Source organism: Leptidea sinapis, chromosome 27 (assembly GCF_905404315.1).
Source record: "Leptidea sinapis chromosome 27, ilLepSina1.1, whole genome shotgun sequence".
Lineage (NCBI taxonomy): Eukaryota > Metazoa > Arthropoda > Insecta > Lepidoptera > Pieridae > Leptidea > Leptidea sinapis.
Window position 1 is genome coordinate 12533768 of NC_066291.1, and position 72089 is coordinate 12605856.

Below are 72089 nucleotides of genomic sequence, written 5' to 3' on the forward strand. Positions count from 1 at the left end.
AGATGGCCGCCGTAAAAAATTATGATTTCAGCAATATGGATATCGTGTCCGAGATTCTCGAGGATGCAGAGAATGATTTTGGGATCATTTTTGAAATTCAAGATGGCCGCCGCGCAAAATTTTGATGACAACGGTATGGATATTGTGTCCGAGGTTTTCGAGGGTGCAGAGAACAATTCTGTGATCATTTTTGAAATCCAAGATGGCTGCCATACACAATTATGTTTTCAGCAATATGATAATCGTGTCCGAGGTTCTCGAGGGTGCAGACAACGATTTTGGTATCATTTTTGAAATCCAAGATGGCCGCCGCACAAAATTAAGATTACAACATTATGGGTATCGTATCCGAGGTTCTCGAGGGTGCAGGGAACGATTTGGTGATCATTTTCCAAATTCAAGATGCCGCCGCACAAAATTATGATTTAAGCAATATGGATATAGTGTCCGAGGTTCTAGAGAGTGCAGAGAACGATATTGGGATCATTTTTGAAAACAAAGATTGCCACCGCTCAAAATTATGATTACAATATTATGGGTATCGTATCCGAGGTTCTCGAGGGTACAGAGAACGATTTTGTGATAATTTTTCAAATCCAAGATGGCCGCCGCACAAAATTATGATTTCAGCAATATGGATATCGTGTCCGAGATTCTCGAGGGTGCAGAGAACGTATTTGTTGATCATAATTCAAGATGGCCGCCGCACAAAATTATGATTTTAGCATTATGTATATCGTGTCCGAGATTCTCGAAGGTGCAGAGAACGTATTTGTTGATCATTTTTCAAATCCAAGATGGTCGCCGTACGAAATTATGATTTAAGCAATATGGATATCGTGTCCGAGATTCTCGAGGGTGCAGAGAACAATTCTGTGATCATTTTTGAAATCCAAGAGGGCTGCCGCAAACAATTATGTTTTCAGCAATATGGATATCGTGTCCGAAGTTCTCGAGGGTGCAGAGAACAATTCTGTTATCATTTTTGAAATCCAAGAGGGCTGCCGCAAACAATTATGTTTTTAGCAATATGGATATCGTGTCCGAGGTTCTAGAGGGTGAAGAGAACGATTTTGTGATCATTTTTGAAATCAAAGTTGGCCGCCGCTCAAAGTTGTGATAACAACATTATGGGTATCGTATCCGAGGTTCTCGAGGGTGCAGAGAACGATTTTGTGATCATTTTGCAAATCCAAGATGGCCGCCGTAAAAAATTATGATTTCAGCATTATGGATATCGTGTCCGAGATTCTCGAGGATGCAGAGAATGATTTTGGGATCATTTTTGAAATTCAAGATGGCCGCCGCGCAAAATTTTGATGACAACGGTATGGATATTGTGTCCGAGGTTTTCGAGGGTGCAGAGAACAATTCTGTGATCATTTTTGAAATCCAAGATGGCTGCCATACACAATTATGTTTTCAGCAATATGATAATCGTGTCCGAGGTTCTCGAGGGTGCAGACAACGATTTTGGTATCATTTTTGAAATCCAAGATGGCCGCCGCACAAAATTATGATTACAACATTATGGGTATCGTATCCGAGGTTCTCGAGGGTGCAGGGAACGATTTGGTGATCATTTTCCAAATTCAAGATGCCGCCGCACAAAATTATGATTTTAGCAATATGAATATCGTGTCCGAGGTTCTCGAGGGTGCAGAGAACAATTCTGTGATGATTTTTGAAATCCAAGAGGGCTGCCGCAAACAATTATATTTGAGCAATATGGATATCGTCTCCGAAGTTCTCAAGGGTACAGAGAACGATTTTGTGATCATATTTGAAATCCAAGATGGCCGCCGCACAAAATTATGATTTTAGCATTATGGATATAGTGTCCGAGGTTCTCGAGAGTGCAGAGAACGATATTGGGATCATTTTTGAAAACAAAGATTGCCACCGCTCAAAATTATGATTACAATATTATGGGTATCGTATCCGAGGTTCTCGAGGGTACAGAGAACGATATTGGGATCATTTTTGAAATCCAAGATGGCCGCCGCACAAAATTATGATTTCAGCAATATGGATATCGTGTCCGAGATTCTCGAGGGTGCAGAGAACGTATTTGTTGATCATAATTCAAGATGGCCGCCGCACAAAATTATGATTTTAGCATTATGGATATCGTGTCCGACATTCTCGAAGGTGCAGAGAACGTATTTGTTGATCATTTTTCAAATCCAAGATGGTCGCCGTACAAAATTATGATTTAAGCAATATGGATATCGTGTCCGAGGTTCTCGACGGTGCAGAGAACAATTCTGTGATCATTTTTGAAATCCAAGAGGGCTGCCGCAAACAATTATGTTTTCAGCAATATGGATATCGTGTCCGAGGTTCTCGAGGGTGCAGAAAACAATTTTGCGATCATTTTGAAATCCGAGATGAACGCCGTGCAAGATTATGATCACAAAAATATGGGTATCGTATCCGAGGTTCTCGAGAGTCCACAGATCAATTTTGTGATCATTTCTGAAATCCAAGATGGCCGCCGCTCAAAATTTTGAGAACTACATTATGGGTATAATTATCCGAGATTCTCTAGGGTGTAGAGAACGATTTTGTGATCATTTTTCAAATCCAAGATAACCGCCGCACAAAATTATGATTTCAGCAATATGGATATCGTGTCCGAGATTCTCGAGGGTGCAGAGAACGTATTTGTTGATCATTTTTCAAATCCAAGATGGCCGCCGCACAAAATTATGATTTAAGCAATATGGATATCGTGTCCGAAGTTCTCGAGGGTGCAGAGAACAATTCGGTTATCATTTTATGAAATCCAAGAGGGCTGCCGCAAACAATTATGTTTTTAGCATTATGGATATCGTGTCCGAGGTTCTCGAGGGTGCAGAGAACGAAATTGGGATCATTTTTGATAACAAAGATGGCCACCGAACAAAATTATGATTACAACATTATGGGTATCGTATCCGAGGTTCTCGAGGGTGCAGAGAACGATTTTGTGATAATTTTTCAAATCCAAGATAGCCGCCGCACAAAATTTTGATTTCAGCAATATGGATATCGTGTCCGAGATTCTCGAGGGTGCAGAGAAAAATTCTGTTATCATTTTTGAAATCCAAGAGGGCTGCCGCAAACAATTATGATTTTAGCATTATGGATATTGTGTCCGAGGTTCTCGAGGGTGCAGAGAACGAAATTGGGATCATTTTTGATAACAAAGATGGACACCGAACAAAATTATGATTACAACATTATGGGTATCGTATCCGAGGTTCTCGAGGGTGCAGAGAACGATTTTGTGATAATTTTTCAAATCCAAGATGGCCGCCGCACAAAATTATGATTTCAGCAATATGGATATCGTGTCCGAGATTCTCGAGGGTGCAGAGAACGTATTTGTTGATCATAATTCAAGATGGCCGCCGCACAAAATTATGATTTTAGCATTATGTATATCGTGTCCGAGATTCTCGAAGGTGCAGAGAACGTATTTGTTGATCATTTTTCAAATCCAAGATGGTCGCCGTACGAAATTATGATTTAAGCAATATGGATATCGTGTCCGAGATTCTCGAGGGTGCAGAGAACAATTCTGTGATCATTTTTGAAATCCAAGAGGGCTGCCGCAAACAATTATGTTTTCAGCAATATGGATATCGTGTCCGAAGTTCTCGAGGGTGCAGAGAACAATTCTGTTATCATTTTTGAAATCCAAGAGGGCTGCCGCAAACAATTATGTTTTTAGCAATATGGATATCGTGTCCGAGGTTCTAGAGGGTGAAGAGAACGATTTTGTGATCATTTTTGAAATCAAAGTTGGCCGCCGCTCAAAGTTGTGATAACAACATTATGGGTATCGTATCCGAGGTTCTCGAGGGTGCAGAGAACGATTTTGTGATCATTTTGCAAATCCAAGATGGCCGCCGTAAAAAATTATGATTTCAGCATTATGGATATCGTGTCCGAGATTCTCGAGGATGCAGAGAATGATTTTGGGATCATTTTTGAAATTCAAGATGGCCGCCGCGCAAAATTTTGATGACAACGGTATGGATATTGTGTCCGAGGTTTTCGAGGGTGCAGAGAACAATTCTGTGATCATTTTTGAAATCCAAGATGGCTGCCATACACAATTATGTTTTCAGCAATATGATAATCGTGTCCGAGGTTCTCGAGGGTGCAGACAACGATTTTGGTATCATTTTTGAAATCCAAGATGGCCGCCGCACAAAATTATGATTACAACATTATGGGTATCGTATCCGAGATTCTCGAGGGTGCAGGGAACGATTTGGTGATCATTTTCCAAATTCAAGATGCCGCCGCACAAAATTATGATTTTAGCAATATGAATATCGTGTCCGAGGTTCTCGAGGGTGCAGAGAACAATTCTGTGATGATTTTTGAAATCCAAGAGGGCTGCCGCAAACAATTATATTTGAGCAATATGGATATCGTCTCCAAAGTTCTCAAGGGTACAGAGAACGATTTTGTGATCATATTTGAAATCCAAGATGGCCGCCGCACAAAATTATGATTTTAGCATTATGGATATAGTGTCCGAGGTTCTCGAGAGTGCAGAGAACGATATTGGGATCATTTTTGAAAACAAAGATTGCCACCGCTCAAAATTATGATTACAATATTATGGGTATCGTATCCGAGGTTCTCGAGGGTACAGAGAACGATTTTGTGATAATTTTTCAAATCCAAGATGGCCGCCGCACAAAATTATGATTTCAGCAATATGGATATCGTGTCCGAGATTCTCGAGGGTGCAGAGAACGTATTTGTTGATCATAATTCAAGATGGCCGCCGCACAAAATTATGATTTTAGCATTATGGATATCGTGTCCGACATTCTCGAAGGTGCAGAGAACGTATTTGTTGATCATTTTTCAAATCCAAGATGGTCGCCGTACAAAATTATGATTTAAGCAATATGGATATCGTGTCCGAGGTTCTCGACGGTGCAGAGAACAATTCTGTGATCATTTTTGAAATCCAAGAGGGCTGCCGCAAACAATTATGTTTTCAGCAATATGGATATCGTGTCCGAGGTTCTCGAGGGTGCAGAAAACAATTTTGCGATCATTTTGAAATCCGAGATGAACGCCGTGCAAGATTATGATCACAAAAATATGGGTATCGTATCCGAGGTTCTCGAGAGTCCACAGATCAATTTTGTGATCATTTCTGAAATCCAAGATGGCCGCCGCTCAAAATTTTGAGAACTACATTATGGGCATAATTATCCGAGATTCTCTAGGGTGTAGAGAACGATTTTGTGATCATTTTTCAAATCCAAGATAGCCGCCGCACAAAATTATGATTTCAGCAATTTGGATATCGTGTCCGAGATTCTCGAGGGTGCAGAGAACGTATTTGTTGATCATTTTTCAAAGCCAAGATGGCCGCCGTACAAAATTATGGTTTAAGCAATATGGATATCGTGTCCGAAGTTATCGAGGGTGCAGAGAACAATTCTGTTATCAGTTTTGAAATCCAAGAGGGCTGCCGCAAATAATTATGTTTTAAGCATTATGGATATCGTGTCCGAGGTTCTCGAGGATGCAGAGAACGAAATTGGGATTATTTTTGATAACAAAGATGGCCACCGAACAAAATTATGATTACAACATTATAGGTATCGTATCCGAGGTTCTCGAGGGTGCAGAGAACGATTTTGTGATAATTTTTCAAATCCAAGATAGCCGCCGCACAATATTATGATTTCAGCAATATGGATATCGTGTCCGAGATTCTCGAGGGTGCAGAGAACGTATTTGTTGATCATTTTTCAAATCCAAGATGGCCGCCGTACAAAATTATTATTTAAGCAATATGGATATCGTGTTCGAAGTTCTCGAGGGTGCAGAGAAAAATTCTGTTATCATTTTTGAAATCCAAGAGGGCTGCCGCAAACAATTATGTTTTTAGCATTATGGATATCGTGTCCGAGGTTCTCGAGGGTGCAGAGAACGAAATTGGGATCATTTTTGATAACAAAGATGGCCACCGAACAAAATTATGATTACAACATTATGGGTATCGTATCCGAGGTTCTAGAGGGTGCAGAGAACGATTTTGTGATCATTTTTCAAATCCAAGATAGCCGCCGCACAACATTATGATTTCAGCAATATGGATATCGTGTCCGAGATTCTCGAGGGTGCAGAGAACGTATTTGTTGATCATTTTTCAAATCCAAGATGGCCGCCGTACAAAATTATGATTTAAGCAATATGGATATCGTGTCCGAAGTTATCGAGGGTGCAGAGAACAATTCTGTTATCATTTTGGAAATCCAAGAGGGCTGCCGCAAACAATTATGTTTTCAGCAATATGGATATCGTGTCCGAGGTTGTCGAGGGTGCAGAGAACGATTTCGTGATCAGTTTTGAAATCCAAGTTGGCCGCCGCTCAAAGTTATGATAACTACATTATGGGTATCGTATCCGAGGTTCTCGAGGGTGCAGAGAACGATTTTGTGATGATTTTTCAAATCCAAGATAGCCGCCGCACAAAATTTTGATTTCAGCAATATGGATATCGTGTCCGAGATTCTCGAGGGTGCAGAGAACGTATTTGTTGATCATTTTTCAAATCCAAGATGGCCGCCGTACAAAATTATGATTTAAGCAATATGGATATCGTGTTCGAAGTTCTCGAGGGTGCAGAGAAAAATTCTGTTATCATTTTTGAAATCCAAGAGGGCTGCCGCAAACAATTATGATTTTAGCATTATGGATATTGTGTCCGAGGTTCTCGAGGGTGCACAGAACGAAATTGGGATCATTTTTGAAAACAAAGATGGACACCGAACAAAATTATGATTACAACATTATGGGTATCGTATCCGAGGTTCTCGAGGGTGCAGAGAACGATTTTGTGATAATTTTTCAAATCCAAGATAGCCGCCGCACAAAATTATGATTTCAGCAATATGGATATCGTGTCCGAGGTTCTCGAGGGTGCAGAGAACGATTTTGTGATCATTTTTGAAATCCAAGTTGGCCGCCGCTCAAAGTTATGATAACTTCATAATGGGTATCGTATCCGAGGTTCTCGAGGGTGCAGAGAACGATTTTGCGATGATTTTTCAAATCCAAGATGGCCGCCGCGCAAAATGTTGATGACAACAGTATGGATATTGTGTCCGAGGTTTTCGAGGGTGCAGAGAACAATTCTGTGATCATTTTTGAAATCCAAGATGGCTGCCATACACAATTATATTTTCAGCAATATAAAAATCGTATCCGAGGTTCTCGAGGGTGCAGACAACGATTTTGGTATCATTTTTGAAATCCAAGATGGCCGCCGCACAAAATTATGATAACAACATTATGGGTATCGTATCCGAGTTTCTCGAGGGTGCAGGGAACGATTTGGTGATCATTTTCCAAATTCAAGATGGCCGCCGCACAAAATTATGATTTAAGCAATATGGATATCGTGTCCGAAGTTCTCGAGGGTGCAGAGAACAATTCTGTTATCATTTTTGAAATCCAAGATGGCTGCCATACACAATTATGTTTTCAGCAATATGAAAATCGTGTCCGAGGTTCTCGAGTGTGCAGACAACGATTTTGGTATCATTTTTGAAATCCAAGATGGCCGCCGCACAAAATTATGATTACAACATTATGGGTATCGTATCCGAGTTTCTCGAGGGTGCAGGGAACGATTTGGTGATCATTTTCCAAATTCAAGATGGCCGCTGCACAAAATTATGATTTCAGCAATATGGATATCGTGTCCGAGATTCTGGAGGGTGCAGAGAATGATTTTGGGATCATTTTTGAAATCCAAGATGGCCGCCGCGCAAAATTTTGATGACAACAGTATGGATATTGTGTCCGAGGTTTTCGAGGGTGCAGAGAACAATTCTGTGATCATTTTTGAAATCCAAGATGGCTGCCATACACAATTATGTTTTCAGCAATATGAAAATCGTGTCCAAGGTTCTCGAGGGTGCAGACAACGATTTTGGTATCATTTTTGAAATCCAAGATGGCCGCCGCACACAATTATGATTACAACATTATGGGTATAGTATCCGAGTTTCTCGAGGGTGCAGGCAACGATTTGGTGATCATTTTCCAAATTCAAGATGGCCGCCGCACAAAATTATGATTTAAGCAATATGGATATCGTGTCCGATGTTCTCGAGGGTGCAGAGAACAATTCAGTTATCATTTTTGAAATCCAAGAGGGCTGCCGCAAACAATTATGTTTTTAGCATTATGGATATCGTGTCCGAGGTTCTCGAGGGTGCAGAGAACGAAATTGGGATCATTTTTGATAACAAAGATGGCCACCGAACAAAATTATGATTACAACATTATGGGTATCGTATCCGAGGTTCTCGAGGGTGCAGAGAACGATTTTGTGATAATTTTTCAAATCCAAGATAGCCGCTGCACAAAATTATGATTTCAGCAATATGGAAATCGTGTCCGAAGTTCTAAAGGGTGCAGAGAACAATTCTGTTATCATTTTTGAAATCCAAGAGGGCTGCCGCAAATAACTATGTTTTTAGCATTATGGATATCGTGTCCGAGGTTCTCGAGGGTGCAGAGAACGAAATTGGGATCATTTTTGATAACAAAGATGGCCACCGAACAAAATTATGATTACAACATTATGGATATCGTGTCCGAGATTCTCGAGGGTGCAGAGAACGTATTTGTTGATCATTTTTAAAATCCAAGATGGCCGCCGTAGAAAATTATGATTTAAGCAATATGGATATCGTGTTCGAAGTTCTCGAGGGTGCAGAGAACAATTCTGTTATCATTTTTGAAATCCAAGAGGGCTGCCGCAAGCAATTATGATTTGAGCATTATGGATATTGTGTCCGAGGTTCTCGAGGGTGCAGAGAACGAAATTGGGATCATTTTTGATAACAAAGATGGCCACCGGACAAAATTAAGATTACAACATTATGGGTATCGTATCCGAGGTTCTCGAGGGTGCAGAGAACGATTTTGTGATAATTTTTCAAATCCAAGATAGCCGCCGCACAAAATTATGATTTCAGCAATATGGATATCGTGTCCGAGATTCTCGAGTGTGCAGAGAACGTATTTGTTGATCATTGTTCAAATCCAAGATGGCCGCCGTACAAAATTATGATTTAAGCAATATGGATATCGTGTCCGAAGTTCTCGAGGGTGCAGAGAACAATTCTGTTATCATTTTTGAAATCCAAGAGGGCTTTTCAGCAATATGGATATCGTGTCCGAGGTTCTCGAGGGTGCAGAGAACGATTTTGTGTTCATTTTTGAAATCCAAGTTGGCCGCCTTTCAAAGTTATGATAACTACATTATGGGTATCGTATCCGAGGTTCTCGAGGGTGCAGAGAACGATTTTGTGATGATTTTTCAAATCCAAGATGGCCGGCGCAAAAAATTATGATTTCAGCAATATGGATATCGTGTCCGAGATTCTCGAGGGTGCAGAGAATGATTTTGGGATCATTTTTGAAATCCAAGATGGCTGCCGCGCAAAATTTTGATGACAACAGTATGGATATTGTGTCCGAGGTTTTCGAGGGTGCAGAGAACAATTCTGTGATCATTTTTGAAATCCAAGATGGCTGCCATACACAATTATGTTTTCAGCAATATGAAAATCGTGTCCGAGGTTCTCGAGGGTGCAGACAACGATTTTGGTATCATTTTTGAAATCCAAGATGGCCGCCGCACAAAATTATGATTACAACATTATGGGTATCGTATCCGAGGTTCTCGAGGGTGCAGGGAACGATTTGGTGATCATTTTCATAATTCAAGATGGCCGCCGCACAAAATTATGATTTCAGCAATATGGATATCGTGTCCGAGATTCTCGAGGGTGCAGAGAACGTATTTGTTGATCATTTTTCAAATCCAAGATGGCCGCCGTACAAAATTATGATTTAAGCAATATGGATATCGTGTCCGAAGTTCTCGAGGGTGCAGAGAACAATTCTGTTATCAGTTTTGAAATCCAAGAGGGCTGCCGCAAATAATTATGTTTTTAGCATTATGGATATCGTGTCCGAGGTTCTCGAGGGTGCAGAGAACGAAATTGGGATCATTTTTGATAACAAAGATGGCCACCGAACAAAATTATGATTACAACATTATGGGTATCGTTACCGAGGTTCTCGAGGGTGCAGAGAACGATTTTGTGATAATTTTTCAAATCCAAGATAGCCGCCGCACAAAATTATGATTTCAGCAATATGGATATCGTGTCCGAGATTCTCGAGGGTGCAGAGAACGTATTTGTTGATCATTTTTCAAATCCAAGATGGCCGCCGTACAAAATTATGATTTAAGCAATATGGATATCGTGTGCGAAGTTCTCGAGGGTGCAGAGAACAATTCTGTTATCATTTTTGAAATCCAAGAGGGCTGCCGCAAACAATTATGTTTTCAGCAATATGGATATCGTGTCCGAGGTTCTCGAGGGTGCAGAGAACGATTTTGTGATCATTTTTGAAATCCAAGTTGGCCGCCGCTCAAAGTTATGATAACTACATTATGGGTATCGTATCCGAGGTTCTCGAGGGTGCAGAGAACGATTTTGTGATGATTTTTCAAATCCAAGATGGCCGCCGCAAAAAATTATGATTTCAGCAATATGGATATCGTGTCCGAGATTCTCGAGGATGCAGAGAATGATTTTGGGATCATTTTTTAAATTCAAGATGGCCGCCGCGCAAAATTTTGATGACAACGGTATGGATATTGTGTCAGAGGTTTTCGAGGGTGCAGAGAACAATTCTGTGATCATTTTTGAAATCCAAGATGGCTGCCATACACATTTATGTTTTCAGCAATATGAAAATCGTGTCCAAGGTTCTCGAGGGTGCAGACAACGATTTCGGTATCATTTTTGAAATCCAAGATGGCCGCCGCATAAAATTATGATTACAACATTATGGGTATCGTATCCGAGGTTCTCGAGGGTGCAGATAACGATTTGGTGATCATTTTCATAATTCAAGATGGCCGCCGCACAAAATTATGATTTTAGCAATATGAATATCGTGTCCGAGGTTATCGAGGGTGCAGAGAACAATTCTGTGATAATTTTTGAAATCCAAGAGGGCTGCCGCAAACAATTATATTTGAGCAATATGGATATCGTGTCCGAAGTTCTCAAGGGTACAGAGAACGATTTTGTGAACATATTTGAAATCCAAGATGGCCGCCGCACAAAATTATGATTTTAGCATTATGGATATAGTGTCCGACGTTCTCGAGAGTGCAGAGAACGATATTGGGATCATTTTTGAAAACAAAGATGGCCACCGCTCAAAATTATGATTACAATATTATGGGTATCGTATCCGAGGTTCTCGAGGGTGCAGAGAACGATTTTGTGATAATTTTTCAAATCCAAGATGGCCGCCGCACAAAATTATGATTTCAGCAATATGGATATCGTGCCCGAGATTCTCTAGGGTGCAGAGAACGTATTTGTTGATCATTATTCAAGATGGCCGCCGCACAAAATTATGATTTTAGCATTATGGATATCGTGTCCGAGATTCTCGAAGGTGCAGAGAACGTATTTGTTGATCATTGTTCAAATCCAAGATGGTCGCCGCACAAAATTATGATTTCAGCAATATGGATATCGTGTCCGAGATTCTGGAGGGTGCAGAGAACGTATTTATTGATCATTTTTCAAATCCAAGATGGCCGCCGTACAAAATTATGATTTAAGCAATATGGATATCGTGTCTGAAGTTCTCGAGGGTGCAGAGAACAATTCTGTTATCATTTTTGAAATCCAAGAGGGCTGCCGCAAACAATTATGTTTTTAGCATTATGGATATCGTGTCCGAGGTTCTCCAGGGTGCAGAGAACGAAATTGGGATCATTTTTGATAACAAAGATGGCCACCGAACAAAATTATGATTACTACATTATGGGTATCGTATCCGAGGTTCTCGAGGGTGCAGAGAACGATTTTGTGATAATTTTTCAAATCCAAGATAGCCGCCGCAAAACATTATGATTTCAGCAATATGGATATCGTGTCCGAGATTCTCGAGGGTGCAGAGAACGTATTTGTTGATCATTCTTCAAATCCAAGATGGCCGCCGTACAAAGTTATGATTTAAGCAATATGGATATCGTGTCCGAAGTTCTCGAGGGTGCAGAGAACAATTCTGTTATCATTTTTGAAATGCAAGAGGGCTGCCGCAAACAATTAAGTTTTTAGCATTATGGATATCGTGTCCGAGGTTCTCGAGGGTGCAGAGAACGAAATTGGGATCATTTTTGATAACAAAGATGGCCACCGAACAAAATTATGATGACAACATTATGGGTATCGTATCCGAGGTTCTCGAGGGTGCAGAGAACGATTTTGTGATAATTTTTCAAATTCAAGATAGCCGCCGCACAAAATTATGATTTCAACAATATGGATATCGTGTCCGAGATTCTCGAGGGTGCAGAGAACGTATTTGTTGATCATTTTTCAAATCCAAGATGGCCGCCGTACAAAATTATGGTTTAAGCAATATGGATATCGTGTCCGAAGTTCTCGAGGGTGCAGAGAACTATTCTGTTATCAGTTTTGAAATCCAAGAGGGCTGCCGCAAATAATTATGTTTTAAGCATTATGGATATCGTGTCCGAGGTTCTCGAGGATGCAGAGAACGAAATTGGGATTATTTTTGATAACAAAGATGGCCACCGAACAAAATTATGATTACAACATTATGGGTATCGTATCCGAGGTTCTCGAGGGTGCAGAGAACGATTTTGTGATAATTTTTCAAATCCAAGATAGCCGCCGCACAAAATTATGATTTCAGCAATATGGATATCGTGTCCGAGATTCTCGAGGGTGCAGAGAACGTATTTGTTGATCATTTTTCAAATCCAACATGGCCGCCGTACAAAATTATGATTTAAGCAATATGGATACCGTGTCCGAAGTTCTCGAGGGTGCAGAGAACAATTCTGTAATCATTTTTGAAATCCAAGAGGGCTGCCGCAAACAATTATGTTTTCAGCAATATGGATATCGTGTCCGAGGTTCTCGAGGGTGCAGAGAACTATTTTGTGATCAGTTTTGAAATCCAAGTGTGCTGCCGCTCAAAGTTATGATAACTACATTATGGGTATCGTATCCGAGGTTCTCGAGGGTGCAGAGAACGATTTTGTGATCATTTTTCAAATCCAACATGGCCGCCACAAAAAATTATGATTTCAGCAATATGGATATCGTTTCCGAGATTCTCAAGGATGCAAAGAATGATTTTGGGATCATTTTTGAAATTCAAGATGGCCGCCGCGCAAAATTTTGATGACAACGGTACGGATATTGTGTCAGAGGTTTTCGAGGGTGCAGAGAAAAATACTGTGATCATTTTTGAAATCCAAGATGGCTGCCATACACAATTATGTTTTCAGCAATATGAAAATCGTGTCCGAGGTTCTCGAGGGTGCAGACAACGATTTTGGTATCATTTTTGAAATCCAAGATGGCCGCCGCACAAAATTATGATAACAACATTATGGGTATCGTATCCGAGGTACTCGAGGGTGCAGGGAACGATTTGGTGATCATTTTCCAAATTCAAGATGGCCGCCGCACAAAATTATGATTTCAGCAATATGAATATCGTGTCCTAGGTTCTCGAGGGTGCAGAGAACAATTCTGTGATGATTTTTGAAATCCAAGAGGGCTGCCGCAAACAATTATATTTCAGCAATATGGATATCGTGTCCGAAGTTCTCAAGGGTACAGAGAACGATTTTGTGATCATATTTGAAATCCAAGATGGCCGCCACACAAAATTATGATTTTAGCATTATGGATATAGTGTCCGAGGTTCTCGAGAGTGCAGAGAACGATATTGGGATCATTTTTGAAAACAAAGATGGCCACCGCTCAAAATTATGATTACAACATTATGGGTATCGTACCCGAGGTTCTCGAGGGTGCAGAAAACGATTTAGTGATAATTTTTCAAATCCAAGATAGCCGCCGCACAATATTATTATTTCAGCAATATGGATATCGTGTCGGAGATTCTCGACGGTGCAGAGAACGTATTTGTTGATCATTTTTCAAATCCAAGATGGCCGCCGTACAAAATTATGATTTAAGCAATATGGATATCGTGTTCGAAGTTCTCGAGGGTGCAGAGAAAAATTCTGTTATCATTTTTGAAATCCAAGAGGGCTGCCGCAAACAATTATGTTTTTAGCATTATGGATATCGTGTCCGAGGTTCTCGAGGGTGCAGAGAACGAAATTGGGATCATTTTTGATAACAAAGATGGCCATCGAACAAAATTATGATTACAACATTATGGGTATCGTATCCGAGGTTCTAGAGGGTGCAGAGAACGATTTTGTGATAATTTTTCAAATCCAAGATAGCCGCCGCACAACATTATGATTTCAGCAATATGGATATCGTGTCCGAGATTCTCGAGGGTGCAGAGAACGTATTTGTTGATCATTTTTCAAATCCAAGATGGCCGCCGTACAAAATTATGATTTAAGCAATATGGATATCGTGTCCGAAGTTATCGAGGGTGCAGAGAACAATTCTGTTATCATTTTTGAAATCCAAGAGGGCTGCCGCAAACAATTATGTTTTCAGCAATATGGATATCGTGTCCGAGGTTCTCGAGGGTGCAGAGAACGATTTTGTGATCATTTTTGAAATCCAAGTTGGCCGCCGCTCAAAGTTGTGATAACTACATTATGGGTATCGTATCCGAGGTTCTCGAGGGTGCAGAGAACGATTTTGTGATGATTTTTCAAATCCAAGATGGCCGCCGCAAAAAATTATGATTTCAGCAATATGGATATCGTGTCCGAGATTCTCGAGGATGCAGAGAATGATTTTGGGATCATTTTTGAAATTCAAGATGGCCGCCTCGCAAAATTTTGATGACAACGGTATGGATATTGTGTCAGAGGTTTTCGAGGGTGCAGAAAACAATTCTGTGATCATTTTTGAAATCCAAGATGGCTGCCATACACATTTATGTTTTCAGCAATATGAAAATCGTGTCCGAGGTTCTCGAGGGTGCAGACAACGATTTCGGTATCATTTTTGAAATCCAAGATGGCCGCCGCATAAATTTATGATTACAACATTATGGGTATCGTATCCGAGGTTCTCGAGGGTGCAGGGAACGATTTGGTGATCATTTTCCAAATTCAAGATGGCCGCCGCACAAAATTATGATTTTAGCAATATGAATATCGTGTCCGAGTTTCTCGAGGGTGCAGAGAACAATTCTGTGATGATTTTTGAAATCCAAGAGGGCTGCCGCAAACAATTAAGTTTTTAGCATTATGGATATCGTGTCCGAGGTTCTCGAGGGTGCAGAGAACGAATTTGTTGATCATTTTTCAAATCCAAGATGGCCGCCGTACAAAATTATGATTTAAGCAATATGGATATCGTGTCCGAAGTTATCGAGGGTGCAGAGAACAATTCTGTTATCATTTTTGAAATCCAAGAGGGCTGCCGCAAACAATTATGTTTTCAGCAATATGGATATCGTGTCCGAGGTTCTCGAGGGTGCAGAGAACGATTTTGTGATCATTTTTGAAATCCAAGTTGGCCGCCGCTCAAAGTTGTGATAACTACATTATGGGTATCGTATCCGAGGTTCTCGAGGGTGCAGAGAACGATTTTGTGATGATTTTTCAAATCCAAGATGGCCGCCGCAAAAAATTATGATTTCAGCAATATGGATATCGTGTCCGAGATTCTCGAGGATGCAGAGAATGATTTTGGGATCATTTTTGAAATTCAAGATGGCCGCCTCGCAAAATTTTGATGACAACGGTATGGATATTGTGTCAGAGGTTTTCGAGGGTGCAGAAAACAATTCTGTGATCATTTTTGAAATCCAAGATGGCTGCCATACACATTTATGTTTTCAGCAATATGAAAATCGTGTCCGAGGTTCTCGAGGGTGCAGACAACGATTTCGGTATCATTTTTGAAATCCAAGATGGCCGCCGCATAAATTTATGATTACAACATTATGGGTATCGTATCCGAGGTTCTCGAGGGTGCAGGGAACGATTTGGTGATCATTTTCCAAATTCAAGATGGCCGCCGCACAAAATTATGATTTTAGCAATATGAATATCGTGTCCGAAGTTCTCGAGGGTGCAGAGAACAATTCTGTTATCATTTTTGAAATCCAAGAGGGCTGCCGCAAACAATTAAGTTTTTAGCATTATGGATATCGTGTCCGAGGTTCTCGAGGGTGCAGAGAACGAAATTGGGATCATTTTTGATAACAAAGATGGCCACCGAACAAAATTATGATTACAACATTATGGGTATCGTATCCGAGGTTCTCGAGGGTGCAGAGAACGATTTTGTGATAATTTTTCAAATTCAAGATAGCCGCCGCACAAAATTATGATTTCAGCAATATGGATATCGTGTCCGAGATTCTCGAGGGTGCAGAGAACGTATTTGTTGATCATTTTTCAAATCCAAGATGGCCGCCGTACAAAATTATGATTTAAGCAATATGGATACCGTGTCCGAAGTTCTCGAGGGTGCAGAGAACAATTCTGTAATCATTTTTGAAATCCAAGAGGGCTGCCGCAAACAATTATGTTTTCAGCAATATGGATATCGTGTCCGAGGTTCTCGAGGGTGCAGATAACTATTTTGTGATCAGTTTTGAAATCCAAGTGTGCTGCCGCTCAAAGTTATGATAACTACATTATGGGTATCGTATCCGAGGTTCTCGAGGGTGCAGAGAACGATTTTGTGATCATTTTTCAAATCCAACATGGCCGCCACAAAAAATTATGATTTCAGCAATATGGATATCGTTTCCGAGATTCTCGAGGATGCAGAGAATGATTTTGGGATCATTTTTGAAATTCAAGATGGCCGCCGCGCAAAATTTTGATGACAACGGTACGGATATTGTGTCAGAGGTTTTCGAGGGTGCAGAGAAAAATACTGTGATCATTTTTGAAATCCAAGATGGCTGCCATACACAATTATGTTTTCAGCAATATGAAAATCGTGTCCGAGGTTCTCGAGGGTGCAGACAACGATTTTGGTATCATTTTTGAAAACCAAGATGGCCGCCGCACAAAATTATGATAACAACATTATGGGTATCGTATCCGAGGTTCTCGAGGGTGCAGGGAACGATTTGGTGATCATTTTCCAAATTCAAGATGGCCGCCGCACAAAATTATGATTTCAGCAATATGAATATCGTGTCCGAGGTTCTCGAGGGTGCAGAGAACAATTCTGTGATGATTTTTGAAATCCAAGAGGGCTGCCGCAAACAATTATATTTGAGCAATATGGATATCGTGTCCGAAGTTCTCAAGGGTACAGAGAACGATTTTGTGATCATATTTGAAATCCAAGATGGCCGCCACACAAAATTATGATTTTAGCATTATGGATATAGTGTCCGAGGTTCTCGAGAGTGCAGAGAACGATATTGGGATCATTTTTGAAAACAAAGATGGCCACCGCTCAAAATTATGATTACAACATTATGGGTATCGTACCCGAGGTTCTCGAGGGTGCAGAAAACGATTTAGTGATAATTTTTCAAATCCAAGATAGCCGCCGCACAATATTATGATTTCAGCAATATGGATATCGTGTCGGAGATTCTCGACGGTGCAGAGAACGTATTTGTTGATCATTTTTCAAATCCAAGATGGCCGCCGTACAAAATTATGATTTAAGCAATATGGATATCGTGTCCGAAGTTATCGAGGGTGCAGAGAACAATTCTGTTATCATTTTTGAAATCCAAGAGGGCTGCCGCACACAATTATGTTTTCAGCAATATGGATATCGTGTCCGAGGTTCTCGAGGGTGCAGAGAACGATTTTGTGATCATTTTTGAAATCCAAGTTGGCCGCCGCTCAAAGTTGTGATAACTACATTATGGGTATCGTATCCGAGGTTCTCGAGGGTGCAGAGAACGATTTTGTGATGATTTTTCAAATCCAAGATGGCCGCCGCAAAAAATTATGATTTCAGCAATATGGATATCGTGTCCGAGATTCTCGAGGATGCAGAGAATGATTTTGGGATCATTTTTGAAATTCAAGATGGCCGCCGCGCAAAATTTTGATGACAACGGTATGGATATTGTGTCAGAGGTTTTCGAGGGTGCAGAGAACAATTCTGTGATCATTTTTGAAATCCAAGATGGATGCCATACACATTTATGTTTTCAGCAATATGAATATCGTGTCCGAGGTTCTCGAGGGTGCAGACAAAGATTTCGGTATCATTTTTGAAATCCAAGATGGCCGCCGCATAAATTTATGATTACAACATTATGGTTATCGTATCCGAGGTTCTCGAGGGTGCAGGGAACGATTTGGTGATCATTTTCCAAATTCAAGATGGCCGCCGCACAAAATTATGATTTTAGCAATATGAATATCGTGTCCGAGGTTCTCGAGGGTGCAGAGAACAATTCTGTGATGATTTTTGAAATCCAAGAGGGCTGCCGCAAACAATTATATTTGAGCAATATGGATATCGTGTCCGAAGTTCTCAAGGGTACAGAGAACGATTTTGTGAACATATTTGAAATCCAAGATGGCCGCCGCACAAATTTATGATTTTAGCATTATGGATATAGTGTCCGAGGTTCTCGAGAGTGCAGAGAACGATATTGGGATCATTTTTGAAAACAAAGATTGCCACCGCTCAAAATTATGATTACAATATTATGGGTGTTCGGGCTCAGGAATAATATGTAGGACTGTATTAAGGTTTCCTATAATCGGTTTTGGCTCTTTAAATAAATGAATTTATGTAGGCACTTGCAATCAACCAAGAATCATGAGGAAAGAAGTAAATGCAATCCACTAACCTTTGAACACTCCCATGTCACTCAGGTGGCGGCGGCGCAGCAGCTCCAACGGTCCTGACTCTGGTGTTCCAGGTGAACGTCACTGGCGATCGCAAGCTTTCAAAGTTTTGTATTTAGACACTAGTACTGAACGTCAACACTAGACTTGATGATCACTGGTTACTCAGGGTAAACACGGTTTACATATGTAGTGCTATCGACCACGCCCGAGCAAAGATCAATTGTCTCTGTCCGCTTGTCAACCCAAGCGCGACTTGTGTCATCGGATATTGGAGCACGTACAACTACCCTCATGATTCCTAATAAAAATCAGCAAGTACCGTACAATGGGTATCGTATCCGAGGTTCTCGAGGGTGCAGAGAACGATTTTGTGATAATTTTTCAAATCCAAGATGGCCGCCGCACAAAATTATGATTTCAGCAATATGGATATCGTGCCCGAGATTCTCTAGGGTGCAGAGAACGTATTTGTTGATCATTATTCAAGATGGCCGCCGCACAAAATTATGATTTTAGCATTATGGATATCGTGTCCGAGATTCTCGAAGGTGCAGAGAACGTATTTGTTGATCATTTTTCAAATCCAAGATGGTCGCCGCACAAAATTATGATTTCAGCAATATGGATATCGTGTCCGAGATTCTCGAGGGTGCAGAGAACGTATTTATTGATCATTTTTCAAATCCAAGATGGCCGCCGTACAAAATTATGATTTAAGCAATATGGATATCGTGTCTGAAGTTCTCGAGGGTGCAGAGAACAATTCTGTTATCATTTTTGAAATCCATGAGGGCTGCCGCAAACAATTATGTTTTTAGCATTATGGATATCGTGTCCGAGGTTCTCCAGGGTGCAGAGAACGAAATTGGGATCATTTTTGATAACAAAGATGGCCACAGAACAAAATTATGATTACTACATTATGGGTATCGTATCCGAGGTTCTCGAGGGTGCAGAGAACGATTTTGTGATAATTTTTCAAATCCAAGATAGCCGCCGCACAACATTATGATTTCAGCAATATGGATATCGTGTCCGAGATTCTCGAGGGTGCAGAGAACGTATTTGTTGATCATTCTTCAAATCCAAGATGGCCGCCGTACAAAGTTATGATTTAAGCAATATGGATATCGTGTCCGAAGTTCTCGAGGGTGCAGAGAACAATTCTGTTATCATTTTTGAAATCCAAGAGGGCTGCCGCAAACAATTAAGTTTTTAGCATTATGGATATCGTGTCCGAGGTTCTCGAGGGTGCAGAGAACGAAATTGGGATCATTTTTGATAACAAAGATGGCCACCGAACAAAATTATGATTACAACATGATGGGTATCGTATCCGAGGTTCTCGAGGGTGCAGAGAACGATTTTGTGATAATTTTTCAAATTCAAGATAGCCGCCGCACAAAATTATGATTTCAGCAATATGGATATCGTGTCCGAGATTCTCGAGGGTGCAGAGAACGTATTTGTTGATCATTTTTCAAATCCAAGATGGCCGCCGTACAAAATTATGGTTTAAGCAATATGGATATGGTGTCCGAAGTTCTCGAGGGTGCAGAGAACAATTCTGTTATCATTTTTGAAATCCAAGAGGGCTGCCGCAAACAATTATGTTTTCAGCAATATGGATATCGTGTCCGAGGTTCTCGAGGGTGCAGAGAACTATTTTGTGATCAGTTTTGAAATCCAAGTGTGCTGCCGCTCAAAGTTATGATAACTACATTATGGGTATCGTATCCGAGGTTCTCGAGGGTGCAGAGAACGATTTTGTTATAATTTTTCAAATCCAAGATAGCCGCCGCACAAAATTATGATTTCAGCAATATGGATATCGTGTCCGAGATTCTCGAGGGTGCAGAGAACGTATTTGTTGATCATTTTTCAAATCCAAGATGGCCGCCGTACAAAATTATGATTTAAGCAATATGGATACCGTGTCCGAAGTTCTCGAGGGTGCAGAGAACAATTCTGTTATCATTTTTGAAATCCAAGAGGGCTGCCGCAAACAATTATGTTTTCAGCAATATGGATATCTTGTCCGAGGTTCTCGAGGGTGCAGAGAACTATTTTGTGATCATTTTTGAAATCCAAGTGTGCTGCCGCTCAAAGTTATGATAACTACATTATGGGTATCGTATCCGAGGTTCTCGAGGGTGCAGAGAACGATTTTGTGATCATTTTTCAAATCCAACCTGGCCGCCGCAAAAAATTATGATTTCAGCAATATGGATATCGTTTCCGAGATTCTCGAGGATGCAGAGAATGATTTTGGGATCATTTTTGAAATTCAAGATGGCCGCCGCGCAAAATTTTGATGACAACGGTATGGATATTGTGTCAGAGGTTTTCGAGGGTGCAGAGAAAAATTCTGTGATCATTTTTGAAATCCAAGATGGCTGCCATACACATTTATACTTTCAGCAATATGAAAATCGTGTCCGAGGTTCTCGAGGGTGCAGAGAACGATTTTGTGATAATTTTTCAAATCCAAGATAGCCGCCGCATAAATTTATGATTACAACATTATGGGTATCTTATCCGAGGTTCTCGAGGGTGCAGGGAACGATTTTGTGATCATTTTCCAAATTCAAGATGGCCGCCGCACAAAATTATGATTTTAGCAATATGAATATCGTGTCCGAGGTTCTCGAGGGTGCAGAGAACAATTCTGTGATGATTTTTGAAATCCAAGAGGGCTGCCGCAAACAATTATATTTGAGCAATATGGATATCGTGTCCGAAGTTCTCAAGGGTACAGAGAACGATTTTGTGAACATATTTAAAATCCAAGATGGCCGCCGCACAAAATTATGATTTTAGCATTATGGATATAGTGTCCGAGGTTCTCGAGAGTGCAGAGAACGATATTGGGATCATTTTTGAAAACAAAGATTGCCACCGCTCAAAATTATGATTACAATATTATGGGTATCGTATCCGAGGTTCTCGAGGGTGCAGAGAACGATTTTGTGATAATTTTTCAAATCCAAGATGGCCGCCGCACAAAATTATGATTTCAGCAATATGGATATCGTGCCCGAGATTCTCTAGGGTGCAGAGAACGTATTTGTTGATCATTATTCAAGATGGCCGCCGCACAAAATTATGATTTCAGCAATATGGATATCGTGTCCGAGATTCTCGAGGGTGCAGAGAACGTATTTGTTGATCATTTTTCAAATCCAAGATGGCCGCCGTACAAAATTATGATTTAAGCAATATGGATACCGTGTCCGAAGTTCTCGAGGGTGCAGAGAACAATTCTGTAATCATTTTTGAAATCCAAGAGGGCTGCCGCAAACAATTATGTTTTCAGCAATATGGATATCGTGTCCGAGGTTCTCGAGGGTGCAGAGAACTATTTTGTGATCAGTTTTGAAATCCAAGTGTGCTGCCGCTCAAAGTTATGATAACTACATTATGGGTATCGTATCCGAGGTTCTCGAGGGTGCAGAGAACGATTTTGTGATCATTTTTCAAATCCAACATGGCCGCCACAAAAAATTATGATTTCAGCAATATGGATATCGTTTCCGAGATTCTCGAGGATGCAGAGAATGATTTTGGGATCATTTTTGAAATTCAAGATGGCCGCCGCGCAAAATTTTGATGACAACGGTACGGATATTGTGTCAGAGGTTTTCGAGGGTGCAGAGAAAAATACTGTGATCATTTTTGAAATCCAAGATGGCTGCCATACACAATTATGTTTTCAGCAATATGAAAATCGTGTCCGAGGTTCTCGAGGGTGCAGACAACGATTTTGGTATCATTTTTGAAATCCAAGATGGCCGCCGCACAAAATTATGATAACAACATTATGGGTATCGTATCCGAAGTTCACGAGGGTGCAGAGAACGATTTTGTGATCATTTTTCAAATTCAAGATGGCCGCCGCACAAAATTATGATTTCAGCAATATGAATATCGTGTCCGAGGTTCTCGAGGGTGCAGAGAACAATTCTGTGATGATTTTTGAAATCCAAGAGGGCTGCCGCAAACAATTATATTTGAGCAATATGGATATCGTGTCCGAAGTTCTCAAGGGTACAGAGAACGATTTTGTGATCATATTTGAAATCCAAGATGGCCGCCACACAAAATTATGATTTTAGCATTATGGATATAGTGTCCGAGGTTCTCGAGAGTGCAGAGAACGATATTGGGATCATTTTTGAAAACAAAGATGGCCACCGCTCAAAATTATGATTACAACATTATGGGTATCGTACCCGAGGTTCTCGAGGGTGCAGAGAACGATTTTGTGATAATTTTTCAAATCCAAGATAGCCGCCGCATAAATTTATGATTACAACATTATGGGTATCTTATCCGAGGTTCTCGAGGGTGCAGGGAACGATTTGGTGATCATTTTCCAAATTCAAGATGGCCGCCGCACAAAATTATGATTTTAGCAATATGAATATCGTGTCCGAGGTTCTCGAGGGTGCAGAGAAAAATTCTGTGATGATTTTTGAAATCCAAGAGGGCTGCCGCAAACAATTATATTTGAGCAATATGGATATCGTGTCCGAAGTTCTCAAGGGTACAGAGAACGATTTTGTGAACATATTTGAAATCCAAGATGGCCGCCGCACAAAATTATGATTTTAGCATTATGGATATAGTGTGCGAGGTTCTCGAGAGTGCAGAGAACGATATTGGGATCATTTTTGAAAACAAAGATTGCCACCGCTCAAAATTATGATTACAATATTATGGGTATCGTATCCGAGGTTCTCGAGGGTGCAGAGAACGATTTTGTGATAATTTTTCAAATCCAAGATGGCCGCCGCACAAAATTATGATTTCAGCAATATGGATATCGTGCCCGAGATTCTCTAGGGTGCAGAGAACGTATTTGTTGATCATTATTCAAGATGGCCGCCGCACAAAATTATGATTTTAGCATTATGGATATCGTGTCCGAGATTCTCGAAGGTGCAGAGAACGTATTTGTTGATCATTTTTCAAATCCAAGATGGTCGCCGCACAAAATTATGATTTCAGCAATATGGATATCGTGTCCGAGATTCTCGAGGGTGCAGAGAACGTATTTGTTGATCATTCTTCAAATCCAAGATGGCCGCCGTACAAAGTTATGATTTAAGCAATATGGATATCGTGTCCGAAGTTCTCGAGGGTGCAGAGAACAATTCTGTTATCATTTTTGAAATCCAAGAGGGCTGCTGCAAACAATTAAGTTTTTAGCATTATGGATATCGTGTCCGAGGTTCTCGAGGGTGCAGAGAACGAAATTGGGATCATTTTTGATAACAAAGATGGCCACCGAACAAAATTATGATTACAACATTATGGGTATCGTATCCGAGGTTCTCGAGGGTGCAGAGAACGATTTTGTGATAATTTTTCAAATTCAAGATAGCCGCCGCACAAAATTATGATTTCAGCAATATGGATATCGTGTCCGAGATTCTCGAGGGTGCAGAGAACGTATTTGTTGATCATTTTTCAAATCCAAGATGGCCGCCGTACAAAATTATGATTTAAGCAATATGGATACCGTGTCCGAAGTTCTCGAGGGTGCAGAGAACAATTCTGTAATCATTTTTGAAATCCAAGAGGGCTGCCGCAAACAATTATGTTTTCAGCAATATGGATATCGTGTCCGAGGTTCTCGAGGGTGCAGAGAACTATTTTGTGATCAGTTTTGAAATCCAAGTGTGCTGCCGCTCAAAGTTATGATAACTACATTATGGGTATCGTATCCGAGGTTCTCGATGGTGCAGAGAACGATTTTGTGATCATTTTTCAAATCCAACATGGCCGCCACAAAAAATTATGATTTCAGCAATATGGATATCGTTTCCGAGATTCTCGAGGATGCAGAGAATGATTTTGGGATCATTTTTGAAATTCAAGATGGCCGCCGCGCAAAATTTTGATGACAACGGTACGGATATTGTGTCAGAGGTTTTCGAGGGTGCAGAGAAAAATACTGTGATCATTTTTGAAATCCAAGATGGCTGCCATACACAATTATGTTTTCAGCAATATGAAAATCGTGTCCGAGGTTCTCGAGGGTGCAGACAACGATTTTGGTATCATTTTTGAAATCCAAGATGGCCGCCGCACAAAATTATGATAACAACATTATGGGTATCGTATCCGAGGTTCTCGAGGGTGCAGGGAACGATTTGGTGATCATTTTCCAAATTCAAGATGGCCGCCGCACAAAATTATGATTTCAGCAATATGAATATCGTGTCCGAGGTTCTCGAGGGTGCAGAGAACAATTCTGTGATGATTTTTGAAATCCAAGAGGGCTGCCGCAAACAATTATATTTGAGCAATATGGATATCGTGTCCGAAGTTCTCAAGGGTACAGAGAACGATTTTGTGATCATATTTGAAATCCAAGATGGCCGCCACACAAAATTATGATTTTAGCATTATGGATATAGTGTCCGAGGTTCTCGAGAGTGCAGAGAACGATATTGGGATCATTTTTGAAAACAAAGATGGCCACCGCTCAAAATTATGATTACAACATTATGGGTATCGTACCCGAGGTTCTCGAGGGTGCAGAGAACGATTTTGTGATAATTTTTCAAATCCAAGATAGCCGCCGCATAAATTTATGATTACAACATTATGGGTATCTTATCCGAGGTTCTCGAGGGTGCAGGGAACGATTTGGTGATCATTTTCCAAATTCAAGATGGCCGCCGCACAAAATTATGATTTTAGCAATATGAATATCGTGTCCGAGGTTCTCGAGGGAGCAGAGAACAATTCTGTGATGATTTTTGAAATCCAAGAGGGCTGCCGCAAACAATTATATTTGAGCAATATGGATATCGTGTCCGAAGTTCTCAAGGGTACAGAGAACGATTTTGTGAACATATTTGAAATCCAAGATGGCCGCCGCACAAAATTATGATTTTAGCATTATGGATATAGTGTCCGAGGTTCTCGAGAGTGCAGAGAACGATATTGGGATCATTTTTGAAAACAAAGATTGCCACCGCTCAAAATTATGATTACAATATTATGGGTATCGTATCCGAGGTTCTCGAGGGTGCAGAGAACGATTTTGTGATAATTTTTCAAATCCAAGATGGCCGCCGCACAAAATTATGATTTCAGCAATATGGATATCGTGCCCGAGATTCTCTAGGGTGCAGAGAACGTATTTGTTGATCATTATTCAAGATGGCCGCCGCACAACATTATGATTTTAGCATTATGGATATCGTGTCCGAGATTCTCGAAGGTGCAGAGAACGTATTTGTTGATCATTTTTCAAATCCAAGATGGTCGCCGCACAAAATTATGATTTCAGCAATATGGATATCGTGTCCGAGATTCTCGAGGGTGCAGAGAACGTATTTATTGATCATTCTTCAAATCCAAGATGGCCGCCGTACAAAATTATGATTTAAGCAATATGGATATCGTGTCTGAAGTTCTCGAGGGTGCAGAGAACAATTCTGTTATCATTTTTGAAATCCAAGAGGGCTGCCGCAAACAATTAAGTTTTTAGCATTATGGATATCGTGTCCGAGGTTCTCCAGGGTGCAGAGAACGAAATTGGGATCATTTTTGATAACAAAGATGGCCACCGAACAAAATTATGATTACTACATTATGGGTATCGTATCCGAGGTTCTCGAGGGTGCAGAGAACGATTTTGTGATAATTTTTCAAATCCAAGATAGCCGCCGCACAACATTATGATTTCAGCAATATGGATATCGTGTCCGAGATTCTCGAGGGTGCGGAGAACGTATTTGTTGATCATTCTTCAAATCCAAGATGGCCGCCGTACAAAGTTATGATTTAAGCAATATGGATATCGTGTCCGAAGTTCTCGAGGGTGCAGAGAACAATTCTGTTATCATTTTTGAAATCCAAGAGGGCTGCCGCAAACAATTAAGTTTTTAGCATTATGGATATCGTGTCCGAGGTTCTCGAGGGTGCAGAGAACGAAATTGGGATCATTTTTGATAACAAAGATGGCCACCGAACAAAATTATGATTACAACATTATGGGTATCGTATCCGAGGTTCTCGAGGGTGCAGAGAACGATTTTGTGATAATTTTTCAAATTCAAGATAGCCGCCGCACAAAATTATGATTTCAGCAATATGGATATCGTGTCCGAGATTCTCGAGGGTGCAGAGAACGTATTTGTTGATCATTTTTCAAATCCAAGATGGCCGCCGTACAAAATTATGATTTAAGCAATATGGATACCGTGTCCGAAGTTCTCGCGGGTGCAGAGAACAATTCTGTAATCATTTTTGAAATCCAAGAGGGCTGCCGCAAACAATTATGTTTTCAGCAATATGGATATCGTGTCCGAGGTTCTCGAGGGTGCAGAGAACTATTTTGTGATCAGTTTTGAAATCCAAGTGTGCTGCCGCTCAAAGTTATGATAACTACATTATGGGTATCGTATCCGAGGTTCTCGAGGGTGCAGAGAACGATTTTGTGATCATTTTTCAAATCCAACATGGCCGCCACAAAAAATTATGATATCAGCAATATGGATATCGTTTCCGAGATTCTCGAGGATGCAGAGAATGATTTTGGGATCATTTTTGAAATTCAAGATGGCCGCCGCGCAAAATTTTGATGACAACGGTACGGATATTGTGTCAGAGGTTTTCGAGGGTGCAGAGAAAAATACTGTGATCATTTTTGAAATCCAAGATGGCTGCCATACACAATTATGTTTTCAGCAATATGGATATCGTGTCCGAGGTTCTCGAGGGTGCAGACAACGATTTTGGTATCATTTTTGAAATCCAAGATGGCCGCCGCACAAAATTATGATAACAACATTATGGGTATCGTATCCGAGGTACTCGAGGGTGCAGGGAACGATTTGGTGATCATTTTCCAAATTCAAGATGGCCGCCGCACAAAATTATGATTTCAGCAATATGGATATCGTGTCCGAGGTTCTCGAGGGTGCAGAGAACAATTCTGTGATGATTTTTGAAATCCAAGAGGGCTGCCGCAAACAATTATATTTGAGCAATATGGATATCGTGTCCGAAGTTCTCAAGGGTACAGAGAACGATTTTGTGATCATATTTGAAATCCAAGATGGCCGCCACACAAAATTATGATTTTAGCATTATGGATATAGTGTCCGAGGTTCTCGAGAGTGCAGAGAACGATATTGGGATCATTTTTGAAAACAAAGATGGCCACCGCTCAAAATTATGATTACAACATTATGGGTATCGTACCCGAGGTTCTCGAGGGTGCAGAAAACGATTTAGTGATAATTTTTCAAATCCAAGATAGCCGCCGCACAATATTATGATTTCAGCAATATGGATATCGTGTCGGAGATTCTCGACGGTGCAGAGAACGTATTTGTTGATCATTTTTCAAATCCAAGATGGCCGCCGTACAAAATTATGATTTAAGCAATATGGATATCGTGTCCGAAGTTATCGAGGGTGCAGAGAACAATTCTGTTATCATTTTTGAAATCCAAGAGGGCTGCCGCAAACAATTATGTTTTCAGCAATATGGATATCGTGTCCGAGGTTCTCGAGGGTGCAGAGAACGAAATTGGGATCATTTTTGATAACAAAGATGGCCATCGAACAAAATTATGATTACAACATTATGGGTATCGTATCCGAGGTTCTAGAGGGTGCAGAGAACGATTTTGTGATAATTTTTCAAATCCAAGATAGCCGCCGCACAACATTATGATTTCAGCAATATGGATATCGTGTCCGAGATTCTCGAGGGTGCAGAGAACGTATTTGTTGATCATTTTTCAAATCCAAGATGGCCGCCGTACAAAATTATGATTTAAGCAATATGGATATCGTGTCCGAAGTTATCGAGGGTGCAGAGAACAATTCTGTGATCATTTTTGAAATCCAAGAGGGCTGCCGCAAACAATTATGTTTTCAGCAATATGGATATCGTGTCCGAGGTTCTCGAGGGTGCAGAGAACGATTTTGTGATCATTTTTGAAATCCAAGTTGGCCGCCGCTCAAAGTTGTGATAACTACATTATGGGTATCGTATCCGAGGTTCTCGAGGGTGCAGAGAACGATTTTGTGATGATTTTTCAAATCCAAGATGGCCGCCGCAAAAAATTATGATTTCAGCAATATGGATATCGTGTCCGAGATTCTCGAGGATGCAGAGAATGATTTTGGGATCATTTTTGAAATTCAAGATGGCCGCCGCGCAAAATTTTGATGACAACGGTATGGATATTGTGTCAGAGGTTTTCGAGGGTGCAGAGAACAATTCTGTGATCATTTTTGAAATCCAAGATGGCTGCCATACACATTTATGTTTTCAGCAATATGAAAATCGTGTCCGAGGTTCTCGAGGGTGCAGACAAAGATTTCGGTATCATTTTTGAAATCCAAGATGGCCGCCGCATAAATTTATGATTACAACATTATGGTTATCGTATCCGAGGTTCTCGAGGGTGCAGGGAACGATTTGGTGATCATTTTCCAAATTCAAGATGGCCGCCGCACAAAATTATGATTTTAGCAATATGAATATCGTGTCCGAGGTTCTCGAGGGTGCAGAGAACAATTCTGTGATGATTTTTGAAATCCAAGAGGGCTGCCGCAAACAATTATATTTGAGCAATATGGATATCGTGTCCGAAGTTCTCAAGGGTACAGAGAACGATTTTGTGAACATATTTGAAATCCAAGATGGCCGCCGCACAAATTTATGATTTTAGCATTATGGATATAGTGTCCGAGGTTCTCGAGAGTGCAGAGAACGATATTGGGATCATTTTTGAAAACAAAGATTGCCACCGCTCAAAATTATGATTACAATATTATGGGTGTTCGGGCTCAGGAATAATATGTAGGACTGTATTAAGGTTTCCTATAATCGGTTTTGGCTCTTTAAATAAATGAATTTATGTAGGCACTTGCAATCAACCAAGAATCATGAGGAAAGAAGTAAATGCAATCCACTAACCTTTGAACACTCCCATGTCACTCAGGTGGCGGCGGCGCAGCAGCTCCAACGGTCCTGACTCTGGTGTTCCAGGTGAACGTCACTGGCGATCGCAAGCTTTCAAAGTTTTGTATTTAGACACTAGTACTGAACGTCAACACTAGACTTGATGATCACTGGTTACTCAGGGTAAACACGGTTTACATATGTAGTGCTATCGACCACGCCCGAGCAAAGATCAATTGTCTCTGTCCGCTTGTCAACCCAAGCGCGACTTGTGTCATCGGATATTGGAGCACGTACAACTACCCTCATGATTCCTAATAAAAATCAGCAAGTACCGTACATACCCCCCACCGAAATCATTGTAATGATTTCCAGGTAAAGGAAAATTAAAGTGTTTATTTATGTATTTAATAAAATTAGAGTCATCTAACTCTATATAAAAAAAGTATAAAAAAAAACTTACGTAATTAGTAAGATAATAAGAATTATAAAAAGTAAATTATGACTATGGATACCAAATAAACTTAACCTATTTATGTAACAACAATACCTAACATTACAAATGTTAAGTTTTAAATATTTAATGACGAAATGGTAACGGACATAACTTATTAACTGGCCGCTTAAAACAACGATTAACTGTCCGGACACTGACTACGCGAACGTCGCCGTCAGGACCAGGAAACGTTTCAATGACTCTACCTAATGGCCATTGCAAAGGGCGAGTTAAATCCGATTTAATTAAAACAAGGTCACCAACCTTCAAATTAGGTGGGGATACATGCCATTTTGACCGTTGTTGTAATGTGTGTAAGTAATCATGTGACCAAAGTTTCCAAAATGATTGTGAACATTTTTGAACATATTGCCACCTAGACAATAAATTCATAGGAACATCCTCTAAATTGTGCTCAGGCACTGCGAGCAGGCTCTGGCCAATCAAAAAATGTCCAGCTGTTAAAACTTCAAACTCGTTTGGGTTATCTGAAAGAGAGCAAAGCGGTCGTGAATTCATCACGGCTTCAACTTTGCAAAAAAGTGTTGACAATTCCTCAAACGTGAGGGACTTGTCACCTGCGACACGCAATAAATGATATTTCGCCGACTTTATGCCGGCTTCCCAAAGACCTCCCATACTGGGGGCGCTTGGAGGGTTGAACTTCCTCGAGCTAAACAGCCATCAGAAATAGAAGTTTTTACTCCGTTATTACTAAGAAATTTAACGACGTCTTGTAAGTGCTTGTTTGCTGCTACAAAATTTGTATCGCAATCTGAGTATAAACTTGAGCACAAGCCACGACGAGCGGTAAACCTATCTAGACAGGCTAAGAAGCAATCCGATGACAGATCAGTGAGGACCTCAAGGTGTACTGCTTTTGTGGAAAAGCAGACGAACAAACAAAGATATACTTTGTATAACTTAGCGGTACGCCTCTTGTGCTCTTTTACGTTAAAGGGTCCACCAAGGTCAACACCAACGTGATGAAAAACCTTATTGGGTTCTAACCGAGGCTTAGGTAACGTCCCCATACTCGGCTGAGCCAACCGTGGACTACACTTGAAGCACGAGACGCAACGTGAGAGAACGGAGCGTATGACACTACGAGCGGATACGATCCAGTACCTCTGACTAATTATACCTTGTAACGTACGAGGCCCTACATGTAAATAATTACGATGGAAATGTTCAATAATCAAAGTTGTAATGTGACTACGTTTAGGTAAAAGCAAGGGATGTTTACGACTAAAAGGTAGACTTGCCTGTGAGATTCTACCCCCCACCCTGAGGAACCCTGCTTCGTCCAAGAATGGAGATAAACTTTTCAAGGTTTGAATTATTAACGTATTATTTTTAAGTGAATTAATTTCGTTGGAATAAAATTGTTTTTGAGTTAATTTAATTATAAGGTTATGTGCAGAATTTAATTCAATAGTTGTCAAAGTTTTAAAATATCTATCACAATTTTTATTACGTGAGTTGTTAATGAATCGCAAGCACCAAGCGGTGACGCGCTGCAATTTATTAAAAGTTGAAAATTTTAAAAACAATTCATGATCCGACGGTTCTTTATTACTCAACAAATTAAAACTCTCCGTATTTGATTTTAACTCTAAAATATTAGTGTCGTCAGTCGTTTTAACAGCGTTATTCTTGTCTACGCTACGAACGTACAGACAAGCCGCATACCCGCGCGTCGAGGCATCACAAAACGCAACTATCTGAACGTCAGAAAAGTCCGTTATTAATAAATGACGCTCAATGCGGAGCTCAGACAAGGTTGACAAAGATGAAATAAACGTTTTCCATCTCTCACAAAGATCAGACGGCACGGGTTCATCCCAGCCTTTGCTAAGTTTCCATATATCCTGCAGGAGGCATTTAGCCAAGAAAACACACGGTGCTAGAAAACCTACAGGGTCAAAAATGCTTGCTAATAATTTTAATACTGAACGTTTAGTGAAAATATTATCTTTTAAATTATATTGAAACGAGAAACAATCGTCTTTTGGATCCCACTTTAATCCAAGGATTTTTAAAGAAGACGCAGAATCCTCATCAAAGTTTATAGACGCGCACTGGTCAACTCCAACCCGAGCGAGAAGCTCAGGTGAGTTGCTCGCCCACTTCCGGAGTGTGAACCCACCGCGCTGCAATATGTCGATAACGTCATCTTGCAACGTGCAAGCGTCTTGCAGCGTGGGTGTAGATCCCAGAAGATCGTCGACGTAAAACCCGTGCAGCAGCAAGCTCGCTGCTCGCGGGTGTCGCTTCGCCTCGTCGTGTGCCAGCTGACGTAACGTACGCACAGCTATGAACGGTGCACTACGTAAACCGTATGTATTTGTTTTTAATTCAAATATTTGTATGGGCTCATTAGGTGACTCCCTCCATAAAATGTGTTGGTATTTACGCTCAGAGGGGTCTGTTAGAACGCATCTGTACATTTTTGTAATATCAGCCGTAAAACAAATGTCATAAAGTCTAAAATTGATTATTATTTTTAAAAGATCTTGCTGTAATTTTTTGCCGATTAAAAGGTTGTCATTTAACGAAACTCCATTCGAAGTTTGAGCTGAGCCATCGAAAACGACTCGAACCGGTGTAGTTGTGCTGGCGGTGCGAACCACTGGATGATGCGGAATAAGGTATTGACTGGGCTCGTCCCCGGTGTACGGATCCATGTGACCCAGCTGCTGGTACTCGCGCATGAAGGCTACGTACTGGTCGCGGAGACCATCGTCCCGGGCGAGGCGGCGCTCCAGCTGCAGCAGGCGGCGCTCGGCGGCGGCGCGGGAGTCTCCCAGCGGCGCGCGGCGCTCACGCAGCAACAGCGGGCACACGTACCTGCCAGTTGCGTCGCGATACGTACGCGATGAATATATATTTTCCGCTTCTTGTTCTAGGGGATCTGGAGGTACCTCACACGGTGAGGCTTCAATCTCCCAGAATCGCCGAAGACAAGTATCGATGACGTCATCGTCCTTAGTGTACGACACTAAGTTTGAAGTCATAGAAACGCTTAAATTATTTGAAGCACACGGTACTTCAAGTCTCCCTGTAATTACGTACCCGAATACGCTACTCAACGCACACGGAAGGGAGGGACCGAATACGATTCGATTTCCATCATAAATGTGTGGAAAAACGTCTCCCGATAAAATAATATCAATTACAGAACGTCTGTAAAAGAAAGGATCCGCTAAAACTAAATTATTATATTTTTTAACAATATTTTCTGGAATATTAGAAGTGGGTAAATCAGAAGTTATTTTTGAAAGGATTACGGCATCTATTGTGAATACCGGATCACAGTTATACCTAGGTTTTAATGTACATGTCGTCATACCATACGTTTTTACATTTTCACCCGATAAGCCATAAATATTGTAAGGACATTTATAACGTCTTAAACCTAACCGTTCTAAACAATTTATAGTAATAAAGTTAGATTGTGCGCCTGAGTCGATTAACACACGACACGGCTGCTCCTTACCGAAAACATCAACAACGTTAACTATAGCCGTACCTAATATAACGGAATATTGTTTGCTATCTGATAACGATGAGTGGCAGTTGTCATTTCGCGAGTGCATGATTGACGCGTCAACAGGCGCGGGCGGCGCAGGGAGAGGGTGCCGGCCGGCGGCCGCGGGTGCACTGCTGTTATAGTCAACATGTAACAAAGCATGGTGCGTTTGTCCGCAAGTGTAACATCGAAACTCGCTGCGGCACTCATCAGCTGTATGATTTAGTTTTAAACAATTATGACAAATCCCTAAAGTATTAGCACGGCTAATACGCTGTGTTGGTGTCAGTTTACGAAACTTTGTACACCTAAAAATCATATGATTTTCGTTACAGTGAAGACATGCATAATTATTCAATTTGTTTTTGTTGTTCGTTGTTTGAGTATAATTTTTACGTGAAGTTAAGTTTTTATTATTATTAGTGTTTAAATTCAAATGTTGTTTGTTACGTTGTGTGCCATTATTTTGTATAATTATATTTGAAGTATACGTTTGTGAATGTTCCAATACTTTAACATGATTTTGCACAAAGGATATTAAGTTTTCATAACAAGGAATTGTTGTTTGATCAATGCTTTGCTCAAATAATTTGCGAGTATTTTGATCAAGTGATTTTAACGCAATATGGCAGATGACGTAACTATGAAGGTTAGGTATATTAAGTGAACAAATTGCCTTGTAGGAATTTTCAAAGATTTCAATAAAATTATTTAGACTTAAAGGAGATTCTTTTAAAATGGGTGGAAAAGTTAACATTTTATCAAGGTATTTACTAGCCACCATACGTTGATCTTGGTACTTATCAAGTAGGGCTTTCCATACCACATCATAGTTCGATGATGTAATTGGTACACTTTTAATAACACTGAGGGCAGAACCCTTAACACATGACAACAAATAGTGAAACTTATCAATGTTTGATATGCCTTTTTGGTTATGAACTAAGGAGCAAAATGTCTCATAAAAGGTTGTGAAGTTTTCTATGTTTCCGTCAAAGGAGATTAACTCAAGTTTAGGTAACCTAGGACGACTATTTATTTCGGTTTTAGATGAATTATCTGACGAGTTATTTTCTGTTTTTAAGTCAAGGTTTTTAACACAACTTTTGATTTGGAAGAATAAATCATCAAAACTATCTAATTCACTAGAATTAAACTGTATTTTAGGATTTAACAAAACTTCTAGTTCAAATATATTAATTGTTACCTTTTCATATTTCTCGCGAATAGAATTAATTTCAGAGGCACGAAGTAAAAACATGTCGATGTCTACAGATTCAGGATTCGAACATATTTTCAAAGAAGTATCGTATAGTTTTTGAACCTGAGAGAATAGTCTTTGCTTAACTGCATTATGAGTACAAACTCTGTGACGAATATCTTGTTCGTCTCCTTCGACTTCAACTTTCCTGCGGGTCGCCATTTTAAGCGACGCAGTTACAATATTACGTAGGTACCAAGTTAATATTATTTAGTATAAGTATTAATTATTAAGGATTTTGCTAAGTATTAATGTTACAAATAAGTAAGTTTATCAACGAAATGAATTACGTATGTGTAGGTAGACTAAAGTATCTACTTGTAACAAAAGAATTAAGATTTATCTGTAACGAGACCGATTAAATAGTAATATTAAAGTTAAATCAAAGTATTCGAAGGACCTATAAGAATGAAATGACCAAAATCCGACTACGTAGGCCAATATCCGGCTCCGAAGGCCAATATCCGGCTCGAAGGACCAATGTTCGGGCTCAGGAATAATATGTAGGACTGTATTAAGGTTTCCTATAATCGGTTTTGGCTCTTTAAATAAATGAATTTATGTAGGCACTTGCAATCAACCAAGAATCATGAGGAAAGAAGTAAATGCAATCCACTAACCTTTGAACACTCCCATGTCACTCAGGTGGCGGCGGCGCAGCAGCTCCAACGGTCCTGACTCTGGTGTTCCAGGTGAACGTCACTGGCGATCGCAAGCTTTCAAAGTTTTGTATTTAGACACTAGTACTGAACGTCAACACTAGACTTGATGATCACTGGTTACTCAGGGTAAACACGGTTTACATATGTAGTGCTATCGACCACGCCCGAGCAAAGATCAATTGTCTCTGTCCGCTTGTCAACCCAAGCGCGACTTGTGTCATCGGATATTGGAGCACGTACAACTACCCTCATGATTCCTAATAAAAATCAGCAAGTACCGTACAATGGGTATCGTATCCGAGGTTCTCGAGGGTGCAGAGAACGATTTTGTGATAATTTTTCAAATCCAAGATGGCCGCCGCACAAAATTATGATTTCAGCAATATGGATATCGTGCCCGAGATTCTCTAGGGTGCAGAGAACGTATTTGTTGATCATTATTCAAGATGGCCGCCGCACAAAATTATGATTTTAGCATTATGGATATCGTGTCCGAGATTCTCGAAGGTGCAGAGAACGTATTTGTTGATCATTTTTCAAATCCAAGATGGTCGCCGCACAAAATTATGATTTCAGCAATATGGATATCGTGTCCGAGATTCTCGAGGGTGCAGAGAACGTATTTATTGATCATTTTTCAAATCCAAGATGGCCGCCGTACAAAATTATGATTTAAGCAATATGGATATCGTGTCTGAAGTTCTCGAGGGTGCAGAGAACAATTCTGTTGTCATTTTTGAAATCCATGAGGGCTGCCGCAAACAATTATGTTTTTAGCATTATGGATATCGTGTCCGAGGTTCTCCAGGGTGCAGAGAACGAAATTGGGATCATTTTTGATAACAAAGATGGCCACAGAACAAAATTATGATTACTACATTATGGGTATCGTATCCGAGGTTCTCGAGGGTGCAGAGAACGATTTTGTGATAATTTTTCAAATCCAAGATAGCCGCCGCACAACATTATGATTTCAGCAATATGGATATCGTGTCCGAGATTCTCGAGGGTGCAGAGAACGTATTTGTTGATCATTCTTCAAATCCAAGATGGCCGCCGTACAAAGTTATGATTTAAGCAATATGGATATCGTGTCCGAAGTTCTCGAGGGTGCAGAGAACAATTCTGTTATCATTTTTGAAATCCAAGAGGGCTGCCGCAAACAATTAAGTTTTTAGCATTATGGATATCGTGTCCGAGGTTCTCGAGGGTGCAGAGAACGAAATTGGGATCATTTTTGATAACAAAGATGGCCACCGAACAAAATTATGATTACAACATGATGGGTATCGTATCCGAGGTTCTCGAGGGTGCAGAGAACGATTTTGTGATAATTTTTCAAATTCAAGATAGCCGCCGCACAAAATTATGATTTCAGCAATATGGATATCGTGTCCGAGATTCTCGAGGGTGCAGAGAACGTATTTGTTGATCATTTTTCAAATCCAAGATGGCTGCCGTACAAAATTATGGTTTAAGCAATATGGATATGGTGTCCGAAGTTCTCGAGGGTGCAGAGAACAATTCTGTTATCATTTTTGAAATCCAAGAGGGCTGCCGCAAACAATTATGTTTTCAGCAATATGGATATCGTGTCCGAGGTTCTCGAGGGTGCAGAGAACTATTTTGTGATCAGTTTTGAAATCCAAGTGTGCTGCCGCTCAAAGTTATGATAACTACATTATGGGTATCGTATCCGAGGTTCTCGAGGGTGCAGAGAACGATTTTGTTATAATTTTTCAAATCCAAGATAGCCGCCGCACAAAATTATGATTTCAGCAATATGGATATCGTGTCCGAGATTCTCGAGGGTGCAGAGAACGTATTTGTTGATCATTTTTCAAATCCAAGATGGCCGCCGTACAAAATTATGATTTAAGCAATATGGATACCGTGTCCGAAGTTCTCGAGGGTGCAGAGAACAATTCTGTTATCATTTTTGAAATCCAAGAGGGCTGCCGCAAACAATTATGTTTTCAGCAATATGGATATCTTGTCCGAGGTTCTCGAGGGTGCAGAGAACTATTTTGTGATCATTTTTGAAATCCAAGTGTGCTGCCGCTCAAAGTTATGATAACTACATTATGGGTATCGTATCCGAGGTTCTCGAGGGTGCAGAGAACGATTTTGTGATCATTTTTCAAATCCAACCTGGCCGCCGCAAAAAATTATGATTTCAGCAATATGGATATCGTTTCCGAGATTCTCGAGGATGCAGAGAATGATTTTGGGATCATTTTTGAAATTCAAGATGGCCGCCGCGCAAAATTTTGATGACAACGGTATGGATATTGTGTCAGAGGTTTTCGAGGGTGCAGAGAAAAATTCTGTGATCATTTTTGAAATCCAAGATGGCTGCCATACACAATTATGTTTTCAGCAATATGAAAATCGTGTCCGAGGTTCTCGAGGGTGCAGACAACGATTTTGGTATCATTTTTGAAATCCAAGATGGCCGCCGCACAAAATTATGATTACAACATTATGGGTATCGTATCCGAGGTTCTCGAGGGTGCAGGGAACGATTTGGTGATCATTTTCCAAATTCAAGATGGCCGCCGCAAAAAATTATGATTTCAGCAATATGGATATCGTGTCCGAGATTCTCGAGGATGCAGAGAATGATTTTGGGATCATTTTTGAAATTCAAGATGGCCGCCTCGCAAAATTTTGATGACAACGGTATGGATATTGTGTCAGAGGTTTTCGAGGGTGCAGAAAATAATTCTGTGATCATTTTTGAAATCCAAGATGGCTGCCATACACATTTATGTTTTCAGCAATATGAAAATCGTGTCCGAGGTTCTCGAGGGTGCAGACAACGATTTCGGTATCATTTTTGAAATCCAAGATGGCCGCCGCATAAATTTATGATTACAACATTATGGGTATCGTATCCGAGGTTCTCGAGGGTGCAGGGAACGATTTGGTGATCATTTTCCAAATTCAAGATGGCCGCCGCACAAAATTATGATTTTAGCAATATGAATATCGTGTCCGAGGTTCTCGAGGGTGCAGAGAACAATTCTGTGATGATTTTTGAAATCCAAGAGGGCTGCCGCAAACAATTATATTTGAGCAATATGGATATCGTGTCCGAAGTTCTCAAGGGTACAGAGAACGATTTTGTGAACATATTTGAAATCCAAGATGGCCGCCGCACAAAATTATGATTTAAGCATTATGGATATAGTGTCCGAGGTTCTCGAGAGTGCAGAGAACGATATTGGGATCATTTTTGAAAACAAAGATTGCCACCGCTCAAAATTATGATTACAATATTATGGGTATCGTATCCGAGGTTCTCGAGGGTGCAGAGAACGATTTTGTGATAATTTTTCAAATCCAAGATGGCCGCCGCACAAAATTATGATTTCAGCAATATGGATATCGTGCCCGAGATTCTCTAGGGTGCAGAGAACGTATTTGTTGATCATTATTCAAGATGGCCGCCGCACAAAATTATGATTTTAGCATTATGGATATCGTGTCCGAGATTCTCGAAGGTGCAGAGAACGTATTTGTTGATCATTTTTCAAATCCAAGATGGTCGCCGCACAAAATTATGATTTCAGCAATATGGATATCGTGTCCGAGATTCTCGAGGGTGCAGAGAACGTATTTATTGATCATTTTTCAAATCCAAGATGGCCGCCGTACAAAATTATGATTTAAGCAATATGGATATCGTGTCTGAAGTTCTCGAGGGTGCAGAGAACAATTCTGTTATCATTTTTGAAATCCAAGAGGGCTGCCGCAAACAATTATGTTTTTAGCATTATGGATATCGTGTCCGAGATTCTCCAGGGTGCAGAGAACGAAATTGGGATCATTTGTGATAACAAAGATGGCCACTGAACAAAATTATGATTACTACATTATGGGTATCGTATCCGAGGTTCTCGAGGGTGCAGAGAACGATTTTGTGATAATTTTTCAAATCCAAGATAGCCGCCGCACAACATTATGATTTCAGCAATATGGATATCGTGTCCGAGATTCTCGAGGGTGCAGAGAACGTATTTGTTGATCATTCTTCAAATCCAAGATGGCCGCCGTACAAAGTTATGATTTAAGCAATATGGATATCGTGTCCGAAGTTCTCGAGGGTGCAGAGAACAATTCTGTTATCATTTTTGAAATCCAAGAGGGCTGCTGCAAACAATTAAGTTTTTAGCATTATGGATATCGTGTCCGAGGTTCTCGAGGGTGCAGAGAACGAAATTGGGATCATTTTTGATAACAAAGATGGCCACCGAACAAAATTATGATTACAACATTATGGGTATCGTATCCGAGGTTCTCGAGGGTGCAGAGAACGATTTTGTGATCATTTTTCAAATTCAAGATAGCCGCCGCACAAAATTATGATTTCAGCAATATGGATATCGTGTCCGAGGTTCTCGAGGGTGCAGAGAACGTATTTGTTGATCATTTTTCAAATCCAAGATGGCCGCCGTACAAAATTATGATTTAAGCAATATGGATACCGTGTCCGAAGTTCTCGAGGGTGCAGAGAACAATTCTGTAATCATTTTTGAAATCCAAGAGGGCTGCCGCAAACAATTATGTTTTCAGCAATATGGATATCGTGTCCGAGGTTCTCGAGGGTGCAGAGAACTATTTTGTGATCAGTTTTGAAATCCAAGTGTGCTGCCGCTCAAAGTTATGATAACTACATTATGGGTATCGTATCCGAGGTTCTCGAGGGTGCAGAGAACGATTTTGTGATCATTTTTCAAATCCAACATGGCCGCCACAAAAAATTATGATTTCAGCAATATGGATATCGTTTCCGAGATTCTCGAGGATGCAGAGAATGATTTTGGGATCATTTTTGAAATTCAAGATGGCCGCCGCGCAAAATTTTGATGACAACGGTACGGATATTGTGTCAGAGGTTTTCGAGGGTGCAGAGAAAAATACTGTGATCATTTTTGAAATCCAAGATGGCTGCCATACACAATTATGTTTTCAGCAATATGAATATCGTGTCCGAGGTTCTCGAGGGTGCAGGGAACGATTTTGGTATCATTTTTGAAATCCAAGATGGCCGCCGCACAAAATTATGATAACAACATTATGGGTATCGTATCCGAGGTTCTCGAGGGTGCAGGGAACGATTTGGTGATCATTTTCCAAATTCAAGATGGCCGCCGCACAAAATTATGATTTCAGCAATATGAATATCGTGTCCGAGGTTCTCGAGGGTGCAGAGAACAATTCTGTGATGATTTTTGAAATCCAAGAGGGCTGCCGCAAACAATTATATTTGAGCAATATGGATATCGTGTCCGAAGTTCTCAAGGGTACAGAGAACGATTTTGTGATCATATTTGAAATCCAAGATGGCCGCCACACAAAATTATGATTTTAGCATTATGGATATAGTGTCCGAGGTTCTCGAGAGTGCAGAGAACGATATTGGGATCATTTTTGAAAACAAAGATGGCCACCGCTCAAAATTATGATTACAACATTATGGGTATCGTACCCGAGGTTCTCGAGGGTGCAGAGAACGATTTTGTGATAATTTTTCAAATCCAAGATAGCCGCCGCATAAATTTATGATTACAACATTATGGGTATCTTATCCGAGGTTCTCGAGGGTGCAGGGAACGATTTGGTGATCATTTTCCAAATTCAAGATGGCCGCCGCACAAAATTATGATTTTAGCAATATGAATATCGTGTCCGAGGTTCTCGAGGGTGCAGAGAACAATTCTGTGATGATTTTTGAAATCCAAGAGGGCTGCCGCAAACAATTATATTTGAGCAATATGGATATCGTGTCCGAAGTTCTCAAGGGTACAGAGAACGATTTTGTGAACATATTTGAAATCCAAGATGGCCGCCGCACAAAATTATAATTTTAGCATTATGGATATAGTGTCCGAGGTTCTCGAGAGTGCAGAGAACGATATTGGGATCATTTTTGAAAACAAAGATTGCCACCGCTCAAAATTATGATTACAATATTATGGGTATCGTATCCGAGGTTCTCGAGGGTGCAGAGAACGATTTTGTGATAATTTTTCAAATCCAAGATGGCCGCCGCACAAAATTATGATTTCAGCAATATGGATATCGTGCCCGAGATTCTCTAGGGTGCAGAGAACGTATTTGTTGATCATTATTCAAGATGGCCGCCGCACAAAATTATGATTTTAGCATTATGGATATCGTGTCCGAGATTCTCGAAGGTGCAGAGAACGTATTTGTTGATCATTTTTCAAATCCAAGATGGTCGCCGCACAAAATTATGATTTCAGCAATATGGATATCGTGTCCGAGATTCTCGAGGGTGCAGAGAACGTATTTATTGATCATTCTTCAAATCCAAGATGGCCGCCGTACAAAATTATGATTTAAGCAATATGGATATCGTGTCTGAAGTTCTCGAGGGTGCAGAGAACAATTCTGTTATCATTTTTGAAATCCAAGAGGGCTGCCGCAAACAATTAAGTTTTTAGCATTATGGATATCGTGTCCGAGGTTCTCCAGGGTGCAGAGAACGAAATTGGGATCATTTTTGATAACAAAGATGGCCACCGAACAAAATTATGATTACTACATTATGGGTATCGTATCCGAGGTTCTCGAGGGTGCAGAGAACGATTTTGTGATAATTTTTCAAATCCAAGATAGCCGCCGCACAACATTATGATTTCAGCAATATGGATATCGTGTCCGAGATTCTCGAGGGTGCGGAGAACGTATTTGTTGATCATTCTTCAAATCCAAGATGGCCGCCGTACAAAGTTATGATTTAAGCAATATGGATATCGTGTCCGAAGTTCTCGAGGGTGCAGAGAACAATTCTGTTATCATTTTTGAAATCCAAGGGGGCTGCCGCAAACAATTAAGTTTTTAGCATTATGGATATCGTGTCCGAGGTTCTCGAGGGTGCAGAGAACGAAATTGGGATCATTTTTGATAACAAAGATGGCCACCGAACAAAATTATGATTACAACATTATGGGTATCGTATCCGAGGTTCTCGAGGGTGCAGAGAACGATTTTGTGATAATTTTTCAAATTCAAGATAGCCGCCGCACAAAATTATGATTTCAGCAATATGGATATCGTGTCCGAGATTCTCGAGGGTGCAGAGAACGTATTTGTTGATCATTTTTCAAATCCAAGATGGCCGCCGTACAAAATTATGATTTAAGCAATATGGATACCGTGTCCGAAGTTCTCGAGGGTGCAGAGAACAATTCTGTAATCATTTTTGAAATCCAAGAGGGCTGCCGCAAACAATTATGTTTTCAGCAATATGGATATCGTGTCCGAGGTTCTCGAGGGTGCAGAGAACTATTTTGTGATCAGTTTTGAAATCCAAGTGTGCTGCCGCTCAAAGTTATGATAACTACATTATGGGTATCGTATCCGAGGTTCTCGAGGGTGCAGAGAACGATTTTGTGATCATTTTTCAAATCCAACATGGCCGCCACAAAAAATTATGATTTCAGCAATATGGATATCGTTTCCGAGATTCTCGAGGATGCAGAGAATGATTTTGGGATCATTTTTGAAATTCAAGATGGCCGCCGCGCAAAATTTTGATGACAACGGTACGGATATTGTGTCAGAGGTTTTCGAGGGTGCAGAGAAAAATACTGTGATCATTTAAGAAATCCAAGATGGCTGCCACACACAATTATGTTTTCAGCAATATGAATATCGTGTCCGAGGTTCTCGAGGGTGCAGGGAACGATTTTGGTATCATTTTTGAAAACCAAGATGGCCGCCGCACAAAATTATGATAACAACATTATGGGTATCGTATCCGAGGTACTCGAGGGTGCAGGGAACGATTTGGTGATCATTTTTCAAATTCAAGATGGCCGCCGCACAAAATTATGATTTCAGCAATATGGATATCGTGTCCGAGGTTCTCGAGGGTGCAGAGAACAATTCTGTGATGATTTTTGAAATCCAAGAGGGCTGCCGCAAACAATTATATTTGAGCAATATGGATATCGTGTCCGAAGTTCTCAAGGGTACAGAGAACGATTTTGTGATCATATTTGAAATCCAAGATGGCCGCCACACAAAATTATGATTTTAGCATTATGGATATAGTGTCCGAGGTTCTCGAGAGTGCAGAGAACGATATTGGGATCATTTTTGAAAACAAAGATGGCCACCGCTCAAAATTATGATTACAACATTATGGGTATCGTACCCGAGGTTCTCGAGGGTGCAGAAAACGATTTAGTGATAATTTTTCAAATCCAAGATAGCCGCCGCACAATATTATGATTTCAGCAATATGGATATCGTGTCGGAGATTCTCGACGGTGCAGAGAACGTATTTGTTGATCATTTTTCAAATCCAAGATGGCCGCCGTACAAAATTATGATTTAAGCAATATGGATATCGTGTCCGAAGTTATCGAGGGTGCAGAGAACAATTCTGTTATCATTTTTGAAATCCAAGAGGGCTGCCGCAAACAATTATGTTTTCAGCAATATGGATATCGTGTCCGAGGTTCTCGAGGGTGCAGAGAACGAAATTGGGATCATTTTTGATAACAAAGATGGCCATCGAACAAAATTATGATTACAACATTATGGGTATCGTATCCGAGGTTCTAGAGGGTGCAGAGAACGATTTTGTGATAATTTTTCAAATCCAAGATAGCCGCCGCACAACATTATGATTTCAGCAATATGGATATCGTGTCCGAGATTCTCGAGGGTGCAGAGAACGTATTTGTTGATCATTTTTCAAATCCAAGATGGCCGCCGTACAAAATTATGATTTAAGCAATATGGATATCGTGTCCGAAGTTATCGAGGGTGCAGAGAACAATTCTGTTATCATTTTTGAAATCCAAGAGGGCTGCCGCAAACAATTATGTTTTCAGCAATATGGATATCGTGTCCGAGGTTCTCGAGGGTGCAGAGAACGATTTTGTGATCATTTTTGAAATCCAAGTTGGCCGCCGCTCAAAGTTGTGATAACTACATTATGGGTATCGTATCCGAGGTTCTCGAGGGTGCAGAGAACGATTTTGTGATGATTTTTCAAATCCAAGATGGCCGCCGCAAAAAATTATGATTTCAGCAATATGGATATCGTGTCCGAGATTCTCGAGGATGCAGAGAATGATTTTGGGATCATTTTTGAAATTCAAGATGGCCGCCGCGCAAAATTTTGATAACAACGGTATGGATATTGTGTCAGAGGTTCTCGAGGGTGCAGAGAACAATTCTGTGATCATTTTTGAAATCCAAGATGGCTGCCATACACATTTATGTTTTCAGCAATATGAAAATCGTGTCCGAGGTTCTCGAGGGTGCAGACAAAGATTTCGGTATCATTTTTGAAATCCAAGATGGCCGCCGCATAAATTTATGATTACAACATTATGGTTATCGTATCCGAGGTTCTCGAGGGTGCAGGGAACGATTTGGTGATCATTTTCCAAATTCAAGATGGCCGCCGCACAAAATTATGATTTTAGCAATATGAATATCGTGTCCGAGGTTCTCGAGGGTGCAGAGAACAATTCTGTGATGATTTTTGAAATCCAAGAGGGCTGCCGCAAACAATTATATTTGAGCAATATGGATATCGTGTCCGAAGTTCTCAAGGGTACAGAGAACGATTTTGTGAACATATTTGAAATCCAAGATGGCCGCCGCACAAATTTATGATTTTAGCATTATGGATATAGTGTCCGAGGTTCTCGAGAGTGCAGAGAACGATATTGGGATCATTTTTGAAAACAAAGATTGCCACCGCTCAAAATTATGATTACAATATTATGGGTGTTCGGGCTCAGGAATAATATGTAGGACTGTATTAAGGTTTCCTATAATCGGTTTTGGCTCTTTAAATAAATGAATTTATGTAGGCACTTGCAATCAACCAAGAATCATGAGGAAAGAAGTAAATGCAATCCACTAACCTTTGAACACTCCCATGTCACTCAGGTGGCGGCGGCGCAGCAGCTCCAACGGTCCTGACTCTGGTGTTCCAGGTGAACGTCACTGGCGATCGCAAGCTTTCAAAGTTTTGTATTTAGACACTAGTACTGAACGTCAACACTAGACTTGATGATCACTGGTTACTCAGGGTAAACACGGTTTACATATGTAGTGCTATCGACCACGCCCGAGCAAAGATCAATTGTCTCTGTCCGCTTGTCAACCCAAGCGCGACTTGTGTCATCGGATATTGGAGCACGTACAACTACCCTCATGATTCCTAATAAAAATCAGCAAGTACCGTACATACCCCCCACCGAAATCATTGTAATGATTTCCAGGTAAAGGAAAATTAAAGTGTTTATTTATGTATTTAATAAAATTAGAGTCATCTAACTCTATATAAAAAAAGTATAAAAAAAAACTTATGTAATTAGTAAGATAATAAGAATTATAAAAAGTAAATTATGACTATGGATACCAAATAAACTTAACCTATTTATGTAACAACAATACCTAACATTACAAATGTTAAGTTTTAAATATTTAATGACGAAATGGTAACGGACATAACTTATTAACTGGCCGCTTAAAACAACGATTAACTGTCCGGACACTGACTACGCGAACGTCGCCGTCAGGACCAGGAAACGTTTCAATGACTCTACCTAATGGCCATTGCAAAGGGCGAGTTAAATCCGATTTAATTAAAACAAGGTCACCAACCTTCAAATTAGGTGGGGATACATGCCATTTTGACCGTTGTTGTAATGTGTGTAAGTAATCATGTGACCAAAGTTTCCAAAATGATTGTGAACATTTTTGAACATATTGCCACCTAGACAATAAATTCATAGGAACATCCTCTAAATTGTGCTCAGGCACTGCGAGCAGGCTCTGGCCAATCAAAAAATGTCCAGCTGTTAAAACTTCAAACTCGTTTGGGTTATCTGAAAGAGAGCAAAGCGGTCGTGAATTCATCACGGCTTCAACTTTGCAAAAAAGTGTTGACAATTCCTCAAACGTGAGGGACTTGTCACCTGCGACACGCAATAAATGATATTTCGCCGACTTTATGCCGGCTTCCCAAAGACCTCCCATACTGGGGGCGCTTGGAGGGTTGAACTTCCTCGAGCTAAACAGCCATCAGAAATAGAAGTTTTTACTCCGTTATTACTAAGAAATTTAACGACGTCTTGTAAGTGCTTGTTTGCTGCTACAAAATTTGTACCGCAATCTGAGTATAAACTTGAGCACAAGCCACGACGAGCGGTAAACCTATCTAGACAGGCTAAGAAGCAATCCGATGACAGATCAGTGAGGACCTCAAGGTGTACTGCTTTTGTGGAAAAGCAGACGAACAAACAAAGATATACTTTGTATAACTTAGCGGTACGCCTCTTGTGCTCTTTTACGTTAAAGGGTCCACCAAGGTCAACACCAACGTGATGAAAAACCTTATTGGGTTCTAACCGAGGCTTAGGTAACGTCCCCATACTCGGCTGAGCCAACCGTGGACTACACTTGAAGCACGAGACGCAACGTGAGAGAACGGAGCGTATGACACTACGAGCGGATACGATCCAGTACCTCTGACTAATTATACCTTGTAACGTACGAGGCCCTACATGTAAATAATTACTATGGAAATGTTCAATAATCAAAGTTGTAATGTGACTACGTTTAGGTAAAAGCAAGGGATGTTTACGACTAAAAGGTAGACTTGCCTGTGAGATTCTACCCCCCACCCTGAGGAACCCTGCTTCGTCCAAGAATGGAGATAAACTTTTCAAGGTTTGAATTATTAACGTATTATTTTTAAGTGAATTAATTTCGTTGGAATAAAATTGTTTTTGAGTTAATTTAATTATAAGGTTATGTGCAGAATTTAATTCAATAGTTGTCAAAGTTTTAAAATATCTATCACAATTTTTATTACGTGAGTTGTTAATGAATCGCAAGCACCAAGCGGTGACGCGCTGCAATTTATTAAAAGTTGAAAATTTTAAAAACAATTCATGATCCGACGGTTCTTTATTACTCAACAAATTAAAACTCTCCGTATTTGATTTTAACTCTAAAATATTAGTGTCGTCAGTCGTTTTAACAGCGTTATTCTTGTCTACGCTACGAACGTACAGACAAGCCGCATACCCGCGCGTCGAGGCATCACAAAACGCAACTATCTGAACGTCAGAAAAGTCCGTTATTAATAAATGACGCTCAATGCGGAGCTCAGACAAGGTTGACAAAGATGAAATAAACGTTTTCCATCTCTCACAAAGATCAGACGGCACGGGTTCATCCCAGCCTTTGCTAAGTTTCCATATATCCTGCAGGAGGCATTTAGCCAAGAAAACACACGGTGCTAGAAAACCTACAGGGTCAAAAATGCTTGCTAATAATTTTAATACTGAACGTTTAGTGAAAATATTATCTTTTAAATTATATTGAAACGAGAAACAATCGTCTTTTGGATCCCACTTTAATCCAAGGATTTTTAAAGAAGACGCAGAATCCTCATCAAAGTTTATAGACGCGCACTGGTCAACTCCAACCCGAGCGAGAAGCTCAGGTGAGTTGCTCGCCCACTTCCGGAGTGTGAACCCACCGCGCTGCAATATGTCGATAACGTCATCTTGCAACGTGCAAGCGTCTTGCAGCGTGGGTGTAGATCCCAGAAGATCGTCGACGTAAAACCCGTGCAGCAGCAAGCTCGCTGCTCGCGGGTGTCGCTTCGCCTCGTCGTGTGCCAGCTGACGTAACGTACGCACAGCTATGAACGGTGCACTACGTAAACCGTATGTATTTGTTTTTAATTCAAATATTTGTATGGGCTCATTAGGTGACTCCCTCCATAAAATGTGTTGGTATTTACGCTCAGAGGGGTCTGTTAGAACGCATCTGTACATTTTTGTAATATCAGCCGTAAAACAAATGTCATAAAGTCTAAAATTGATTATTATTTTTAAAAGATCTTGCTGTAATTTTTTGCCGATTAAAAGGTTGTCATTTAACGAAACTCCATTCGAAGTTTGAGCTGAGCCATCGAAAACGACTCGAACCGGTGTAGTTGTGCTGGCGGTGCGAACCACTGGATGATGCGGAATAAGGTATTGACTGGGCTCGTCCCCGGTGTACGGATCCATGTGACCCAGCTGCTGGTACTCGCGCATGAAGGCTACGTACTGGTCGCGGAGACCATCGTCCCGGGCGAGGCGGCGCTCCAGCTGCAGCAGGCGGCGCTCGGCGGCGGCGCGGGAGTCTCCCAGCGGCGCGCGGCGCTCACGCAGCAACAGCGGGCACACGTACCTGCCAGTTGCGTCGCGATACGTACGCGATGAATATATATTTTCCGCTTCTTGTTCTAGGGGATCTGGAGGTACCTCACACGGTGAGGCTTCAATCTCCCAGAATCGCCGAAGACAAGTATCGATGACGTCATCGTCCTTAGTGTACGACACTAAGTTTGAAGTCATAGAAACGCTTAAATTATTTGAAGCACACGGTACTTCAAGTCTCCCTGTAATTACGTACCCGAATACGCTACTCAACGCACACGGAAGGGAGGGACCGAATACGATTCGATTTCCATCATAAATGTGTGGAAAAACGTCTCCCGATAAAATAATATCAATTACAGAACGTCTGTAAAAGAAAGGATCCGCTAAAACTAAATTATTATATTTTTTAACAATATTTTCTGGAATATTAGAAGTGGGTAAATCAGAAGTTATTTTTGAAAGGATTACGGCATCTATTGTGAATACCGGATCACAGTTATACCTAGGTTTTAATGTACATGTCGTCATACCATACGTTTTTACATTTTCACCCGATAAGCCATAAATATTGTAAGGACATTTATAACGTCTTAAACCTAACCGTTCTAAACAATTTATAGTAATAAAGTTAGATTGTGCGCCTGAGTCGATTAACACACGACACGGCTGCTCCTTACCGAAAACATCAACAACGTTAACTATAGCCGTACCTAATATAACGGAATATTGTTTGCTATCTGATAACGATGAGTGGCAGTTGTCATTTCGCGAGTGCATGATTGACGCGTCAACAGGCGCGGGCGGCGCAGGGAGAGGGTGCCGGCCGGCGGCCGCGGGTGCACTGCTGTTATAGTCAACATGTAACAAAGCATGGTGCGTTTGTCCGCAAGTGTAACATCGAAACTCGCTGCGGCACTCATCAGCTGTATGATTTAGTTTTAAACAATTATGACAAATCCCTAAAGTATTAGCACGGCTAATACGCTGTGTTGGTGTCAGTTTACGAAACTTTGTACACCTAAAAATCATATGATTTTCGTTACAGTGAAGACATGCATAATTATTCAATTTGTTTTTGTTGTTCGTTGTTTGAGTATAATTTTTACGTGAAGTTAAGTTTTTATTATTATTAGTGTTTAAATTCAAATGTTGTTTGTTACGTTGTGTGCCATTATTTTGTATAATTATATTTGAAGTATACGTTTGTGAATGTTCCAATACTTTAACATGATTTTGCACAAAGGATATTAAGTTTTCATAACAAGGAATTGTTGTTTGATCAATGCTTTGCTCAAATAATTTGCGAGTATTTTGATCAAGTGATTTTAACGCAATATGGCAGATGACGTAACTATGAAGGTTAGGTATATTAAGTGAACAAATTGCCTTGTAGGAATTTTCAAAGATTTCAATAAAATTATTTAGACTTAAAGGAGATTCTTTTAAAATGGGTGGAAAAGTTAACATTTTATCAAGGTATTTACTAGCCACCATACGTTGATCTTGGTACTTATCAAGTAGGGCTTTCCATACCACATCATAGTTCGATGATGTAATTGGTACACTTTTAATAACACTGAGGGCAGAACCCTTAACACATGACAACAAATAGTGAAACTTATCAATGTTTGATATGCCTTTTTGGTTATGAACTAAGGAGCAAAATGTCTCATAAAAGGTTGTGAAGTTTTCTATGTTTCCGTCAAAGGAGATTAACTCAAGTTTAGGTAACCTAGGACGACTATTTATTTCGGTTTTAGATGAATTATCTGACGAGTTATTTTCTGTTTTTAAGTCAAGGTTTTTAACACAACTTTTGATTTGGAAGAATAAATCATCAAAACTATCTAATTCACTAGAATTAAACTGTATTTTAGGATTTAACAAAACTTCTAGTTCAAATATATTAATTGTTACCTTTTCATATTTCTCGCGAATAGAATTAATTTCAGAGGCACGAAGTAAAAACATGTCGATGTCTACAGATTCAGGATTCGAACATATTTTCAAAGAAGTATCGTATAGTTTTTGAACCTGAGAGAATAGTCTTTGCTTAACTGCATTATGAGTACAAACTCTGTGACGAATATCTTGTTCGTCTCCTTCGACTTCAACTTTCCTGCGGGTCGCCATTTTAAGCGACGCAGTTACAATATTACGTAGGTACCAAGTTAATATTATTTAGTATAAGTATTAATTATTAAGGATTTTGCTAAGTATTAATGTTACAAATAAGTAAGTTTATCAACGAAATGAATTACGTATGTGTAGGTAGACTAAAGTATCTACTTGTAACAAAAGAATTAAGATTTATCTGTAACGAGACCGATTAAATAGTAATATTAAAGTTAAATCAAAGTATTCGAAGGACCTATAAGAATGAAATGACCAAAATCCGACTACGTAGGCCAATATCCGGCTCCGAAGGCCAATATCCGGCTCGAAGGACCAATGTTCGGGCTCAGGAATAATATGTAGGACTGTATTAAGGTTTCCTATAATCGGTTTTGGCTCTTTAAATAAATGAATTTATGTAGGCACTTGCAATCAACCAAGAATCATGAGGAAAGAAGTAAATGCAATCCACTAACCTTTGAACACTCCCATGTCACTCAGGTGGCGGCGGCGCAGCAGCTCCAACGGTCCTGACTCTGGTGTTCCAGGTGAACGTCACTGGCGATCGCAAGCTTTCAAAGTTTTGTATTTAGACACTAGTACTGAACGTCAACACTAGACTTGATGATCACTGGTTACTCAGGGTAAACACGGTTTACATATGTAGTGCTATCGACCACGCCCGAGCAAAGATCAATTGTCTCTGTCCGCTTGTCAACCCAAGCGCGACTTGTGTCATCGGATATTGGAGCACGTACAACTACCCTCATGATTCCTAATAAAAATCAGCAAGTACCGTACAATGGGTATCGTATCCGAGGTTCTCGAGGGTGCAGAGAACGATTTTGTGATAATTTTTCAAATCCAAGATGGCCGCCGCACAAAATTATGATTTCAGCAATATGGATATCGTGCCCGAGATTCTCTAGGGTGCAGAGAACGTATTTGTTGATCATTATTCAAGATGGCCGCCGCACAAAATTATGATTTTAGCATTATGGATATCGTGTCCGAGATTCTCGAAGGTGCAGAGAACGTATTTGTTGATCATTTTTCAAATCCAAGATGGTCGCCGCACAAAATTATGATTTCAGCAATATGGATATCGTGTCCGAGATTCTCGAGGGTGCAGAGAACGTATTTATTGATCATTTTTCAAATCCAAGATGGCCGCCGTACAAAATTATGATTTAAGCAATATGGATATCGTGTCTGAAGTTCTCGAGGGTGCAGAGAACAATTCTGTTGTCATTTTTGAAATCCATGAGGGCTGCCGCAAACAATTATGTTTTTAGCATTATGGATATCGTGTCCGAGGTTCTCCAGGGTGCAGAGAACGAAATTGGGATCATTTTTGATAACAAAGATGGCCACAGAACAAAATTATGATTACTACATTATGGGTATCGTATCCGAGGTTCTCGAGGGTGCAGAGAACGATTTTGTGATAATTTTTCAAATCCAAGATAGCCGCCGCACAACATTATGATTTCAGCAATATGGATATCGTGTCCGAGATTCTCGAGGGTGCAGAGAACGTATTTGTTGATCATTCTTCAAATCCAAGATGGCCGCCGTACAAAGTTATGATTTAAGCAATATGGATATCGTGTCCGAAGTTCTCGAGGGTGCAGAGAACAATTCTGTTATCATTTTTGAAATCCAAGAGGGCTGCCGCAAACAATTAAGTTTTTAGCATTATGGATATCGTGTCCGAGGTTCTCGAGGGTGCAGAGAACGAAATTGGGATCATTTTTGATAACAAAGATGGCCACCGAACAAAATTATGATTACAACATGATGGGTATCGTATCCGAGGTTCTCGAGGGTGCAGAGAACGATTTTGTGATAATTTTTCAAATTCAAGATAGCCGCCGCACAAAATTATGATTTCAGCAATATGGATATCGTGTCCGAGATTCTCGAGGGTGCAGAGAACGTATTTGTTGATCATTTTTCAAATCCAAGATGGCCGCCGTACAAAATTATGGTTTAAGCAATATGGATATGATGTCCGAAGTTCTCGAGGGTGCAGAGAACAATTCTGTTATCATTTTTGAAATCCAAGAGGGCTGCCGCAAACAATTATGTTTTCAGCAATATGGATATCGTGTCCGAGGTTCTCGAGGGTGCAGAGAACTATTTTGTGATCAGTTTTGAAATCCAAGTGTGCTGCCGCTCAAAGTTATGATAACTACATTATGGGTATCGTATCCGAGGTTCTCGAGGGTGCAGAGAACGATTTTGTTATAATTTTTCAAATCCAAGATAGCCGCCGCACAAAATTATGATTTCAGCAATATGGATATCGTGTCCGAGATTCTCGAGGGTGCAGAGAACGTATTTGTTGATCATTTTTCAAATCCAAGATGGCCGCCGTACAAAATTATGATTTAAGCAATATGGATACCGTGTCCGAAGTTCTCGAGGGTGCAGAGAACAATTCTGTTATCATTTTTGAAATCCAAGAGGGCTGCCGCAAACAATTATGTTTTCAGCAATATGGATATCTTGTCCGAGGTTCTCGAGGGTGCAGAGAACTATTTTGTGATCGTTTTTGAAATCCAAGTGTGCTGCCGCTCAAAGTTATGATAACTACATTATGGGTATCGTATCCGAGGTTCTCGAGGGTGCAGAGAACGATTTTGTGATCATTTTTCAAATCCAACCTGGCCGCCGCAAAAAATTATGATTTCAGCAATATGGATATCGTTTCCGAGATTCTCGAGGATGCAGAGAATGATTTTGGGATCATTTTTGAAATTCAAGATGGCCGCCGCGCAAAATTTTGATGACAACGGTATGGATATTGTGTCAGAGGTTTTCGAGGGTGCAGAGAAAAATTCTGTGATCATTTTTGAAATCCAAGATGGCTGCCATACACAATTATGTTTTCAGCAATATGAAAATCGTGTCCGAGGTTCTCGAGGGTGCAGACAACGATTTTGGTATCATTTTTGAAATCCAAGATGGCCGCCGCACAAAATTATGATTACAACATTATGGGTATCGTATCCGAGGTTCTCGAGGGTGCAGGGAACGATTTGGTGATCATTTTCCAAATTCAAGATGGCCGCCGCACAAAATTATGATTTTAGCAATATGAATATCGTGTCCGAGGTTCTCGAGGGTGCAGAGAACAATTCTGTGATGATTTTTGAAATCCAAGAGGGCTTCCGCAAACAATTATATTTGAGCAATATGGATATCGTGTCCGAAGTTCTCAAGGGTACAGAGAACGATTTTGTGATCATATTTGTAATCCAAGATGGCCGCCACACAAAATTATGATTTTAGCATTATGGATATAGTGTCCGAGGTTCTCGAGAGTGCAGAGAATGATATTGGGATCATTTTTGAAAACAAAGATGGCCACCGCTCAAAATTATGATTACAACATTATGGGTATCGTACCCAAGGTTCTCGAGGGTGCAGAAAACGATTTAGTGATAATTTTTCAAATCCAAGATAGCCGCCGCACAATATTATGATTTCAGCAATATGGATATCGTGTCCGAGATTCTCGAGGGTGCAGAGAACGTATTTGTTGATCATTTTTCAAATCCAAGATGGCCGCCGTACAAAATTATGATTTAAGCAATATGGCTATCTTGTTCGAAGTTCTCGAGGGTGCAGAGAAAAATTCTGTTATCATTTTTGAAATCCAAGAGGGCTGCCGCAAACAATTATGTTTTTAGCATTATGGATATCGTATCCGAGGTTCTCGAGGGTGCAGAGAACGAAATTGGGATCATTTTTGATAACAAAGATGGCCACCGAACAAAATTATGATTACAAGATTATGGGTATCGTATCCGAGGTTCTAGAGGGTGCAGAGAACGATTTTGTGATAATTTTTCAAATCTAAGATAGCCGCCGCACAACATTATGATTTCAGCAATATGGATATCGTGTCCGAGATTCTCGAGGGTGCAGAGAACGTATTTGTTGATCATTTTTCAAATCCAAGATGGCCGCCGTACAAAATTATGATTTAAGCAATATGGATATCGTGTCCGAAGTTATCGAGGGTGCAGAGAACAATTCTGTTATCATTTTTGAAATCCAAGAGGGCTGCCGCAAACAATTATGTTTTCAGCAATATGGATATCGTGTCCGAGGTTGTCGAGGGTGCAGAGAACGATTTCGTGATCAGTTTTGAAATCCAAGTTGGCCGCCGCTCAAAGTTATGATAACTACATTATGGGTATCGTATCCGAGGTTCTCGAGGGTGCAGAGAACGATTTTGTGATGATTTTTCAAATCCAAGATGGCCGGCGCAAAAAATTATGATTTCAGCAATATGGATATCGTGTCCGAGATTCTCGAGGGTGCAGAGAATGATTTTGGGATCATTTTTGAAATCCAAGATGGCTGCCATACACAATTATGTTTTCAGCAATATGAAAATCGTGTCCGAGGTTCTCGAGGGTGCAGACAACGATTTTGGTATCATTTTTGAAATCCAAGATGGCCGCCGCACAAAATTATGATTTTAGCATTATGAATATAGTGTCCGAGGTTCTCGAGAGTGCAGAGAACGATATTGGGATCATTTTTGAAAACAAAGATTGCCAACGCTCAAAATAATGATTACAATATTATGGGTATCGTATCCGAGGTTCTCGAGGGTACAGAGAACGATTTTGTGATAATTTTTCAAATCCAAGAGTGCTGCCGCAAAAAATTATATTTGAGCAATATGGATATCGTGTCCGAAGTTTTCAAGGGTACAGAGAACGATTTTGTGATCATATTTGAAATCCAAGATGGCCGTCACACAAAATTATGATTTTAGCATTATGGATATAGTGTCCGAGGTTCTCGAGAGTGCAGAGAACGATATTGGGATCATTTTTGAAAACAAAGATGGCCACCGCTCAAAATTATGATTACAACATTATGGGTATCGTACCCGAGGTTCTCGAGGGTGCAGAAAACGATTTAGTGATTATTTTTCAAATCCAAGATAGCCGCCGCACAATATTATGATTTCAGCAATATGGATATCGTGTCCGAGATTCTCGAGGATGCAGAGAACGTATTTGTTGATCATTTTTCAAATCCAAGATGGCCGCCGTACAAAATTATGATTTAAGCAATATGGATATTGTGTTCGAAGTTCTCGAGGGTGCAGAGAAAAATTCTGTTATCATTTTTGAAATCCAAGAGGGCTGCCGCAAACAATTACGTTTTTAGCATTATGGATATCGTGTCCGAGGTTCTCGAGGGTGCAGAGAACGAAATTGGGATCATTTTTGATAACAAAGATGGCCATCGAACAAAATTATGATTACAACATTATGGGTATCGTATCCGAGGTTCTAGAGGGTGCAGAGAACGATTTTGTGATAATTTTTCAAATCCAAGATAGCCGCCGCACAACATTATGATTTCAGCAATATGGATATCGTGTCCGAGATTCTCGAGGGTGCAGAGAACGTATTTGTTGATCATTTTTCAAATCCAAGATGGCCGCCGTACAAAATTATGATTTAAGCAATATGGATATCGTGTCCGAAGTTATCGAGGGTGCAGAGAACAATTCTGTTATCATTTTTGAAACCCAAGAGGGCTGCCGCAAACAATTATGTTTTCAGCAATATGGATATCGTGTCCGAGGTTGTCGAGGGTGCAGAGAACGATTTCGTGATCAGTTTTGAAATCCAAGTTGGCCGCCGCTCAAAGTTATGATAACTACATTATGGGTATCGTATCCGAGGTTCTCGAGGGTGCAGAGAACGATTTTGTGATCATTTTTCAAATTCAAGATGGCCGCCGCACAAAATTATGATTTCAGCAATATGGATATCGTGTCCGAGATTCTCGAGAGTGCAGAGAATGATTTTGGGATCATTTTTGAATTCCAAGATGGCCGCCGCACAAAATTATGATTACAACATTATGAGTATCGTATCCGAGGTTCTCGAGGGTGCAGAGAACGATTTGGTGATCATTTTCCAAATTCAAGATGACCGCCGCACAAAATTATGATTTAAGCAATATGGATATCGTGTCCGAAGTTCTCGAGGGTGCAGAGAACAATTCTGATATCATTTTTGAAATCCAAGAGGGCTGCCGCAAACAATTATGTTTTTAGCATTATGGATATCGTGTCCGAGGTTCTCCAGGGTGCAGAGAACGAAATTGGGATCATTTTTGATAACAAAGATGGCCACCGAACAAAATTATGATTACAACATTATGGGTATCGTATCCGAGGTTCTCGAGGGTGCAGAGAACGATTTTGTGATAATTTTTCAAATCCAAGATAGCTGCCGCACAACATTGTGATTTCAGCAATATGGATATCGTGTCCGAGATTCTCGAGGGTGCAGAGAACGTATTTGTTGATCATTCTTCAAATCCAAGATGGCCGCCGTACAAAGTTATGATTTAAGCAATATGGATATCGTGTCCGAAGTTCTCGAGGGTGCAGAGAACAATTCTGTTATCATTTTTGAAATCCAAGAGGGCTGCCGCAAACAATTATGTTTTTAGCATTATGGATATCGTGTCCGAGGTTCTCAAGGGTGCAGAGAACGAAATTGGGATCATTTTTGATAACAAAGATGGCCACCGAACAAAATTATGATTACAACATTATGGGTATCGTATCCGAGGTTCTCGAGGGTGCAGAGAACGATTTTGTGATCATTTTTGAAAACAAAGATGGCCACCGCTCAAAATTATGATTACAATATTATGGCTATCGTATCCGAGGTTCTCGAGGATGCAGAGAATGATTTTGGGATCATTTTTGAAATTCAAGATGGCCGCCGCGCAAAATTTTGATGACAACGGTATGGATATTGTGTCCGAGGTTTTCGAGGGTGCAGAGAACAATTCTGTGATCATTTTTGAAATCCAAGATGGCTGCCATACACAATTATGTTTTCAGCAATATGAAAATCGTGTCCGAGGTTCTCGAGGGTGCAGAGAACGATTTTGTGATAATTTTTCAAATCCAAGATAGCCGCCGCACAACATTATGATTTCAGCAATATGGATATCGTGTCCGAGATTCTCGAGGGTGCAGAGAACGTATTTGTTGATCATTCTTCAAATCCAAGATGGCCGCCGTACAAAGTTATGATTTAAGCAATATGGATATCGTGTCCGAAGTTCTCGAGGGTGCAGAGAACAATTCTGTTATCATTTTTTAAATCCAAGAGGGCTGCCGCAAACAATTATGTTTTTAGCATTATGGATATCATGTCCGAGGTTCTCGAGGGTGCAGAGAACGAAATTGGGATCATTTTTGATAACAAAGATGGCCTCCGAACAAAATTATGATTTTAGCAATATGAATATCGTGTCCGAGGTTCTCGAGGGTGCAGAGAACAATTCTGTGATGATTTTTGAAATCCAAGAGGGCTTCCGCAAACAATTATATTTGAGCAATATGGATATCGTGTCCGAAGTTCTCAAGGGTACAGAGAACGATTTTGTGATCATATTTGAAATCCAAGATGGCCGCCACACAAAATTATGATTTTAGCATTATGGATATAGTGTCCGAGGTTCTCGAGAGTGCAGAGAATGATATTGGGATCATTTTTGAAAACAAAGATGGCCACCGCTCAAAATTATGATTACAACATTATGGGTATCGTACCCAAGGTTCTCGAGGGTGCAGAAAACGATTTAGTGATAATTTTTAAAATCCAAGATAGCCGCCGCACAATATTATGATTTCAGCAATATGGATATCGTGTCCGAGATTCTCGAGGGTGCAGAGAACGTATTTGTTGATCATTTTTCAAATCCAAGATGGCCGCCGTACAAAATTATGATTTAAGCAATATGGCTATCGTGTTCGAAGTTCTCGAGGGTGCAGAGAAAAATTCTGTTATCATTTTTGAAATCCAAGAGGGCTGCCGCAAACAATTATGTTTTTAGCATTATGGATATCGTATCCGAGGTTCTCGAGGGTGCAGAGAACGAAATTGGGATCATTTTTGATAACAAAGATGGCCACCGAACAAAATTATGATTACAAGATTATGGGTATCGTATCCGAGGTTCTAGAGGGTGCAGAGAACGATTTTGTGATAATTTTTCAAATCTAAGATAGCCGCCGCACAACATTATGATTTCAGCAATATGGATATCGTGTCCGAGATTCTCGAGGGTGCAGAGAACGTATTTGTTGATCATTTTTCAAATCCAAGATGGCCGCCGTACAAAATTATGATTTAAGCAATATGGATATCGTGTCCGAAGTTATCGAGGGTGCAGAGAACAATTCTGTTATCATTTTTGAAATCCAAGAGGGCTGCCGCAAACAATTATGTTTTCAGCAATATGGATATCGTGTCCGAGGTTGTCGAGGGTGCAGAGAACGATTTCGTGATCAGTTTTGAAATCCAAGTTGGCCGCCGCTCAAAGTTATGATAACTACATTATGGGTATCGTATCCGAGGTTCTCGAGGGTGCAGAGAACGATTTTGTGATGATTTTTCAAATCCAAGATGGCCGGCGCAAAAAATTATGATTTCAGCAATATGGATATCGTGTCCGAGATTCTCGAGGGTGCAGACAACGATTTTGGTATCATTTTTGAAATCCAAGATGGCCGCCGCACAAAATTATGATTACAACATTATGGATATCGTATCCGAGGTTCTCGAGGGTGCAGAGAATGATTTTGGGATCATTTTTGAAATCCAAGATGGCTGCCATACACAATTATGTTTTCAGCAATATGAAAATCGTGTCCGAGGTTCTCGAGGGTGCAGACAACGATTTTGGTATCATTTTTGAAATCCAAGATGGCCGCCGCACAAAATTATGATTTTAGCATTATGAATATAGTGTCCGAGGTTCTCGAGAGTGCAGAGAACGATATTGGGATCATTTTTGAAAACAAAGATTGCCAACGCTCAAAATAATGATTACAATATTATGGGTATCGTATCCGAGGTTCTCGAGGGTACAGAGAACGATTTTGTGATAATTTTTCAAATCCAAGAGTGCTGCCGCAAACAATTATATTTGAGCAATATGGATATCGTGTCCGAAGTTTTCAAGGGTACAGAGAACGATTTTGTGATCATATTTGAAATCCAAGATGGCCGTCACACAAAATTATGATTTTAGCATTATGGATATAGTGTCCGAGGTTCTCGAGAGTGCAGAGAACGATATTGGGATCATTTTTGAAAACAAAGATGGCCACCGCTCAAAATTATGATTACAACATTATGGGTATCGTACCCGAGGTTCTCGAGGGTGCAGAAAACGATTTAGTGATTATTTTTCAAATCCAAGATAGCCGCCGCACAATATTATGATTTCAGCAATATGGATATCGTGTCCGAGATTCTCGAGGATGCAGAGAACGTATTTGTTGATCATTTTTCAAATCCAAGATGGCCGCCGTACAAAATTATGATTTAAGCAATATGGATATTGTGTTCGAAGTTCTCGAGGGTGCAGAGAAAAATTCTGTTATCATTTTTGAAATCCAAGAGGGCTGCCGCAAACAATTACGTTTTTAGCATTATGGATATCGTGTCCGAGGTTCTCGAGGGTGCAGAGAACGAAATTGGGATCATTTTTGATAACAAAGATGGCCATCGAACAAAATTATGATTACAACATTATGGGTATCGTATCCGAGGTTCTAGAGGGTGCAGAGAACGATTTTGTGATAATTTTTCAAATCCAAGATAGCCGCCGCACAACATTATGATTTCAGCAATATGGATATCGTGTCCGAGATTCTCGAGGGTGCAGAGAACGTATTTGTTGATCATTTTTCAAATCCAAGATGGCCGCCGTACAAAATTATGATTTAAGCAATATGGATATCGTGTCCGAAGTTATCGAGGGTGCAGAGAACAATTCTGTTATCATTTTTGAAACCCAAGAGGGCTGCCGCAAACAATTATGTTTTCAGCAATATGGATATCGTGTCCGAGGTTGTCGAGGGTGCAGAGAACGATTTCGTGATCAGTTTTGAAATCCAAGTTGGCCGCCGCTCAAAGTTATGATAACTACATTATGGGTATCGTATCCGAGGTTCTCGAGGGTGCAGAGAACGATTTTGTGATGATTTTTCAAATCCAAGATGGCCGCCGCACAAAATTATGATTTCAGCAATATGGATATCGTGTCCGAGATTCTCGAGAGTGCAGAAAATGATTTTGGGATCATTTTTGAATTCCAAGATGGCCGCCGCACAAAATTATGATTACAACATTATGAGTATCGTATCCGAGGTTCTCGAGGGTGCAGAGAACGATTTTGTGATCATTTTACAAATTCAAGATGACCGCCGCACAAAATTATGATTTAAGCAATATGGATATCGTGTCCGAAGTTCTCGAGGGTGCAGAGAACAATTCTGATATCATTTTTGAAATCCAAGAGGGCTGCCGCAAACAATTATGTTTTTAGCATTATGGATATCGTGTCCGAGGTTCTCCAGGGTGCAGAGAACGAAATTGGGATCATTTTTGATAACAAAGATGGCCACCGAACAAAATTATGATTACAACATTATGGGTATCGTATCCGAGGTTCTCGAGGGTGCAGAGAACGATTTTGTGATAATTTTTCAAATCCAAGATAGCTGCCGCACAACATTGTGATTTCAGCAATATGGATATCGTGTCCGAGATTCTCGAGGGTGCAGAGAACGTATTTGTTGATCATTCTTCAAATCCAAGATGGCCGCCGTACAAAGTTATGATTTAAGCAATATGGATATCGTGTCCGAAGTTCTCGAGGGTGCAGAGAACAATTCTGTTATCATTTTTGAAATCCAAGAGGGCTGCCGCAAACAATTATGTTTTTAGCATTATGGATATCGTGTCCGAGGTTCTCGAGGGTGCAGAGAACGAAATTGGGATCATTTTTGATAACAAAGATGGCCACCGAACAAAATTATGATTACAACATTATGGGTATCGTATCCGAGGTTCTCGAGGGTGCAGAGAACGATTTTGTGATCATTTTTGAAAACAAAGATGGCCACCGCTCAAAATTATGATTACAATATTATGGCTATCGTATCCGAGGTTCTCGAGGATGCAGAGAATGATTTTGGGATCATTTTTGAAATTCAAGATGGCCGCCGCGCAAAATTTTGATGACAACGGTATGGATATTGTGTCCGAGGTTTTCGAGGGTGCAGAGAACAATTCTGTGATCATTTTTGAAATCCAAGATGGCTGCCATACACAATTATGTTTTCAGCAATATGAAAATCGTGTCCGAGGTTCTCGAGGGTGCAGAGAACGATTTTGTGATAATTTTTCAAATCCAAGATAGCCGCCGCACAACATTATGATTTCAGCAATATGGATATCGTGTCCGAGATTCTCGAGGGTGCAGAGAACGTATTTGTTGATCATTCTTCAAATCCAAGATGGCCGCCGTACAAAGTTATGATTTAAGCAATATGGATATCGTGTCCGAAGTTCTCGAGGGTGCAGAGAACAATTCTGTTATCATTTTTTAAATCCAAGAGGGCTGCCGCAAACAATTATGTTTTTAGCATTATGGATATCATGTCCGAGGTTCTCGAGGGTGCAGAGAACGAAATTGGGATCATTTTTGATAACAAAGATGGCCTCCGAACAAAATTATGATTACAACATTATGGGTATCGTATCCGAGGTTCTCGAGGGTGCAGAGAACGATTTTGTGATCATTTTTCAAATCCAAGATGGCCGCCGCTCAAAATTATGATTACAACATTATGGGTATTGTATCCGAGGTACTCGAGGGTGCAGAGAACGATTTTGTGATAATTTTTCAAATCCAAGATAGCCGCCGCACAAAATTATGATTTCAGCAATATGGATATCGTGTCCGAGATTCTCGAGGGTGCAGAGAACGTATTTGTTGATCATTTTTCAAACCCAAGATGGCCGCCGTACAAAATTATGATTTAAGCAATATGGATATCGTTGTCGAAGTTCTCGAGGGTGCAGAGAACAATTCTGTTATCAGTTTTGAAATCCAAGAGGGCTGCCGCAAACAATTATGTTTTTAGCATTATGGATATCGTGTCCGAGGTTCTCGAGGGTGCAGAGAACGAAATTGGGATCATTTTTGATAACAAAGATGGCCACCGAAAAAAATTATGATTACAACATTATGGGTATCGTACCCGAGGTTCTCGAGGGTGCAGAGAGCGATTTAGTGATAATTTTTCAAATCCAAGATAGCCGCCGCACAATATTATGATTTCAGCAATATGGATATCGTGTCCGAGATTCTCGAGGGTGCAGAGAACGTATTTGTTGATCATTTTTCAAATCCAAGATGGCCGCCGTACAAAATTATGATTTAAGCAATATGGATATCGTGTTCGAAGTTCTCGAGGGTGCAGAGAAAAATTCTGTTATCATTTTTGAAATCCAAGAGGGCTGCCACAATAAATTATGTTTTTAGCATTATGGATATCGTGTCCGAGGTTCTCGAGGGTGCAGAGAACGAAATTGGGATCATTTTTGATAACAAAGATGGCCACCGAACAAAATTATGATTACAACATTATGGGTATCGTATCCGAGGTTCTAGAGGGTGCAGAGAACGATTTTGTGATAATTTTTCAAATCCAAGATAGCCGCCGCACAAAATTATGATTTAAGCAATATGGATATCGTGTCCGAAGTTATCGAGGTTGCAGAGAACAATTCTGTTATCATTTTTGAAATCCAAGAGGGCTGCCGCAAACAATTATGTTTTCAGCAATATGGATATCGTGTCCGAGATTCTCGAGGGTGCAGAGACCGTATTTGTTGATCATTTTTCAAATCCAAGATGGCCGCCGTACAAAATTATGATTTAAGCAATATGGATATCGTGTCCGAAGTTATCGAGGGTGCAGAGAACAATTCTGTTATCATTTTTGAAATCCAAGAGGGCTGCCGCAAACAATTATGTTTTCAGCAATATGGATATCGTGTCCGAGGTTCTCGAGGGTGCAGAGAACGATTTCGTGATCAGTTTTGAAATCCAAGTTGGCCGCCACTCAAAGTTATGATAACTACATTATGGGTATCGTATCCGAGGTTCTCGAGGGTGCAGAGAACGATTTTGTGATCATTTTTCAAATCCAAGATGGCCGGCGCAAAAAATTATGATTTCAGCAATATGGATATCGTGTCCGAGATTCTCGAGGTTGCAGAGAATGATTTTGGGATCATTTTTGAAATCCAAGATGGCCGCCGCGCAAAATTTTGATGACAACAGTATGGATATTGTGTCCGAGGTTTTCGAGGGTGCAGAGAACAATTCTGTGATCATTTTTGAAATCCAAGATGGCCGCCGCACAAAATTATGATTTTAGCAATATGAATATCGTGTCCGGGGTTCTCGAGGGTGCAGAGAACAATTCTGTGATGATTTTTGAAATCCAAGAGGGCTGCCGCAAACAATTATATTTGAGCAAAATGGATATCGTGTCCGAAGTTCTCAAGGGTACAGAGAACGATTTTGTGATCATATTTGAAATCCAAGATGGCCGGCGCACAAAATTATGATTTTAGCATTATGGATATAGTGTCCGAGGTTCTCGAGTTTGCAGAGAACGATATTGGGATCATTTTTGAAAACAAAGATGGCCACCGCTCAAAATTATGATTACAATATTATGGGTATCGTATCCGAGGTTCTCGAGGGTGCAGAGAACGATTTTGTGATAATTTTTCAAATCCAAGATGGCCACCGCACAAAATTATGATTTCAGCAATATGGATATCGTGTCCGAGATTCTCGAGAGTGCAGAGAACGTATTTGTTGATCATTTTTCAAATCCAAGATGGCCGCCGTACAAAATTATGATTTAAGCAATATGGATATCGTGTCCGAGATTCTCGAGGGTGCAGAGAACGTATTTGTTGATCATTTTTTAAATCCAAGATGGCCGCCGTACAAAATTATGATTTAAGCAATATGGATATCGTGTCCGAAGTTATCGAGGTTGCAGAGAACAATTCTGTTATCATTTTTGAAATCCAAGAGGGCTGCCGCAAACAATTATGTTTTCAGCAATATGGATATCGTGTCCGAGGTTCTCGAGGGTGCAGAGAACGATTTCGAGATCAGTTTTGAAATCCAAGTTGGCCGCCGCTCAAAGTTATGATAACTACATTATGGGTATCGTATCCGAGGTTCTCGAGGGTGCAGAGAACGATTTTGTGATCATTTTAAAAATCCAAGATGGCCGGCGCAAAAAATTATGATTTCAGCAATATGAATATCGTGTCCGAGATTCTCGATGGTGCAGAGAATTATTTTGGGATCATTTTTGAAATCCAAGATGGCCGCCGCGCAAAATTTTGATGACAACAGTATGGATATTGTGTCCGAGGTTTTCGAGGGTGCAGAGAACAATTCTGTGATCATTTTTGAAATCCAAGATGGCTGCCATACACAATTATGTTTTCAGCAATATGAAAATCGTGTCCAAGGTTCTCGAGGGTGCAGACAACGATTTTGGTATCATTTTTGAAATCCAAGATGGCCGCCGCTCAAAATTATGATTACAACATTATGGGTATCGTATCCGAGGTTCTTGAGGGTGCAGGGAACGATTTGGTAATCATTTTCCAAATTCAATATGGCCGCCGCACAAAATTATGATTTTAGCAATATGAATATCGTGTCCGAGGTTCTCGAGGGTGCAGAGAACAATTCTGTGATGATTTTTGAAATCCAAGAGGGCTGCCGCAAACAATTATATTTGAGCAATATGGATATCGTGTCTGAGGTTCTCGAGGGTGCAAAAAACAATTTTGCGATCATTTTGAAATCCGAGATGGCCGCCGTGCAAGATTATGATCACAAAAATATGGGTATCGTATCCGAGGTTCTCGAGAGTCCACAGATCGAGTTTGTGATCATTTTTGAATTCCAAGATGGCCGCCGCTCAAAATTTTGAAAACTACATTATGGGTATAATTATCCGAGGTTCTCTAGGGTGCCGAGAACGATTTTGTGATCATTTTTCAAATCCAAGATGGCCGCCGCTCAAAATTATGATTACAACGTTACGGGTATCGTATCCGAGGTTCTCGAGTGTGCAGAGAACGATTTTGTGATATTTTTTCAAATCCAAGATAGCCGCCGCACAAAATTATGATTTCAGCAATATGGATATCGTGTCCGAGATTCTCGAGGGTGCAGAGAACGTATTTGTTGATCATTTTTCAAATCCAAGATGGCCGCCGTACAAAATTATGATTTAAGCAATATGGATATCGTGTCCGAAGTTCTCGAGGGTGCAGAGAACAATTCTGTTATCATTTTTGAAATCCAAGAGGGCTGCCGCAAACAATTATGTTTTTAGCATTATGGATATCGTGTCCGAGGTTCTCGAGGGTGCAGAGAACGAAATTGGGATCATTTTTGATAACAAAGATGGCCACCGAACAAAATTATGATTACAACATTATGGGTATCGTATCCGAGGTTCTAGAGGGTGCAGAGAACAATTTTGTGATAATTTTTCAAATCCAAGATAGCCGCCGCACAAAATTATGATTTCAGCAATATGGATATCGTGTCCGAGATTCTCGAGGGTGCAGAGAACGTATTTGTTGATCATTTTTTAAATCCAAGATGGCCGCCGTACAAAATTATGATTTAAGCAATATGGATATCGTGTCCGAAGTTATCGAGGTTGCAGAGAACAATTCTGTTATCATTTTTGAAATCCAAGAGGGCTGCCGCAAACAATTATGTTTTCAGCAATATGGATATCGTGTCCGAGGTTCTCGAGGGTGCAGAGAACGATTTCGTGATCAGTTTTGAAATCCAAGTTGGCCGCCGCTCAAAGTTATGATAACTACATTATGGGTATCGTATCCGAGGTTCTCGAGGGTGCAGAGAACGATTTTGTGATCATTTTTCAAATCCAAGATGGCCGGCGCAAAAAATTATGATTTCAGCAATATGCATATCGTGTCCGAGATTCTTGAGGGTGCAGAGAATGATTTTGGGATCATTTTTGAAATCCAAGATGGCCGCCGCGCAAAATTTTGATGACAACAGTATGGATTAAAACCTCGGAAGGTTTTCGAGGGTGCAGAGAACAATTCTGTGATCATTTTTGAAATCCAAGATGGCTGCCATACACAATTATGTTTTCAGCAATATGAAAATCGTGTCCAAGGTTCTCGAGGGTGCAGACAACGATTTTGGTATCATTTTTGAAATCCAAGATGGCCGCCGCTCAAAAATATGATTACAACATTATGGGTATCGTATCCGAGGTTCTCGAGGGTGCAGGGAACGATTTGGTGATCATTTTCCAGATTCAAGATGGCCGCCGCACAAAATTATGAATTTAGCAATATGAATATCGTGTCCGAGGTTCTCTAGGGTGCAGAGAACAATTCTGTGAAGATTTTTGAAATCCAAGAGGGCTGCCGCAAACAATTATATTTGAGCAATATGGATATCGTGTCCGAAGTTCTCAAGGGTACTCACCGCTCAAAATTATTATTACAATACTATGGGTATCGTATCCGAGGTTCTCGAGGGTGCAGAGAACGATTTTGTGATAATTTTTCAAATCCAAGATGGCCACCGCACAAAATTATGATTTCAGCAATATGGATATCGTGTCCGAGATTCTCGAGGGTGCAGAGAACGTATTTCTTGATCATAATTCAAGATGGCCGCCGCACAAAATTATGTTTTCAGCAATATGGATATCGTGTCTGAGGTTCTCAAGGGTGCAAAAAACAATTTTGCGATCATTTTGAAATCCGAGATGGCCGCCGTGCAAGATTATGATCACAAAAATATGGGTATCGTATCCGAGGTTCTCGAGAGTCCACAGATCGATTTTGTGATCATTTTTGAATTCCAAGATGGCCGCCGCTCAAAATTTTGAAAACTACATTATGGGTATAATTATCCGAGGTTCTCTAGGGTGCCGAGAACGATTTTGTGATCATTTTTCAAATCCAAGATGGCCGCCACTCAAAATTATGATTACAACGTTACGGGTATCGTATCCGAGGTTCTCGAGGGTGCAGAGAACGATTTTGTGATATTTTTTCAAATCCAAGATGGCCGCCGTACAAAATTATGATTTAAGCAATATGGATATCGTGTCCGAAGTTCTCGAGGGTGCAGAGAACGATTTCGAGATCAGTTTTGAAATCCAAGTTGGCCGCCGCTCAAAGTTATGATAACTACATTATGGGTATCGTATCCGAGGTTCTCGAGGGTGCAGAGAACGATTTTGTGATCATTTTAAAAATCCAAGATGGCCGGCGCAAAAAATTATGATTTCAGCAATATGAATATCGTGTCCGAGATTCTCGATGGTGCAGAGAATTATTTTGGGATCATTTTTGAATTCCAAGATGGCCGCCGCGCAAAATTTTGATAACAACAATATGGATATCGTGTCCGAGGTTCTCGAGGGTGCAGAGAACAATTCTGTGATCATTTTTGAAATCCAAGATGGCTGCCATACACAATTATGTTTTCAGCAATATGAAAATCGTGTCCAAGGTTCTCGAGGGTGCAGACAACGATTTTGGTATCATTTTTGAAATCCAAGATGGCCGCCGCTCAAAATTATGATTACAACATTATGGGTATCGTATCCGAGGTTCTTGAGGGTGCAGGGAACGATTTGGTAATCATTTTCCAAATTCAATATGGCCGCCGCACAAAATTATGATTTTAGCAATATGAATATCGTGTCCGAGGTTCTCGAGGGTGCAGAGAACAATTCTGTGATGATTTTTGAAATCCAAGAGGGCTGCCGCAAACAATTATATTTGAGCAATATGGATATCGTGTCTGAGGTTCTCGAGGGTGCAAAAAACAATTTTGCGATCATTTTGAAATCCGAGATGGCCGCCGTGCAAGATTATGATCACAAAAATATGGGTATCGTATCCGAGGTTCTCGAGAGTCCACAGATCGAGTTTGTGATCATTTTTGAATTCCAAGATGGCCGCCGCTCAAAATTTTGAAAACTACATTATGGGTATAATTATCCGAGGTTCTCTAGGGTGCCGAGAACGATTTTGTGATCATTTTTCAAATCCAAGATGGCCGCCGCTCAAAATTATGATTACAACGTTACGGGTATCGTATCCGAGGTTCTCGAGTGTGCAGAGAACGATTTTGTGATATTTTTTCAAATCCAAGATAGCCGCCGCACAAAATTATGATTTCAGCAATATGGATATCGTGTCCGAGATTCTCGAGGGTGCAGAGAACGTATTTGTTGATCATTTTTCAAATCCAAGATGGCCGCCGTACAAAATTATGATTTAAGCAATATGGATATCGTGTCCGAAGTTCTCGAGGGTGCAGAGAACAATTCTGTTATCATTTTTGAAATCCAAGAGGGCTGCCGCAAACAATTATGTTTTTAGCATTATGGATATCGTGTCCGAGGTTCTCGAGGGTGCAGAGAACGAAATTGGGATCATTTTTGATAACAAAGATGGCCACCGAACAAAATTATGATTACAACATTATGGGTATCGTATCCGAGGTTCTCGAGGGTGCAGAGAACGATTTTGTGATAATTTTTCAAATCCAAGATAGCCGCCGCACAAAATTATGATTTCAGCAATATGGATATCGTGTCCGAGATTCTCGAGGGTGCAGCGAACGTATTTGTTGATCATTTTTTAAATCCAAGATGGCCGCCGTACAAAATTATGATTTAAGCAATATGGATATCGTGTCCGAAGTTATCGAGGTTGCAGAGAACAATTCTGTTATCATTTTTGAAATCCAAGAGGGCTGCCGCAAACAATTATGTTTTCAGCAATATGGATATCGTGTCCGAGGTTCTCGAGGGTGCAGAGAACGATTTCGTGATCAGTTTTGAAATCCAAGTTGGCCGCCGCTCAAAGTTATGATAACTACATTATGGGTATCGTATCCGAGGTTCTCGAGGGTGCAGAGAACGATTTTGTGATCATTTTTCAAATCCAAGATGGCCGGCGCAAAAAATTATGATTTCAGCAATATGCATATCGTGTCCGAGATTCTTGAGGGTGCAGAGAACAATTCTGTGATCATTTTTGAAATCCAACATGGCTGCCATACACAATTATGTTTTCAGCAATATGAAAATCGTGTCCAAGGTTCTCGAGGGTGCAGACAACGATTTTGGTATCATTTTTGAAATCCAAGATGGCCGCCGCTCAAAAATATGATTACAACATTATGGGTATCGTATCCGAGGTTCTCGAGGGTGCAGGGAACGATTTGGTTATCATTTTCCAGATTCAAGATGGCTGCCGCACAAAATTATGAATTTAGCAATATGAATATCGTGTCCGAGGTTCTCTAGGGTGCAGAGAACAATTCTGTGATGATTTTTGAAATCCAAGAGGGCTGCCGCAAACAATTATATTTGAGCAATATGGATATCGTGTCCGAAGTTCTCAAGGGTACTCACCGCTCAAAATTATTATTACAATACTATGGGTATCGTATCCGAGGTTCTCGAGGGTGCAGAGAACGATTTTGTGATAATTTTTCAAATCCAAGATGGCCACCGCACAAAATTATGATTTCAGCAATATGGATATCGTGTCCGAAGTTCTCGAGGGTGCAGAGAACAATTCTGTTATCATTTTTGAAATCCAAGAGGGCTGCCGCAAACAATTATGTTTTTAGCATTATGGATATCGTGTCCGAGGTTCTCGAGAGTGCAGAGAACGAAATTGGGATCATTTTTGATAACAAAGATGGCCACCGAACAAAATTATGATAACAACATTATGGGTATCGTATTCGAGGTTCTCGAGGGTGCAGAGAACGATTTTGAGATAATTTTTCAAATCCAAGATAGCCGCCGCACAAAATTATGATTTCAGCAATATGGATATCGTGTCCGAGATTCTCGAGGGTGCAGAGAACGTATTTTTTGATCATTTTTCAAATCCAAGATGGCCGCCGTACAAAATTATGATTTAAGCAATATGGATATCGTGTCCTAAGTTCTCGAGGGTGCAGAGAACAATTCTGTTATCATTTTTGAAATTCAAGAGGGCTGCCGCAAACAATTATGTTTTTAGCATTATGGATATCGTATCCGAGGTTCTCGAGGGTGCAGAGAACGACTTTGTGATCATTTTTCAAAACCAAGATGGCCGCCGCAAAAAATTATGATTTCAGCAATATGGATATCGTGTCCGAGATTCTCGAGGGTGCTGAGAATGATTTTGGGATCATTTTTGAAATCCAAGATGGCCGCCATTCAAAATTATGATAACAACATTATGGGTATCGTATCCGAGGTTCTCGAGGGTGCAGGGAACGATTTGGTGATCATTTTCCAAATTCAAGATGGCCGCCGCACAACATTATGATTTTAGCAATATGAATATCGTGTCCGAGGTTCTCGAGGGTGCAGAGAACAATTCTGTGATGATTTTTGAAATCCAAGAGGGCTGCCGCAAACAATTATATTTGAGAAATATGGATATCGTGTCCGAAGTTCTCAAGGGTACAGAGAACGATTTTGTGATCATATTTGAAATCCATGATGGCCGGCGCAAAAAATTATGATTTCAGCAATATGGATATCGTGTCTGAGATTCTTGAGGGTGCAGAGAATGATTTTGGGATCATTTTTGAAATCCAAGATGGCCGCCGCGCAAAATTTTGATGACAACAGTATGGATTAAAACCTCGGAAGGTTTTCGAGGGTGCAGAGAACAATTCTGTGATCATTTTTGAAATCCAAGATGGCTGCCATACACAATTATGTTTTCAGCAATATGAAAATCGTGTCCAAGGTTCTCGAGGGTGCAGACAACGATTTTGGTATCATTTTTGAAATCCAAGATGGCCGCCGCTAAAAAATATGATTACAACATTATGGGTATCGTATCCGAGGTTCTCGAGGGTGCAGGGAACGATTTGGTGATCATTTTCCAGATTCAAGATGGCCGCCGCACAAAATTATGATTTTAGCAATATGAATATCGTGTCCGAGGTTCTCTAGGGTGCAGAGAACAATTCTGTGATGATTTTTGAAATCCAAG

General features: G+C 40.4%; 1 protein-coding gene across 12 annotated transcripts; it reads right to left on the bottom strand.

Annotated features, from left to right (window-relative positions):
* Nucleotides 1-18863: 18863 nt before the first annotated feature.
* On the bottom strand, nt 18864-51229 carry LOC126972921 (uncharacterized). Of its 12 annotated transcripts, none has more exons than XM_050820026.1 (2): nt 49683-51229; nt 18864-19151 (listed from the first exon to the last, which is right to left on the bottom strand). In XM_050820026.1, the coding sequence occupies exons 1-2, from the start codon at nt 51103-51105 to the stop codon at nt 19012-19014; spliced, it is 1563 nt and encodes a 520-aa protein (XP_050675983.1). In that variant the 5' UTR covers nt 51106-51229; the 3' UTR covers nt 18864-19011. The 12 variants fall into 12 exon arrangements, with proteins under 12 accessions (XP_050675983.1, XP_050675978.1, XP_050675990.1 ...); XM_050820021.1 differs by having other exon boundaries at nt 49650-51229; XM_050820033.1 differs by lacking the exon at nt 49683-51229 and adding an exon at nt 33824-34974.
* Between the last annotated feature and the right edge of the window lie 20860 nt (nt 51230-72089).

Excerpts from the sequence above, each read along its gene's own strand:
- LOC126972921 (XM_050820021.1), bottom strand. The coding sequence starts at position 51,105 with ATGGCGACCCGCAGGAAAGTTGAAGTCGAAGGAGACGAACAAGATATT. Across the intron at positions 19,152-49,649 it reads TAACGTTGTTGATGTTTTCG|GAATCATGAGGGTAGTTGTA; the intron begins GTAAGGAGCAGC and ends GATTTTTATTAG.